The sequence below is a fragment of the Triturus cristatus genome, chromosome 7, assembly GCF_964204655.1.
Source record: "Triturus cristatus chromosome 7, aTriCri1.1, whole genome shotgun sequence".
In the NCBI taxonomy this organism is placed as follows: domain Eukaryota; kingdom Metazoa; phylum Chordata; class Amphibia; order Caudata; family Salamandridae; genus Triturus; species Triturus cristatus.
In genome coordinates this window covers 588,795,457-588,867,545 of record NC_140590.1, presented here as the reverse complement: position 1 = coordinate 588,867,545, position 72,089 = coordinate 588,795,457, and positions in this window count along the sequence as shown.

Sequence of the window (72,089 nt, the reverse complement as noted above, 5' to 3'; positions counted from 1 at the left end):
ATTTATCGGAGTGAAAATGTAAGGCTTTTTCTATTGCACTTAATGTGTACAGCATAGTGGCCCATCATAGACTTGATGAAACCTCATTCACATTAGGGTTTGAGACACTGTTTGCGATTCCCAGAGGGGTCGCAAATGACCTGCCTCATCAATATTCATGAGGCAGGTCCAATTTTTGACCCATTGGGAATGGCCAGCACATACGGGGATGGTGGCTTGCTGGGGTCAGCAGACCACCATGTCTGTGACTGCTTTTTAAATAAAGCACTTTTGGAAAATGAGATGTATTTAAAAAAGAAAAATTAAACTTTTGTGTTTCATCTTTTAAGAGTAGGCTGTGGTCCGTGGAACCAATGTCTGCTCTTAAAAAATATTTTCGCTGCCCAACACAAAGGAGAAGGGGGCCCCTCAGGTCCCCTTTCCGTTTGTGACTGGCTTACCACCAACTTGAAGTAGTTGGTAACTGCAATTGTTGCGACCGCATTTGTGGTCTCAAAAACAGTCGTACATACCAGTGCGACTCACTATTATGGTAGGGATGACCTTGGCATGCCCCTTCCTAATAGCGACTCACAAACCCTATTTTGCAGGTCAGTAATAGGCTACTGATTCGCAAAATAGGGTTTATACATACCTTTTTAGTTGTCACAAACGGGTCGATTTCCCGTTTGCCACCGCTAAAAAGGGTCATACAACTGCCCCTTAATATTTTCACTAATCGCTAAAATTCCAATTGTAAATTCACAAAAATAAAAATGGCCATTTATCTTGCGGTTTGAGGCACAACTGCTGTGCTTTACTATGCTGTCTTTTTGATCTGATATTTGGCACTTCAAGTCTTGAAGGGATAAGTAACACGTTTTATTTAACAAAATATCTTACAAGGATCGTTTTAGTTTCCGGGATTCATTTCAAGGTCAATTTAGTTATTCGCAGAGTGTGCCGTACTGAGACGCCATTCTCTCTTACCAGCTTTTGGTCAGTTGGCCAATGCATATTATGTTTGTCTGTGCTCGGTTTGCCCCTGTAATGAATTCTGCAAATTAGAAATTTGCCTTAAGGACCTATATATACATTTTTTGTAGTCTTATATAGCACAAACTTGGCCTGAAGTTATCAGAGTGCTTACATGAGCACCAGTTGTGTTACACAAGAACACATTCATTTTTGTTAGGTACGAGGAGATTAAGTGATTTGCCCAGAATCACAGGATGTTGAGTGTCCTTGCTGAGAGTCAACCTGGTTCCTCGAGATTTTAGATCTACGGCTCTAGCCATTAGGCTACATCCTCTCCCCTAATCTTTATTGTTATATCTATATCTCAATAAGGGCAACAATAACGGTGATAATTTCACTCCAGGTTATTCCCGACATTGTCTCCAGTCCTGAACTTTTCGCCCACAAATCTTTGCTCTCAAGTCTGTTGGTCTACTTAGTTCAATTAAGCCAAACTCAGATTACAACACCCAGAATGCATTAGGTTATCACAAGAAAGTGCAGGCTTGGAAAGAGTGCCGTGCAGGGACGTGGTCACCCTAGAAAGAATATATATCCACTGCTACTGACAACCAGGCAGGCACCTGGGAAGACGTCTAACAGGAGAGGTGTGGGGAGGGGTATGGGTCAAGGTTATGGGAGGGCGGAGTTAAACTTTCTGGCTGCGGATGAGGGACGAAAGGGCAGGTGAAAGTGTGAAGTGCGGGCAAATAGTGAAATAAAACTGCTAATATATTTAAGGATACAGGTTTGACAATGTGTGTTGTGAATGGAGTGTCTTGTGAACCTTCGAAAAAGATGTGTATTCGAGGCATGGACCATGCTCGCGTGTGGGCTCGCTTGCCTTGCGAGCTCATGTGCACAACTCTGCATTCTATATTTCATATCTTCCTATTTTTGAACACGAATATTTTAGAAGCTGGTATAAGATTGGGTTCATTTGAAAGAATATAGAATGATTGGTGTGGCTGGGGGATCTTTATGTGGCAGCAGGTCGGATTGCAGCTGATCGCTCTGGAAGCAATGGATGCGTATGGCCATTCGTTAAGTGATTTCCCACTAGGGCTGGACAGGCCATCCTGCTGCCTGTGAGGAATTAGCGAACAACGCGGCCTCTGACAGAGCGCCGTCCGGGTTAGCGCTAAATTATGAGTCTGACCCGCCAGGCCTTTTGAGAAATCAGCAGGACTGGTTGGGAAGCGATGCGAAGTCCTTACCGCAGCTTCCTGCAGGAAAGGCAAACCGATCCTGCCCAATACTGTCAGAGGTGTAAAGGTCACGATGATGCACGATTACTAAATTGCATTTTATTGATGTGAATTTAGTGTTTTGTTTGCACTAAGCAAAGGAACTTCTCAGAGAATTGCATTATTGTTTTTTCGAGTTGTTAAGGCAAATGAACGGTCCTTTTTATTTCTGTATAAACACTACAGATTTGTAGGCTTTTTTCGTTAGTTGTACAGTTAAAGTCCAGCAAGGATGACTAGTGCCAGCAGTTACTCACTTACTTTTCTCAGCCGAAGTCATCAAAGGCTTTCTATTCATATTCAATCAGAATGAAAAATCATCTCCTGCCACAATTCAGAATGTGATATGTCAACAGGATGAGATTCAGTTTAGGAAAAGTTTGAGTGGTTCTTTGAGCAGACAAAGGCAGTTCATGATTGCAGCCGTGTGCGCGTTGTTCTTGAGGCGCGAGGCTCACCCGTCGCCAGTGTGCGCTGTAATGGATGCCATCTGCCTCATTGTCAGCTCTCCGCGCCAGCTATCTAGGATGTGTCCTCTGACACAGCTACAATAAGCCAGGTCGTCCTTCTCATCAGACTCCTTAAACACCATCTGGTTGTGCTGAGAAATGACTGAAGAAATGAGCATCGTTATGCAGTGCTCCCTTGTCGACAATAAAGGATGGGGAGCAGCGAGTAACGCAATAATATGCTGTAGGCTTCCGTCTAAACACCATGCAGTGCCCTCCCTCCTGCCTTTTAGTTACATGTTACGTGTCTGATTCTATATCAAATGCAATTGTAAGGCTTCAAAGGGTACGCTTAAAGCTATAGCTGAGTCTTTAGCATGCTTCCAAAAAACATATGTTTCCCTTGGTGTCACAGCAGTATAAAAAAAAGATTGGGCCTGCTTTACGAAGGACGTTTTCCTACTTATGACTGATTATGCCAAGAAATGGCGTAAATTGCTTTTATGCACGTTGTGCAGTATTTACAAAAGTTGAAAAACTGGCGTGACTTACTCATCTGCCTGCGACATGTGCACTTCTAGGTGTTCCCTTACGTTTTACTTGTGGATGCACCCAGAAGCATTCCAGAAAGGTACTACTGAAATCCCTTTCTAGTGTTGCACACACCCACTGGGGGGCGCCTTTTTTGCTCTTTGCAAAAACGTTAGACTCCATTGCCAACACGTATCCTCAGAATTAAAGGACATGCGGATGGTCCAGATATGATTTCTGCAGAAAGTGTGGTGGAAGCAATATTCACCTTATTTTTCACAGGGTTGGGGAACGACAGGAATTATAAGGGAAACATATTTTAAAGTGAGAAGAGAAGGGCGGTTTAAGTCAATTTAAAAATGTGTAAAAACTCCTTATCCATAACCAGTATGTATTCATCTGAAATATATAGACTTGGGCGTGGGGAACCGTTGGAGTCGTCTTCTTTACAAAATTCCATATATTTGCATGGGTTTTTAATAAGTCATTACATAGACAAAGTTATGACTTGAGCGGCAGACTGTCATGTTTTTAGCCTATTCTGTAAGTACTTCATTCATTTTGCTGTTTTTTGTATGACCTTTGTGAGGATCAAAGTTCAATCTGAGGTACCTCTCACTGTCACATAGATGTATATAATCAATGTTTTTTCCCCCAATAGTTTTACAGCAAAATGCCACTGTTCTACCTTCTCCTATTCATGCAGGGTAGGGCATCAACTTTACTTGCTGCCCTGCGGTGTGTGAGTTTAATGTAAATCTGTGCAGCGCATCTAAAGTTACCGTTTTTTTTTTATCTCCTAGCACTGTTTAATCTCACAGCGTAAAGTTCTGAGTACAAGGATGGAGAACTATGGAGACAAAAGCCACCCTTTGTCTGGAATCTCTATCCAGCTTCCGGGCAATCTAGTCATTTATGAATATTCCAATGTTGGAGTCTTGAGGAACTTCGATTTTCGATCACGATCGTATCGACCCGCCATTTTGTGGCCCGCCGCCATTTTGTGTTGCCATCACTCAGGCAGCACGGCGAACAAAGTCTATTCTGCTTTTTCTGTAGCCTGGTGTCGAAATACGTCCTCGGCTTCTATTTGCAAAGCTGGTGTTATAACTAGCCGAGTACACTAATCCCTGTCTGGCTTTTCTAATCCCTATTTCAACTATCTGTTGGCTCACACTATTCTTTCCTGACTTTATCTTATCGACTGGCCTTCACTGTCTCCTGCTAGCATTCTCTCATTTCACGACTGTCCTCCAATACACACAAACGTATCTCACCACCTGCAAGTTAGTTATGAATCTGTTAATGCATCAGCTTGAGGGTGGGGTGACAAACACAGTTGGAGGAGAGGTCTCTTCGGGTCATCTGATATTTCTGTTTTCAAACCTTTCCTATTGGTTCCGCCTTGTTTTCCAACTTTCCTTATTGGCTCTTTCTTATATGCTTTGGGAGTGTATCTCGTTAATAATTGTATCATTGTATAGTATTTAACCTGATGCGCCACAGAGTGAAGTGGCAGTCTCCTGAGAACCTACTTTGTGTACTTCTAGGATAACTGTACTAGCTGCAGCTAAATAAATCTGAACTTCTAACACCGACAGAGTGTCCCGTGTCTCTGTGTAGCGAAGCAGGTGAACTCCGGAGACATAGGGCGTACCCTGCGCCGCCAAGTCCAAAAGTTTCTGGTTCTTCAGTCTGCATATATTCTTAACTTGAGCCAGAAAGCAGCCTTTGGTTCCCCACTAGCTGAATACCTTCAGAAGTAATTGCAACTTCACAAAGTGAAATCCATTCTCTGTAGTCTTGCAAGTGAATACGTGTAATTATTCATTTATTAAGTTGCAGAAGAGTCTTCAAACCTCTGTTGCAAAACTCTTTTTGCCCAAGAAACACTAAGGAGATTTGGTGCCAGGACATTTCCTCAACTTTTTGAATAATGCTTGCATTAGCAATGGAGGGAAACATTATCTTTGGAGTAAAGGCTCTCTAGTAAAGACTCGTAATTTTGTATGCTTAAAAAAATGAATTGGAAAAGCAGATATGTCTAGTGATGGCTGCCAGCCTTTTAGCTTTGTCAATGCTTGATGTTTTGCAATACTCCATAACACATAGTGGCACTACTTTGTGTGTGGATATATACCTTGTGAAAAGGCTGAATCCTGTCAATGCCAGTGAAGTTAGTCAATTGATGAAGTGGGCAAACCCTTAGCCCCACGACGTATGCTGAATCGAGTTTTATTCTTGATTACTGAACTGCTATTCTTGTATTGTGTACGCAAAACCATTTATAATATTTAGGGACATGTGCAGACTTTACATTACATAAGGGTGCTTATTCACAGATGGTCCTTCAGTGAAGAAATAATTCTCACTTCTCGGAGTACATATTGTTACCTAGTAAAGCTCCTTCCTGTACAGAACTATGCTTAGTACAGCACAGACACCCTCTCATTATGGCACAAGGGTGTCTGCATTGGCACATGGCAGCCACAAATGTGCCAGAGAGAGATGGGAGAGAACAGAACTAGGCACTTATAAGAAGATATCCATTCACGCAATGCAGCCCAACAATTTTACTTGCTGCACTGCTTTGTTTGAACATTTAATAAATATACCCTCAATAAATACCAAAACCACGTGGCTTTGGTGCATGTCTACACCAGGATTACACAAAATATGCATGAAACCAGTGTTAGGAGATGTACCGTTATAGTATGAAGTAATAGTGGGCATGCTGAAAAAACAGGAACTGGAGATAACAATTCTAACTGTTCAACACATTTTTTCCTGGACACGTCTTGGATCTGTCCTGATAACTAATTGTCTCTCTCTATTACCTTATTTGGACCAACAGTCTCATTGGATCCATCCCTAGTCATGGTATGTGTTGGACTTGGCCCTTTTCGGCTAAAGTTCCCTAAACATTTTGCGTTCCCCTAGACCTTTTTTCTGACATGGTGTTGCCAACTTAGATGCTTTGGGCACTTTGCCTCTGCTGATCAGTGTCAAAGTGCAAGTGCTCCCTGTGTAAAGTGTAATGGCAATTGGTTGTCCATGATTTGGTATGTTTGTCTTACTAGTAAAGTGCACTATGTGTGCCAGGGCTAGTAATGCAAATGCTGCTAGTGGGCCTGCAGCACTAATTGTTCCACCCACACCAATAGCCCTAAAGAGAGAGCTCAAGCCTGCCACTGAAGTGCCTGCGCTCAGTTTGTTAAACTGCCATGTTGTCCTGACAAGTGCACCCACTTGCTAGGCCTTACCCTTCCTTTTTTATGCACGGCAGACACCCCTATGGTAGGTCCAAGGTACCCCCCTGGGCAGGGTGCAGTGTATGTGAAAGGTAGGACAAATACTAAGGTGTGTACAATGTCCTAACAGTGAAATACTTTCCATTTAGTTTTTCACTGTTGTGGAAACTCAGGAACACAAAAGTTTCCAGGTGTGTCTCAGCGATGCTGTGTGCATGTGCTTTTTGCAGCCTGAGACCCTCGTAATAATTTCTCTGGGATCCTGGGCCCCCGGAGTCCAAATGAGTCTCAGCGACGCTGTGTGCATGTGCTTTGTTCAGCATGGGACCTTTGTGAGGATTGTCCTGTGATCGTGTGCATCCGGAGTCCAAGTGAGTCTCAGCGATGCTCTGTGCGTGTGCGTCGTGCAGCCTGAGACCTTCATGAGTATTGCCCTGTGATCATGTGCACCCAGAACTCAAGCGAGTCTCAGCAACGCTGTGTGTGTGTGCCCTGTAGCAGCCTGAGACCTTGGTCATTGCCATCGGCCCAGACCAGCATCCCCAGTGGAGCTGTGCTGCTGTCTCGAACCTGCCGATGCCAAGGAGGGACCACAAACTATCCCCTTCGGTGGTGGACCAAGTTCCACTGCCCAAAATCACCGAAGTCGCATCAGAGGCCCAAGTCGCAAGGAGAGGAGAGTGAGGTTGCACCCCCAGGTAATGCTCAGCGAGCGTGTGTGTGTCTCCGCCTGGGGCGCAGTGCGGGCTCCGAGAGAAACACTCTCGGCCTTTCCCATTCTCCCAGCGCGAGCCTCCGCTCAAGCTCGTACCGCGGCCCGTACTTGCCGAGGAGTGGCAGTACTGGGGCCAGAGTGTGGAGCTGGACTTTGTTTTTCAACATACCCGTGTAGGGGGAACATTTTGGCAGAAGCTGACCACGAGTCAGTAAGAGTGGCATAGAGACCGTCCAGAGCACCGCGATCGGTGCTGGAGGGCATTACTCTTGGCATTAGGAACTGTGTGATTGTTGCATTACGCATTGCATTATTTTAGCATTATGAACTGCCTGATTTTTGCATTGCGCATTGCATTTTTTTTGCATTATGAACTGCCTGATTGTTGCGTTACGCATTGCATTATTTTTGCATTACGAACTGCCTGATTGTTGGATTACGCATTGCATTATTTTAGCATTATGAACTGCCTGATTTTTGCATTGCGCATTGCATTATTTTTGCATTATGAACTGTCTGATTGTTGCGTTACGCATTGCATTATTTTTGCATAACGAATTGCCTGATTGTTACATTTTGAATTGCATTATTTTGGCATTACGAACTGCCTAACTGTTGCATAACGAACTGCGTTATTTTTACATTACGAAGTGTCTGATTCTTGCATTACGAACTACATAGCATTGCATTAGGACTGTATTGGATGATCTAGAATTGCTCATTAATACTGCAAGAACCTACAAGGGCTTGCTGGCCTAATAACCGGCCAGGTGAAATATTACAAATATGCATATGCTGTATTTTTATTGTGTGGTCTCATAGTATATCTTTCTTTTATAAACATATACTTGTTTTCATGAAACTCATGTGGAGTCCATTTGTGGTGTCATCATTGGATTACTGAGAATGTGGTTGCAAATACTTTACACATTTGCCTTGAAGATAAGTCTGGCTGCTCGTGCCAAGCTACAGAGGGGGTGAGCGGGGGCTATCTGGGAAGGTGTCTTTCCTTTCCCTGACTTAGAAGCAAGGGTCTCTATTTGGCTTAAGTTACCTACCTCGGCCAACTAGACACCCCCAGTTCTAACAGTAATGAATGAAGTTGCCTTTTCGGAGGCTCGCCAGTTCTGGAAAATAACTTGCAACATCCAGTGGCACCCTCCCTAAGTCATAGCATCAAATGATCAAGAGTTACAAGCCTTCAATACCTTCAGCCTTGATAGCAACAGACTGTGAAAGATGGGAGTTATGACAGGGAGCTGATGTTACTTTATTCAGAGGTGGTCAAAGCATCAGCTCAGCTCTTTAACTCCACCCTACTGAAAATGTGCAGGTGGATGTTGCAGGCAAACAGCGTTAAGGTGTATGTTTATTCCACCTAACCCAGGGTTTGGAGAATTATATACAGAATGTGCAATGACCTCAAATGAAGTGCAAGGGAGACAGTGTCATACCATGGAAGAGTGATATCATGGGAGGACACCTTCTCAAGCAACATACATCAAAGCCTGGGAGGAGGGAAACTCTCCCAGAGATCGACGTGTAAAGATGTGGGGTCTGGAGGCATCTCACAGCTAGATGGGTGAAGTGTACTACCAGATAATTCCTCATTATTCCCTTCCCTAGTATTTCACCTGGAGATTCCACCAGGTGCCTCCAGGTGAAATAGTGTGAAACACTACAGATTTTCAGAAATACCACAGGTCAGTAAATAGAGGCACGGTTTGCATTGGATTTAAGTCACTAAAAATGTGGGTTGTTATACATGCCTGGCTCTCTTTGTTGATTGGGCAAGTTGCAAATGTGGCATTAGCATATGAGCTAAAACAATGTACAAAAACTGCCTGTACATTTCAGAATTGTGTTCTGTACTGTGCACATACGTTTTGTTCAGATGTTTAGTGTAACGCCAATACTGTATGCATCAGATACTGCCTTGATCTCAAATGAGCATTTCCTTTCAGAATATAGAAAATGAGCTCCTATTGAAATGCTGACTTGACATTTTGTTTACATGATTGTGGCACCATTCATCATTTGATCTTGAAAGGTAATGTCAGAGACCAAGATGATCTTCTGAAAAGCTATGCTTCCTGGGTAAAATATCACAAAGTTACTATCAAGCCTGTTGGTCAGAAATGTAGCTTTATAGTTAGGCTGGTGTCACTAGCTTCAGAGGAAGATTTATGGGTTGACATTTCAGAGCTTAATTCTCTCCCATCACTTCCACTTTCTTTTACTCTCATTTTTCCTGCAAACAGTGAAGGAAGCTTGGCCTTAACCCATGATTACTAGTTGCATATTCAATGAAGCATTAAAGAAATTTGCAGCACAAACACTCATGGAAATCCTGCAATAAAAAAGAAAGGTGGTGCGAAGCTCACCATCAAGCACATACTATTGTTCCCATTTAGCATGATAAAAAAAAATGCTAACTCGAGCAAGGGTCAACCAGCAAGCAGCGAAAGGTTGTGAATCTGAGTGGTAGTTGTTGCAGGCACAGACGCACCTAAGCTAGCCATCAGACATATTTTTCACTGCTTACAAAGACTTATCCTTGGCCTCAGGGCCTGGCAGGCCCAGATGCGACATTGTTTGAGAGGCAATGCTGTGCCGCCTGTAAAGGTGGACTCAAATGCTTTAAGCTTGAGCCCTGTACTACCTAGGGCTACACGTTAATTAGGCAGTCACCTATGTTTTGATCTCTCCCATCTCATCAAGTTTCCAAGGGTCCATGCAGCACTCAGCAGCCGAGGATGTCAAGCAGACCCAACATAAAGTAAGAAAAAAAGAAAATCTGTCAAATGCTATGAGTTTGAATCCATGTGAGAGCGTAGCCTGGCTGATGAGGGGTGTTACCCCGAAACCAGTCCCAGGAAGATTGTTTCCGTTTCAGGAAAGACCTGGCTTGGCAGTTCGGGCTGGACTGTTCCCATGAGGCACAGGGTCAAGTTTGATTTGAATATAGCTGGGTCGGAACTGAGATGGCGAAGTGAGCTAAAGAACAATGATGGATTCTACCCAGATCTGTGACTGGGGGTGAGTGTATGAAATGTTTCCGCGCTCCGTCCATCATCTCCTTGTCTTTGCTTTGTTTGCCCTAAATTGGCAGGGTATGCCCAGACGTGGGTTCCTTGCTCACTTTGCCACTGAATTCAAGCTAGCCTGGCTGATGACGGGAGTTACCCCAAAACCAGTCCCATGCTGCTTGGTTCCTGTTCAGGGAAGACCCGGCTTTGCAATTCGGGCAGGACTGTTCCCATGAGTCACAGGGTCAAGACTGATTTGCTTATAGCTGGGTCTGAACTGAAGTGGTGAAGTGAGCCAAAGGACGATGATGAATTCAACCCAGATCTGTGACTGGGGTGAGTGTCTGAAAAGTTTCAGCGCCCCGTCCATCATCTCCTTGTGTTTGCTTAGAGCGTATTTATATGTCAGCGAGTGTGTTTGAGTGTGCGAAAGTGAATAGGTAAGATGAATGAGTGAGAAACCTGTAAGAGAATCTGTAATCTACAATTGATACTACTTGAAGCCTCATCCTTGTATGCTAAATTCAGTACACATAATCAATTGCTTTTATTTAAATATTATAAGATTATTTAATGAAATTTGTGTTTTAATGGCATTTGTCATTAAATCACATTTATCAGGATGATCATAATTATTATAAACAGTTCACTACATATTATGCATATCGAGGTGAATGTTAGATGAAACCTGTTAGAACTGTCAGCCTTAGGTTGGTCTTTCCCCAAACCTTTTGCCTTTACCTTCCACTTTTTGCTGAAAATCGTTTTGGTTGGCACTAGGACACTGTGGCTTTACTACTGCTAACCAGCAATAAAGTGCTTGTGCTCTCTCCTTTAAACATGGTAAAACATAATGTATTTATAAGTCCCTTGTAGGATGCAATGCCATTAACCCAGGGTTTGTAAATTAATTGCTACTAGTGGGCCTGCATCACATATTCAGCCATTCACTTAAGTAGCCCCCTAAAACATGTCCCAGGCCTGACATTGTAGCCTGAATGCAGTTTTAAATTGCCATGTCGACCTGGCATTTATTTTGAACCCCCTTTAGTTACATATAAGTCACCCCTAAAGAAGACCCTAGATAGCCCCAAGGGCAGGGTGCTATGCAATTAAAAGGGTGGACGTGTACTTTTAAGTTTTACGTGATACAAAGTGGCGCAAACAGTACCCCTTTGCAGAAGATTGCAGGAGATTGCAGAAGCTACAGAAGCTAATCCTACTTTTCTTTCCTTCTAAGAGAGATCTGTACAAGCTCATCTTTCAGCTTCAGTTACAATGCATGCACCTGAGAAGAGGAAAGTATTCCTTCTCTGTCTTGTTATTCTAAATGGTATAATAAAATATGGGGTTTCTAAACTGAAAGCATGCTGCTCAAGCACATATTTGTTATTATTAATTTTTAAAAAGTTAGTCTGCTTTCCCTGACATATGGCTAACATTACGTCTATTAAACACATTTTCTGACATTAGCTGGAGTTAGCTTTACATGCAACCAAGCATGTTTTTGCCATTTGTAATGCTCATCATGGTCAGTATGATGCTTTCTAAAGGCCCACCTTCAAGCACCACTAATTCTATTTGCCAAAATAGAAAAAAATGTTGGAGTGGCCAGAAGAGAGAAAGGGATGGGTAGAGAACAGCTCAGGAGGAGATCTGTGAAAGATAAAAACACAATTGTTCATATGTGAGCAGGGCACATTTAGATTCCAACTCTAAATGCCACTCTTTACTTAATGACCTGGACTATTAGACCATTCTTTTTCAGTCAGTTGACTTTCAGATGTAGAATTGAAATTATTTGTCAACACTTCTGCTCAAGCAAGTAATGAAAAAGTTATACAACAACTTATGAGTTTCTCCCAATAACATTACCTTTCACTGAAGAATTTAACAACAAAAGCATACTACAAATAGGGAGTCTTCATGGGTTAGAGAGGACTGGGTTTTGGGGGAGTTCTTACTGCTGTGTGATTGGGCTCTGTTGAGGTTCATGGATCCATATGGGCTGTGGGCAGTTCCCTGTCGGAATCTGGGCAGGTGTCGCCTATTGTGTCTATCTAGTTCACTGCGACCAGGGGACATCCTATTTGGAACAGTCAGTCATTCAGTAGCCCATTCCCAGGCCACTTCAGGAATTTTGAAAAAGTAAGATATAGACTATAACCCTTGAAACTGCATTGAAGATGCCAAAAATAGGTCCAGACATAATACCCTGTGGTTTATCAAATTTCCAGATGCACAACCCAACACATTTCTGAAAAAAATGGATAACTTCCTCTATACCGGAAGGAAAACCTTTGCCCTGATTATACTTGAAAGTGCACATTGATTCACGGCCCAGCGACCACCTCTGCCCCCCCGACCCTGGAGATCGTGTATCCTTTACCACAGAGACAGGGATGCAATTCTTCGAGAAGTCCACCAGAAAGGATCCCTGATTTTTTAATCCACTCAAAGTATGATCTTTCTTGATTACATCAAAGCTATTCAGCAGCAAAGAAAGTTGTATGACGAAGTCAAATAGAAACTCTGAGCCATGAATATAGATTATATGCTAATATTTCCAGGCAGACTTAAAGTGATACATTTTTATCAACTTCAATGCAGTTTTCAAGAGTTGAAGTCCTGGAACGGAGGTGAAATACAGAACTTTGAGTGTGGCCCTCTCGTCCTCTAATGTGGAGACTCAACCTTCCACCTCTGAGACTGTATTTGCCAAGTTACGTAATTCCTGGGTTAGAAGTGAGATAACAATGCAGACATCCTCTATTTTGGACTCTGCAAACTTTTTGTATGACAGAATGGCCTGTAAGATTGTGCCTAGATTATTTGAGCTAGGTTGGGATTGTCCTCGGAGAGCTTCCACCAGAGCATCAGCCCCACCTTGGGATGCATCGTGAACCTGTCCATCTCCATTGAGCATGTGTGCTCAGGCCTATGCCCTTCCATATTTCTAGAGGCTTTGCAGCTAGTTGTATGAATTAGGAGTAAAGGATTATACAGGAGTACAAAGAGCAGATGTCAGAGAAGCTGTCCTGCCTCCCTTTTCCTTCGTTGTGCCCCTTGAAGGCCTTGTTTGCAGATTCCAGCAAATTGTCTATTGTGTCACACAGAGCTCTGTGTGTAGTCACACATGTGGGTGGTTAGGGCTCTTGAATGGGATTCACTGGGACCTCAGTGCTTAGCTTTGGTGGGTGGTGGATGAAATGGGTCCCAACCTGCTTATCTGTAGGAGAGTACAAGGTAGCATGATAAGTCGGGGCATTGGGCTGGGCAAGTAGAAAATCCCCTGGACGTCAATACCCAGGAGAATCCTTCGCCACTTCTTCACAGGGCTAGCTATACCCAGCAGACCTCTCCTCTCACTTGGACTGCACATGCAGGTATTGAGTCCACATGACCTTCGGCTACACATACAATGGGAAGAAAGAAGATGACTGTCCAGGCAGGTCCAAATCCATGTCCCCCTCACCTCACAGGGGCTGTTGTATGGCACATGAGAGCACCTGGCCCACAACGCCTGTTGTTTTGTTGCTCCCAGTTACAGGCACCCCAGGGCTCACATGAACAGGACCCTGGCCAGCCTCTGGGGTGAACCGAGTGTCATCCTTGGGTTCCAGGGCCGTGCGATCCACACATCAGGTAGGTAATGGAACCCAGAGAGGGGTGGTCTGTTTACATCTCCCAGGCACCCAGCGACAGGCTGCCTTGGTGCACGTGTGCCCCCGCTTCCTGCCAGTCAGTCTCCAGCGTCAACTTGGGGCCTAAGGTCGGACCCTGAATTTCCAGCCAGCCAATATATCTAGGTATTAAGATGGCAGTTGATGGGGAAAGAGGTTGTCGGGCATTTCTAAAAAGTGTCCGCCACCATGGCCATTGATGTAACAGAAATAGCATTTTATTTGTAGGGATACATTATAATCACAAGTGTAGAGTGCACCCTCATAGACTCCTTTGTTGTAGTAACGTGACATGTATGACCTGAAACATGATGTATTCTAGGCCATTTAAAAGTAACATGGGGAAAAACGTATGCTGAAAGTAACTGTAACTAGCAGAAAATATTAACGTGAAGGACTCGTGTTATAAAATTGACAATTATTTGTGTATTAACTGTGTTTAATAATTATGTCATTTTACATGTAGGTAAATGTATTAAGTGACAGAGCTTTCTTTTTCATGCAAATTTGTAAAGCTCATCTGCAGCTTTCTTATATTGGCTGAATCTTGTTGGCCTAAAATGCAGTTCCCTGAAAACGTGTGCTGTGGAATTGTTCTTTCTCACGTTTCTCTTGCAGGTGAAAGAAGCGTTTTTGTTAACTAGAATAATGCCTTTGTTTTACTAGTCCAGCAAGGAGAGAGGAAGTTGCAGTGGTGTGGCTCGAGTCGATAAAGGAAGTTCACACAGGAGAAGGCCTGGGATCCAAGGACAAAATGTTGCAAGGAAAGAACTCTGATGCACCTACCTTTAGGACTGTACCCAGAGCAGATGGCATGAGCCACAAGGAATCTAGGGAAAGTTACTTATGAATAATGTGATGATGGGAGTAGGGAAAGCACCCACTTCTTCTTTTGCCTTCAGAGAGAGAGTATCTGAGAACTAGCTCTGTCTCGATAGCTGCTATCTGACTGACTGATGGTGGGGAGACGTCTTAAGAGGACTCCACATGCTGACACCTTTTGTATCCTTCTTCCTGAGGATGTTTAAGTAGGGATGCCATTTTTAGTGTAGTGTAGGGATAGATAAATGCTTTTACTCATCAACCCTTGATTCAGGGACAGTTGGACTCATGCTTTCAGATACTAGGCATTCTAATACTTGAATTCATATGCAACATCGTCTTAACTGGATATGCAGATTTGGCTTTATGATAATTCCGATTTATTTTTACACTCTTGTCTTGAGGTGCCTTTATGTTCAGTTATTTTTGGCTTTGTAATAAATCAAACTAACCTTATGTAGTTGTCTTTGGTTACTATGTGTGCAAGAGAATTCTTGTTAAATTGATTGGCTGGATAAAGAATTGTTTCCCCTCTACACTTTCATGTTGCTAAAAAGAACCAATGGATTGTGTCTCTAGAACAGGTCCAAAACTTATGGGCCCGGCCCTTTCACCTTATTTGCAACACCCCCCCCCACTAAATATTTGTTTGAAAGCAATTATATTATATGCAATGTTGCTACTCCTCCTTACCTAAAAACTTCTAACATCAAAAAGCTAAGCTTTCAGTGCTCGCACCATTCTGTTTTGCACAAATCCTGCTCTAGAAAGATGTTGAAAACAATTTCTTGAATAAGAGTTTGATAGATAGGGTCATCAAGATGGAGTACTCTGTCTGATAAGCCCTTGGTCTTCCCGCTTTGACGGCCCACTGGAACTTGATACAGCCTTGACAAAACTCCCAGAGTGGGGACCATTAGTTTCTTAGGGGCATATTATCAAGCATGGAGTTAAAATTATCGCCGCTTTAGCGGCAGAAAACTGCCGCTAAAGCGGCGATAATGGGCTTGATAATATGCACTTGAGAATTCCAATAGAAGCCCATATTGTCACCAAAACATGGGCTTCTATGGGAATTCTCAAGGGCATATTATCAAGCCCATTATCGCCGCTTTAGCTGCAGTTTTCTGCCTCTAAAGTGGCGATAACTTTAACTCTGTTTCTTGATAATGATAATATGTCCCTTAGTTTTTCAGTAAAAAAACTCCCTCTTTGGGAGTTAGTTTCTGAAAACCAAGAAAGTTTGGTGTGGGGCTCCCTAAAAAAACACAGCTGCTCACTATACTTTAATTGCCTTCACAGGGTGGCAGTGAGTTCAAAATGAGAGGTTAGCAGATATAATCTCCTCCACCACTGTGATGGTAAGACTAAAGTTTGCCAAGGGCTAAATCAGCCTTTACGTTTTTACTGTACCCTTTGGTTTGTTGCAAAGATTCTAGAGTTAGTTCTTGAACTTAAATATGTTCTATTAGCTCTCAATGCAACCATGGCTCATAAGAAAAAGTGCACTTCAAGCTTCAAACTTAAAAATAACATCCCATAGCATAACATAATGTAACATAGCATAACGTAACACAACATAGCAAATGGCCAAATGGCAGAAAGCTAGCACACTACAGAGATAGTGTATTGGAACGTGTTTAGTAGTAGGGCTGGGCAAAATTTTGATCACACCGGCGTAATCCGAATAATTTCAGTCATTAAGCACTACTCTTTTGATACAGAATTACTGAAATGACGTGATTACGACATCTTGAGAAATTAAAAATCATTTGGGGCAAATATCCTACTGCTGAAGCACAGTAACATCAAACAGAGAGAAAACAAGAGGCTGCTGGCTACTGCTCTGCTATTCATGTCCTGTAGCATTTATGCTACTTTCTTTGTGCAAAATGCATCCTCGGCCCCATTTTAAACGCAAGGGTGCATTTAGCACTGAGAAATAGTGTTAAATGCTGGATTACACTTCTCACATAACTATGCATACTTGCAAGTCATTTTTCTGAAATTACGAGTAATTACACTTGAGGAATTATGCCAGTAATGCCCAGCTCTAGTTTTTAGTGCATTGCTTTAAATAGAATACCATGGGAATTTTAGGGAGTATAATTTTACGGATTTGCAAAAAACATGCAGTTAAAATTCGAGTTTGTTCACAGCTATGAACAATAGCATTACCAGTCATCCAAATGTAAACCATAAAAAGATTGAGCAAAAGCATCTAAAAATTAGTGGTCAGCACGGAATGCATTCACCCATAATACACACGACAAATGAACACAACAACAGAGCATTTGGAGCAGATTGTTAATAGGGGTGTTTGTTAAGCGACTGAGCAGGCACTGGTGCGCTCTAACCTCACAGCGAATTATTCTCTTGTGCTACACACTAACCCAGAGGATTACTCTCAGTCGCCGAGAAGAACAATTTTTAATCCAAATTCCGATTTTGCAAACATTGACTTTGATCAGACATGAGGGTGAATCATGACAAGGATCATACTTACAAATGTTGGGATGGATTGGTGCAAACACAAACATTATTCGGCCCAGCATTTACACCACCTGTTTACAGCGTGTTTCTTTTCGACAGGGCACTTGAACAGAGACTCACATTCTGTATAGGTGCTCAGGCATCGCTGCGATTCACAGCCCTGTGGCATAGCAGATTCAGAAAATGCAGCAGGTCTGATATTGTGCTCGCTCAGAGCGAGGCCGTAAGAATGGAACACCAAGATATACAGGTTAGCAGGCGCATTGGCAGCTCGTGAGCGATGCAGAGTATTGTAAATAGTTTGAGGTTTATCAGAACACTCCCTCTTTTCTATGCTGCTAGGTTTCTCTCTTTTGTCGGGTCTCAGTAACTGTAATTGTCACAGGCCAGCATAACATTCTGATTTTGGCACCGGTCAGGATGCTGCCGCCCTAATGTATAACCATTCCCTCTGCCGTTCTAGCTCTCGAGCTGTCTGTGTACTTCTCTTTGCACTATTCCTGCCTGTCTACACATGATCTCCTCAAGTAATCTTTCTTCCCCGAGCACCTCTCCTTCTTCAAAATTGCTCCTTAAAAGATTTATGCTCCAATTTGTAAACAATGTTATTGCTTTTTTGTTTCTCTCTTCTTTCTCGAACGAGCAATAACATATTCCATTTTAAATGAGTGATCAAGAAATCGCCACTTTTCTGTTGAGCCATTGGCACAATGTCAACTTCAGAGACGTTTTAAGGCAAGGGCAAAGTTGTAAAGTTACCTCTCTCAGTAGGGGGCTGGTGCTACCCAAGGATATGCAGGAGACTTGTTGTAACGTTGAAAATGCTTTTATTCATCTATTAATTCACTTCACCGAGAGAGCGCCGGGCTACAAGCTCCGTTCGCTTCTCTCGCGCCGCGCTGACTAACGCGCATGCGCAGTAGCGTCCAATATGGCCGCTATGCGCATTCCAACCCCTGACGTAGTGCGCGTCAACTAGACCGCAACACTACATATCTCCCCCTTTTATACCACACAACACAATATGCCTACCCAGGTGGTCAGTCCATTTCATAGTCTCTGAACTTGGCTGGTCTCACCACAGCTCGCCCAACCCGGGTGTGTCTTACCGGGGTGGTATGTCCTTTTTGACCTCCTTCTGCGACCGGGCTCCCTCTTCTACCTTCCGGAGTGCCCTGGCCCTCTCTCTCTCCATCCTCATCGTCTTCCCGGGCTCTTTCCTCTGCGGCCCATCCATCCTGTATGTCTCTCTCTCCGTCTTGTTCTTCTCTCCTGTTCTCTCCGCATTCTCCCTTACGAGCTCCTGCTTCCCTTGTCGTGCCTTCTGATGGTGTTGCCCCTTCCGCGTCTTCCCGGGGCCATTGTAAGATTTTGTTGCACTTAGCCATGCGGTCATGGGACCACACGTTTCCGTCGCTGAGCAACGCTGCTCGGTCGTACACTTCTTCCACTCTTAGGGGTGGGGAGTACTTGCTTTCTCCCTTTCGCTTTAGGGTTGCCAGCTTCACTCTGACCCACTCCCCTTTTTCCAACCTTGCCTCCTTCACCTTTCTGTTGCGGTTGTAGTGTTCCGTGTAAATGTGTTGTGCCTGTTCCAGATTGTGTTGTACAACCGCTGGAGACCACTTGCTGGTGATTGTCTTCTCTTGCCAAGCAACATTGTCTCTGGTGAATGGTTGCCTTCCTCGTAGGATTTGGAAGGGGCTGTACCCCGTACCGGTGGGGGTGATGCAGAATGCCCAGATGGTGCTTTGTACTTCCTTTTCTCAGTCTTTGCCCCTCGTGATGGCGGCATGTATGGAGCTCATGAGTACCCTATTGAACCTCTCTACTTGTCCGTTACTGGCCGGATGATAAATCGACGTGTGCCTGAGTATTATGCCGTTCCTTTCTGCAAATTTGGACCATTTGTCCGAGGTGAATTGGGGACCATTGTCACTGATTATCGTTCTGGGGATGCCTTCCCTGAGGAACACCTCCTTGAGGAAGCGCAATATTGTGTCTGTGTCCATGACCTCTTGGGTGTGTACCTCTGGCCACTTCGAGTACTTGTCCACCAATACGCATAGGTATTTCGGTATCCCCTGATCGTCCAGTATGGGTCCTAAGATGTCCACTGCTACCTCTTCCCATGGGTTGCTGGGAATCGCGAATTTCCCTAGTGCCGGCCTCATTGGCTTTAGTATTTTGTCCGCTCCTTGGCACTGCGCGCAGTCTCTCACGTGCCTTTCTACTTGCATGTCCATCCCCGGCCACCAATACGTTTGTTTGGTCCTGGCCTTCGTCTTCACAATTCCCAGGTGTCCTTCGTGTAATATGGATAGAAGGTCCGGTATTATATTCTCCGGTGGTACCACTTTGTTCCCTCTGTACACGAACACTCCGTCGTTCCCCACCGACAGCTCCTCTCGAACCTCATAGAACTGCCGGACCTTGGGCTTCTGTCGTCTCCTCTCCGGCTACCCTTGTATAATGTACTCCTTGATGTCGCCCAGATCTCCGTCTGCTGCATACGCGTCTGCCCACTCCTGTTTACTGATGATCTTTTCCGGGTCGTCCATCAGGGCTACCATCTCGTCTTCTTCCTCTGTGCCGCTGGTGGCCCTTTCCATTGCTGACGCCCTGCTGAGGTAATCCGCTATCTTGTTCCTCGAGCCTGGAATGTACTCCACGTCGTACCTGTACTCCAGGAGTTTCAGCATCATTTTTGCAATCCGGGGTGTGGCACTAGCATGGCCGCAGGACGTCAAAACCTTCACTAGGGGTTTGTGGTCTGTCTTCACTTGAAAACGTGTCCCCCACAGGAACTGGCGGTACTTTCCCATGGCCCAGACCACGGCTAGCATCTCTTTTTCGATTACGCTGAACTTTTGTTCGGGAGACGTCAATGTTCTGGACGCGAAGCTGATCGTCTCCGTCCCACCTTCTGGCCTTTCCTGCATGAGTACCGCTCCTAGCCCTTTTTCGCTTGCGTCCGTCATCAATATGGATCTTCCCCGGGGGTCGTACCCATGCAGCGGGATCGCCTGGCTGATTTCGCGTTTCACTGTGTCAAATTCTTCTTGCTCCTCTTCCGTCCATGCAAACACCGTCTTGTCCCTCGTGAGTTGTCTCATGTTGTGTGTTTTTGTGGCGAAATGGTGGACAAACTTGCTGTAGTATTCCACCATTCCCAGAAAGGACCTTACTTCTTCCTTGGATGTGGGCGGGGGCGCGTCACAGATGGCCTTCATGTTCCCTTTCTTCGGTGTTATCCCGTGTTCTCCTATCTCATGCCCCAGGTATGTGACTGATGTCATTCCGAAATGACACTTCTCCCACTCCGCCGTCAGTCCGTGTTCCTCCAAGATCTTTAACACCACTTCCAACTTCTCGTCGTGGTCTTCTAGCTCCTTCCCCATTACTAGGATATCATCCTGGAAGTATTGCACTCCCTCTAAACCCTTGAATAGGCGGGCCATCAGCTTTTGGAACACTGCTGCTGCGGTCGCTAGTCCGAAGGGCATGCGACAGAATTGATAGCATCCAAACGGCGTTATGAATGATGTCAGTTTCTTGCTCGCGGGATGCAGCACCACCTGGTGGTATGCTGATTGCAGGTCGATCGTGGAGAACCATTTCACGCCTTTCGTGCGGGCCAACATTTCCTCTATGCGCGGTAAGGGGAATTTCTCTACCACGATGCATTTGTTTAATTCACGGAGATCCACACATAAGCGCACCTTTCCTGACGGTTTCATGGCCACCACCAGTGGCGCCAACCACTCCGCGCTGTCGATCGGTTCGATGATTCCCCCGTCTTCCAGTCGGTGTAGTTCCTGTTGTACTGCCTCTCTCACTGCGATCGGTATGTTCCTTATTCTATGCGCCACCGGGCTGGCATTCTCCTTGAGGACGATCTTGTGGGTAAACTTCTCGAGTTTACCAATCTTGCCGCCGAACACTTTCGGGTGTCCGCTCCGCCATTTCGCTGCTGTCAACTCTTCTCCGTCCAAAGTCACCAGCACTTGGATGTCCCCTCCTGGGTTCAGCTGTATGCCCAACTCTCCTTGGTCCATCCACCCAAGGACTGATGGTCCCTTCTCCGCGACATATAGTTTACAGTGGGCGCTGCGTTCTTTGAACTGGAACGGCAGTCTCCTGAATCCTACCATCGGGATGGGTTCCCCTGTGTAGGTGACTGGTCGTATGTCGGGTGGATCCAGGCGTGGGCCCAGTGTGGGTTCGAATCTCTCGTTCCATACCGATCTTTGGACAATCGTGTAAGGGGACCCCGAATCCGCCACTATGGTGATTCCCACACCTCCGATGAGCATGTCGCACTGGGGCTTGCGCGCTCTTTTTCCCTCGATGCCCAGTACCTGGTCTTCCACGCACAGGACTTCGTCGTCTTCCTCCTGGCCGTCTTCTTCTTCACCTATGTCCTGCGCCACTAATTTCACCGCGCGTTGTTTCCCTTTCCTTCTGCACACCTTCTAGTTGTGGCCGACCAGGCCGCAAAATGCACATTTGGCTCTGAAGGCGGGGCACCGTTTGTCATGTGCCGCGTGGCTCGGGCTCCCGCATCTGTAGCATCTCGCCGTTTCTCCCTTGTCTGGCTTCCACGGCTGTCCCGGTTTCCCTTTCGCCTTGTATGATCCTCTGTAGTCTCCAGGCGCCGGTTTTCCTCTTCCATACTGGTCCGCGTCGTCTACCTTGTTTATCGTGAGTCTTGGGGCTTGATCTCTCTTTGCTGCTTCTGCGCAGCGCTTGGTCAGCTCTGCCCTCTTCACTATGGCGATCACGTCTTTCAGCGTCGCGTCTCCACTCGCCCACAATTTATCTTGCACTGATTTGCTTGTCGTATGCATCACGATTTGGTCTTTGATGAATTCGTCTTGTAAAACTCCGTATTTGCATGTTATCGCAAGTTTCCTCAGTGCCGCCACGTAATCGTCTATTGTTTCCCCCGCTTCTTGCTTCCTCTGCTGGAAGTTGTAGTGGTCGATGGAGGTACAAACTGCAGGACGATAGTGGTTGTCCAAATCTTCCAGGGCGTGTTTGAACACGTCGGTGTCCGCTGCCTGCCTGGCGACCGGTGTTAGGTTTTGGAATACCCGTATGCCTTCTGGTCCCAGGTTGTGCAAGAGCATCCTCTTCCTTCTGGCGCTGGAGAACGCCTCCTCGTTCTCATCTTCCAGCGCTTCTAGGTAATTTTTGAAGTACTCCCTCCAGTCTACCCATTTCATTTGGGGTTCTCCTGGCCGTGGGAGGAACGGAACCGGCGTCGTTAATGCTGATGCCTGCGCACTCATCTTGACGTCCGCTTGTTTCCTCGGGCTACCTGGCGCTTCTGTCCTTTCCCCTCTTCTTCGGGTCGCTGGGATCTCGTTGGAGCTGCCTGCGCCGTCTCCACCAGATTCCGCCAGGGTCTCTGCTGCCGCACCCGGTACGCCCCTGACTGTCTTCTACCACGTGGACGGCACACTTACTCCTCTCGTGCCTTCCTCTGGCGTCCGTCCACCGCTGCCGCGCTCTCTCGGTGCGTTGGAGTCTGTCCTCGACCTCCTGGATCTGCTCTCCACGTGTTGTGTCATCCCCCTGCGTAGGACTACCTCCTATGTGCTGGTTGGGGGGCACCTCCGTCTCTGAGGGTCACCGGGTCCGCTCTGTCCGAGCCTCGTCGCCACTGTAAAGTTACCTCTCTCAGTAGGGGGCTGGTGCTACCCAAGGATATGCAGGAGACTTGTTGTAACGTTGAAAATGCTTTTATTCATCTATTAATTCACTTCACTGAGAGAGCGTCGGGCTACAAGCTCCGTTCGCTTCTCTCGCGCCGCGCTGACTAACACGCATGCGCAGTAGCGTCCAATATGGCTGCTACGCGCATTCCTACCCCTGACGTAGTGCGCGTCAACTAGACCGCGACACTACAAAAGTGGGCTCTGGCCCAGGACCCCAGCCTTTCAAGTGGTCCCCTTTCAGAGCCAGTTCTGGTTTGAAGAGTCTTGCCCTGATGACTTTGACTAATTTTTAAACAAATTGTTTTAAATACAATTTTTCTTTAATGTATTGTTAATGTGGGTGATGTGAGAGAGTCTATTTCGGGCATTTTGCAGACAAATGTCGTGTTTAGGTTTCATCAAAACAGGACTCCACGTATGAGAAATGGGTTGGGGGTCTCGGAGATTATTTGCATTAATATTAGTGAGCTGCTGCTGTGTTAAAATATTAAAAACACACATCACTGTCCCTGAATAATAGAAATAAACACTTTTAGAGTTTGGATGAGTGAGCCTGTGCATTTTCAGTGACCTGGCCAAAGATGGCATAATAGAGCTGAAACAGGATCATAAATTCAATACTGTTCTGAAAAAGGGCCCACAAAATCCGTTTGGCCCTGGGCCCCCAAATTCCTTAAGATATCCTCGGTCAATTTACCGCTTACAGTCCCACGAGGATTTGTTCCTCTCCAAAGGTTTAAGCTTACTTATATTTTGAACTACATTGTTTATTATGAAAATACAAACATTTTAAAACTACACAAACATTTAACTTGGTGAGTTATAGTTATAACTGTACATTAACTATAATTCGCCATTCTACATGCATAAAATATGTCATGACAGCTGTGGTAAGTATTTTTAGGAAAGTGAAAAATTAGGATGTTATAAGTAATGTGCACGTAGAATATATGAGTTATAGTGAATATGGTCTAGCAAAATATTTATACCTTTGTGTTGTCACATGAGTGACTGATAGAATTATTTTGCTGCAATAGAAGATATAGGCCCTGATGCAGGCGGTTGATAGTGAAACTGGCCAGTCATTTTGGCTGGATTCTGAATGGCTCATGGAGCCTGATGGCCAGTCGGAGGTCCCACCGTAATCCCTAAGAATGGCGTTTCTGCCATCGGGATTACAATTTCAGTTTCTGAAATGCTTTCATGTCGGACTTTCTGACATGCAAAGCCTGTCGTAAAGCGACTTTGAGGGCCTCTTTGTGGCCTTTGGTTGGGGCCATGGGGGCTCCTATTGTGGACCCCTGTTAATCCCTGCCCTGGCTGCCTGCCACACGGTGCATGGATTAACAGAAACTCCCAATTCTCTATGGGAGCTTGTGGTACAGGAATTGTAATAGCAGTGTCGGGAACTCCGACCGGAGGTCGGTCGATCCTGAGACCACAGTGGTGTCAGATATCGTCATCAGGCCATTAATGTAGAGTTGCAAATTTCAAATGTTTTTGTAGTTCTAAAAATTGTTGTATTGTTATAATAAATAATGTCTTTCCTGACCGTAACTAAGCCTAAACACCTTTGGTGCGTCGGACCACCAGTGCTCATGTGCGTCAGACAGCCCCCGGCCATCCATGCACATGGCACAAGAAATCCCTCTGGTGCGGGACAAAATAGGCTAGTCAATGCCCTCACCCCCCCAAAAAAAATATGTCACAGCCTTTCTGCCTCCCCTGAGAGGTATCTGGGAGCAATACTCCCCAATCTGCCCCCCCGAAGGGGCAAGAAGCCACTAGGTACCAGGGATTATTTTTTTTCTTATTAGTAGGGGTGGAGGCTACCCAGAATGTGCATGACAATGCCCCCAACCTCCATAAAAAAATAACTACAGTCATTCTGCCTACCCCGGGAGGCAGATGGGGCAATATTTCCTAATCTGACCTCAGGGGTCAAAAAGCCCACTAGGCACCAGGGAATTTGTTGTTTTTTTTATAGGTAGGGGTGGTGCTTCCGAGAATACCCATGCTAATGCCCCCAGCTCAAAAAGTATTTCTGCCACCCCAGAAGGCAGATTGAGGCAATAGCCCCTTATCTGCCCACCAAACGAGGGACAGAAAAACCACTAGGCACCAGGGATATGTTTATGGGCATGCCAGTGCGAAGCCCCATAGGCAAGGGTAGCTCCCTTTTTTGTAGACACCCATTTTGGCTGCTTCAGTGATATTTGTATTCTCATCTGCACCCAAGCAGGGGCAGAATACCTCTAGAAACCAGGGAGTGTTTGTGTGTGTGTAAACTGGAGTTTGGCTGACAGTCTGCATGTACTGACCTTTGGCCGACATTTAGCTGGCGGTGTGTAAGGACCTGCACTTGGCTAATAGTGTGGGTGGACTTGCGCTTGATGATGGTGTGTGTAGATTGACGCTTGCCTAGTCGAGCAGCAATCTGCCAGGGCTGGTTGCTGTTCCCAATCCGGCCCTGCTTGGCTGGCGGTGTGCGGGGATGGTGCTTGGCTGGCAGAGTGCATGGGTGGCACTTGGCTGTTGGTGTGCATGGCTATTGCTTGGCTGACTGTGTATATGGATAGCATTTGACTGGCGGTGTATGTGGATTGTGCTTGGCTGACAGTGTGCATGGAGGGTGCTTGGCTGGCATTCTATGTGGATGGCCCTTGGCTGAGAGTGTGCATGGATGGTGTTTGGCTGGTGGTGTGCGTGGACGGTGGTGTGTGTGTACTGACTCTTCGCTGCCAGTGTGGCTTGCATGAATCCTCCACCGTTTTCTTACCCAGAATCCCCCGCATACCTCGAATTTACCTAAAATGTAGAATTTTCATCATATTTCTGTGTGGGTAAGTTGTAGGATCACCGTGCTGGTACACATTTCCCACTACCCAGAATTCCCCTTGGTCTCCCAAGAAAACTGATACCTCGGTTGTGTGGATGCCCAAAATGACATCAGCCTAAAAACATATGAACAAACTGCCCTTTTGGACCCTTTTTGGTCCCCCCTCAATCTCTATACGTTTTTGGCCCTTCCATGTTATGGGCACTTGGTGCATCCACACAAGTGAGGTATAATTTTCATTGGGAGACTGAGGGGAACGCTGGCAAGTCTTACTTGGATTCTGTACCTTTTTCAAGCCAGCAATGTGCCCCAATCTCTTTAGGTGCCAACCCAGAGGTATTTCAATCTTTGCAAAGCATACATGCAAGACTGAGGTTGTGTCACTGAATCCAAACTCAACAACTTTGCAAGCAGCAACAATCTCAGTAACAATCTCAGGGCCCACAAATCGCCACAAAAAACAACTCTACTGTTGATATACTGTTACCACAATGTGGCTAAATAATAAAAATTGCCCACGTTCAAAGATCTCTGCAACAGCTTGGAGGAGTTTTCCACATCCTACTATCAATCCTACTATCAACAAACTAGTGGGCTTGTTGAGAGATTCAACAAGATCCTAAAAGGCATGATCAAGGGGATGTTGAGCCTATGAGGTGTAGGTGGGATGTTCTCTTGTACTGCCTGCTTTTACAGAGAAGTATCACAGAAGGAGGTTCGATTTGGCACATTTGAGCTTCTATATGGTCATCTTGTAAGGGCATCTCTCATTTTGGTTATGGAGGATTAGGAACAATCTACCAGGAAACCTCCTCAGGAAGTGTCTAGATAGATGCTAGCCCTCTGGAGCAAGATGACCAAGTTTTGGAAGCAAGCTTCTAAAAACCTAGAGGCCAGCCAAGAGGTAATGAAGCAGTGGCATGACCAGATGGCTACCCCTGTGGAATTCAAGCCTGGACAGAAAGTCTGGGTGATGGAGCTCGTGGAGCCCAAGGCCAATCAATATTGTTGGACTTGGCCTTATGAGATTGTTGAGAGGAAGGGGTAGGTCAATCAATCAATCAATAATTCAAAATTTGTGGAGCGCATCTCATCACCAGTGAAGGTATCCAGGCGCTCGGTTGCTGGACTCAGTCAAAAAGCCAGGTCTTGAGTCTCTACCTGGATTCCACCAGTGAGGGTGATGTTCAAAGATGGAGGGGAAGGCAAGGACTTGGCAGCACAGTAGGAGAAGAAAGTGCCAACGCTGTGGCTTAGATGGATGTGCGGTGTCTGTGGAAGGGCGAGGGAGGTAGAGCGAAAGGTTTCTGGATGGTTGGTGGAAGTTCAGGTGGTGTTTGATGTATGCTGGCCCTAGGTCTTTGAGGGCTTTGTAGGCATTTGTCAGTATCATGAATTTACATATTTTCCAGATGGTGAGACAGTGGAGATTCCTAAGGTGTAGGGTGATGAGGGTTCATTTGGGCATGTTGAGGATGAGTGTGGCCGCAGACGTTTTGTATAATCTGAAGTCTCTTCATGAGTTCAGTGGTGGTTCCTGCGCAGATTGAATGTGGTCTAGCCGGCTGGTGTTTAAAGCTTGAGCGACAGTTTGATTTAGGTCTACCTATCTGGTGGACAGAGGGTTCTCCATATCAATCATTTCAAGCCACACTTTGAGAGGTCTGTACTTACCAAGTTGTTAGTGACAGGAGAAGGGAAGGAAGAGGAGAATTAACCTCCCTCTGACCTTTTAGCCTCCGAAAGGTCAGTGGAAGTTGTGAAGCACTCCTCTACCTTCACTTCAGAACAGCAAGGGGACTGTCATCAGTTGCTGGGACAATTTTCCTCTCTGTTTTCCCTCACTTCTAGGACTACCCATCAAGAATAACATTTATAGGATGTCTGACAAAGTGAGGCCCAGCATCAAGGATGAGGCATCCAAGATGTTGAAGTTGGGGGTTATTGAACCTTCCAGTAGCGACAGATCCAGCCCTGTGGTGTGGGTACTAAAAGCTGCCCCACAGGGCACCACCCCAGAACACCTGTTTTGTGTGGATTATAGGAGGCTAAACGCAGTCACCAAGACTGATGCTCATCCCATTCCCCAGGCTGATGAGCTGATTGACATGTTAGGGGCTACCAAATTCCTGAGTAACTTTGATCTTACTTCATGGTACTAGCAGATTGCCCTAAACGAAGGAGCCAAGGAGAGGTCAGCCTTCTCCACTCCAGATGGCCAATATCAATTTAAGGTGATGGCATTTGTATTAACGAATGCCCCTGCCACCTTCCAGAGGTCGTTAAACCTGAGTTTGACTAGTATGAAGGCCTTCAGTGATGCGTACTTGGATGACATTGCTGTCTTCAGTAGCAACTGAAAGGAGCACCTCTTTCACCTGAAGGTAGTATTTCAGGCCTTGTGAAACGCAGACCTGACTATCAAGGTGAATAAGTGCCAGAAATGTCTAGAGTCTGTGGTGTACTTGGGACACCTTGGGAGCTGGGTTAACGTGCAGCCCCTCCAGGCCAAGATAGAAACAATCTTGGCATGGGAGCCCCCAATAAATCAAATTGAGGTAAGATCCTTCCTGGGCCTCATATGTTATTACAGGGTGTTTGTCAAGGGATATGCCACAATTGTTTCTCCCTTGACTGGGCTGACTTTCAAGAAGCAGCCCAAAATGCGTAACAGAGGCATACCAGAAAGTCTTTCACTCCCTAAAGCAAGCTATGTGCACAACCTCTGTGCTCAAGGACCCTGACATTTCCAGACAACTCATTGTACAAACAGATGCCTCAGAACATGGCAGAGAGGCAGTTCTTTCAAAGCTAAATAATGAAGACCTAGACAAATCTGTAGCTTTCCTCTATAGGAGGTTACTTCTTAGGGACCAGAGGTGGCGCACTAATGAAAGGGAAGCCTTTGCTGTGGTTTGGGCACTGAAGAAGTTGAGACCATACCTGTTCAGGACTCACTTCCGGATTTAGACTGACCATATGTCCCTGTGGTTGATAAACCAAATAAGGGGTGATAATTCAAAATTGTTGAGGTGGTCAACCTCCCTACAGGGAATGGAGTTTATGGTGGAACACAGACCTAGGTTATGCCACACCAATGCTGATGGTCTCACCAGGTTCCTCTGCCTTAGTGATGAGAAATCCCAGGAGGATGGGTAGCTATTCTCACTTTCAGCTGGGGGGAAAGGTGTTAGACCTGTCAATCTTAGGATGATCTTCCCCTAAACCGTTTGCCTGCTTACCCCCAATTTTGCTGAGCTCATTTCTGGTGGCCTCAGGACTCTGTGCACTTTACCACTGCTAACCAGTGCTAAAGTGCTTTTACTCACTTCTCTAAACATGGTTTGATTGATATTATCCCACTGGCTCATGCAATTTACCTATGAGTCCCTAGTAAAGCTCACTACATGTACCCAGGACCGGTAAATCAAATGCTACCAGTGTGCATGCAGCACTGATTGTTCCACCTACATGAGTATCCCTTTAAAACTGTCTTAGACCTGCCACTGCAGAGCCTATATGTGCAATTTACACTGCCATGGCAACTTTGCAGGTCTTAAACTCACCACTGGATTCAAGCTAGCCTGGCTGATGAGGTGTGAAACCCTGAAAGCGGTTCCAGGATGCTTGTTTCTGGTCCAGGGAGAACCTGGCCTGGCAGTGTGAGCTGAACTGTTCCCACAGGAAGCAGGGTCAAGACTGATTTGCATATGGCTGGGTTAAAAAGAAGGGTGTGGCATACCAAAAATGATGGATTCACCCAGACCTGTTACTCGGGGTGAATGTTTGATTGGTTCAGCATTGCGTTCATAATCTGTTTTCGCATTTGTGCCCTAAGTGGGAAGGATATACCCAGTTGTGGGCCCTGTGTTCACTACGCCACCAGATTCAAGCTACCCTGGCAGATGAGGGGTAAAATCCTGAACTGATCCCTGGATACTTGTTTCTGGTCCAGGGAGGACCTGGCCTGGTAGTTCAGTCTGGACTGTTCCCATGGGGAGCAGGGTCAAGACTGATTTGCATATGTCTAGGTCAAAACTTGAAAGGCATGGTGTGCAAAACAACTATGGATTTAATCCAGATCTGTGACTGGGGGTGAATGTTTTATTGGTTCAGCATTCTGTCTATTAACTGTTCTTTTACATTTGTATCCCTAAGTGGGAAGGGTATGCCCAGACATGGATCCCATGCTCACTACGCCATCAGATTCAAGATATCCTGGCTGATGAGGGGTGAAACCCTGAAAACGGTCCCAGGATGCCTGATTCTGGTGCATTTAGAACCTGGCCTGGCAGTTCCGGATGGACTGTTCCCACAGGGAGCAGAGTCAAGACTGATTTGCATATGGCTGGGCCTAAACTGGAATGGTGTGGCTTGCAAAAAAACAATTGATTTAACCCAGATCTCTGACTGGGGTGAATGTTTGATTAGTTCAGCATTCCCTTCCATCATCTGTTCTTTTTACACGTTTAGAAAGTTGACATTTTCCAGCTCTTAGCCCTGTGTGACTGCAGTCTGTCTTTGATAGGATGTCTGGGTTGGGTGACAGCTGGACCAGTGTATTCCCTCCAAACAGCCACATACAATTAAAGCTTAGATGTGACTTGATGGGCCATCCTGGGAGGATGGGAGGGAGGAGCTGAGCGCTGCCTCACATTTACACCTGAACTCACTGTGACCTATCCCCACACAAAGGGCTGCATACCCCATTATAGTGAGTCTGGAGCTAGGGAAGGAAGGGAGACTTCAAAACCCTTCTTTGAAGTCCATCTCACTTCAAAGGAACCACTAGGTATATGAACTGAAGTTCAGACCATAACACTTCAGTACATTTCAGGACCTGTTGATACTATTCCAGGAACAAAGACTGCTGTGCTGCTAAAGGACTGCCATTCTGCTGCTCTGGAAGAGCTTTCTTGCTGTGCTAAACAGCTGCCCTTCCGATCTCGGTGAGAAGGACTGGACCTTCATCACTTGACACCCAGGGCACAGAGGGGGATATTCACAAGAACGTGCGATAATCATCGCCAAAATCTGTCAACGTAATCTTACATATTGCCCTCTATCACGGGAAAATAACTCTGTGTCAACGTCCCATTCACAACACGGCAGTAACATGCGATAGTCTCCTGATAACGCGTCAAATGTCTGCGATAAAATCACCGGGATGGCGATTAAAAATCTGAACCCGAACCTGAAAAAAATTGCGATGGACCCAACTGTGATAAAAATTGCAGTGATAAGCAGCGCCACGCCTGCAAGTCCCACAAGTCAGGCAGGAAAAATCACTATAAAAGCGGCAACAGAAAACACAAGCAAAACACATACAACTATACAACTGCGAAGCACCATGGAGGTAGCCGGAGCAAGTACAGAAGACAACCAGAACCCCACAACCCCCACAGAGGACCAGCCTGGGACTTGCACTGGGGAGAAGTTGGCAGGAGTTGGAGGACCGGACACTGCACAACATGACCTGAGCCAACAGCAACAGGGTGAGCAACGACCAGGGACTGGGAGACGGGGGGGAGATGCGCACAATGGCACACATGCACAAGTAAGTATAGCACATCTGCGGACAAACCATGCCCGACAAAGAGCCGAATTTACCCAAGTCTGCAACATTTCAGCACTGTATGAGCACAGAAGTGAAAGGCACACCGCCTGAAAGGCAAAAGGGCCAGCCAACTCAGAAACAAAGGGGCAACTCACCCACAATGCAGCAGACATACCTAAGACGCAGAGCACCCCAACATTCACAACAATGTGGTACAAACCGCAACACTGTCACAACAGAACATAGGACACAACTGCTGCCGCTTTTTTTTAGAACATGGCCATTCGCATTTGGCATAGCAGGAAACTGTGAGATGACAATGTACAACTACAATCCCACATCCCTGATGGCGTAGAAAGGCCAAGTGTCCCGCTTCAAATAGGCATCTCCTCATATACAGTCACAATGAACATTGCCAGTAAACTTGTACAATGCGTGAACATACATGTGAACACAATGTCAATCTGCATTTCCCTGTCACATTGCAGAGGGAGACTCAACAACACCTGCAGAGCAGATCCAACAACTCAGCACTGATGATGAAGAGGACCTCTGCAACATCCACACCAAAACACTGCAACAGCTCAGGGACAGCTCCCAGGAGCAGGGCAGCCCAGCTGCATCCATGAGACCCCACCCCCTGCACAGACCACACAGCAGGAAGCCCACACCACCATGGACCCCCATGACCAACACATGGCATTCCAACGCCATGTGTTAGGGTGCCTGGAGGAGGTGTCTGACCAGCTGCGGGTGGGGTCCGACCTCAAGGCAGCCAAACTAGATGCCATAAGTGAGTGTCTAAGTCCCATCAGGGACCACTCACAGTCCCTAACCGACACCCACTGTCCGCTCCTTGCTCTACAACAAGCCATGGCTGACATCGCTGGAGTCATGAGTCTGAGCCAAGAACAACTGTCTAGTCAGAGTGGCTCCAGCGATGTCATCCATGAGTTGGGACACATAAGGAGAATGATGGAGAGCATAGAGCGGATGCTGGCGGTAAGAATGTTTGCCACGGCTGCACACCAGCGAGTGTAGCTGGGAACTTCTGTGCCCTGCAGATCCTCGTCATGGCATTGCCACCACAAGGCCTGGCACGGATGGATGCTGGTGCTACTACTACATCCATATTACCTCCCCCTGAAGTGTCAGTGCCACACAGTGCGGCAGATTTTCCACCTCTGTCCCCTGATGTGTCACTGCCACACAGTGATGCAGACAAAACACCACCACCCGCATCTGAGGCACCTGACACATCAGAGGACGAAGATGATCATGAATCTGGCTTTGTGGCTAGAATGTAGGGGTAGCATTCATCTCCGCCATATGACCGGGTTCAGCTCGGTCCTGCCCTCTGCCCACTGTCCCCATATACACTGAGGGATACTCACCTCGGACCTGGACCTGGACTGCCATATTTTGTTTGGACACCAATGACACAGCTATCACATGCATCCATGACCCAGATAGGCATTGAGACACTCATTGTTATACAAATCAACAATCATCAAAGTTGAATACAAGTGAAGGTGCGTAGACTTTATTAGCATATGCGTGTCAGTGCGGGCAAGATAAGTGCCACAACATGCAGACCAATGCTGCAGTATGCCAGAAGGAGGAACGTTGCCAAGCGCCGCTGTCCACTCCGGGGGAGTGCATCACCTTTCACAGGTGTGTGTTTAGCCGCGTTGTGGTCCGCTCATGTATTCGGAGTCCAGGAGAATGCAGCCATGACCACAGTTGTCGTGCGATATGTGACCAGATCTCCAAGATGCAACAAGGTGTCGGGACATGTGCAATGTGTTTAAATCTGTTGTGGCTGCAGGTACATAGTTACTTGTCCATGAAAGCGTTTGCAGCTTCGTAGGCCAGCATTTCCAACATGAGGTCGTTGTCCACTTCATCATACAGGATGGCAAGGCGATCCATTAGCAGGTCCGGACAGATGTGCTGTGTCCACCCCCTTACACCAATTATCACTACAGCCCAATAGGGGAGTGGTTCAATGTGGTCACTGCACACGAGGATTTGTGCAATCTCTCAGGTCCAGCTGCCAGCATGAAAGCCAAGTATCCAGGTGTCCCATAAATGGGCATCACGGTGACACTCCTGTAAGTGGGCCTGCAGGAGGCGCACACATATGTCAAAATCCAGTTTAGCTACCTTTGGATAGGCAGACATCCATGGACCACTCGAATATGCATGACCGACAATGCAACACAGGCTGAACACAGGTGACGTTTGAAAGGCGGAAGCTCAACCGGTAACTAATCCACAGCACTGCCATTGGCAGTGCCCCCAGTAAATGCAGCATTGTAATTGTAATTGTAATTTTAATCGTAATTTATATTTATAGAGCGCGTTATCACCAGCAGGTCTCTAAGCGCTACCAGAGGGAGTACCTATCCATGTTAGTAGGGAAGTAGCACCTGTTAAATAATGCCCCAAGCTTCTGAGAAAAGAACTGTCTTCAGCTTCTTCCTAAAGGGGAGGAGGTTCACTTCCTTGCGGAGATTTACCAGAAGACTATTCCAAAACTGAGGGATTGATGTTGAGAAGGCTCTTCCTCCCACGGAAGACAGGTTGAAACGGGGACAGGCCATTAGGTTGGCCTCTGCTGACCTGCGTACCCTACTAGGGATGTAGTTGGCTAGGCGGTCTTTGATACATCTTGGGGCTTGGCCATACATGGTTTTATGTGCAATGCAGAGACCTTTAAACTTGATTCTCTGCCTGACCGGGAGCCAATGTAGCTTGCGTAGCAAAGAAGTGGTGTGTGCTCATCTCGGCATTCTGAAAATTAGTCTGGCCACGTCATTCATAACAACCTGTAGTTCGTGCATGGTACAATTCCACGTAACAGGAGTTGTGCATGTGTCCGGGATGTTGGGACATTGCGTTAGTAGCTCTTGTTGAAGTGGCAGGATTCTGACCTGCACCAGTCCTGTGGATGAAATGCCACATGTCATATCAATGAATTGCTTTAGTGTGCACCGGTGGTATGCCTGGGATGTTGTGGGAGTTAGACTGAATGCCATTCTGTGCAAGATAACTTCGTGCAAGGATTCCTGTGTATGGGGTGTGTATACGTTGGTCTCTCCTCTGGCTGTGCGTAGTGTGGGAGTCAGCATCAGCAGCAGTTGTATCTGTCAGGGGTTGCCGGGCACATGCAATTGCAAGGTCGGAGGTGCAGGTGTGCTTCCGCCTGAAAGTTCAGACAAAGGAGCTTTCATCCCTAGTGTAAGTTTGGAATCTGCTTGCATTCATGAAATGTGAAGTGGCTTGTTGGGGGGGGGGGTGGGTGGGTTGAGTGCAACTTTGTCATTCATTTTTGACATGTCTTGCATGTGGCATGTGAGCGGCATCACTGTGTGTTACATTGCCTCACAGCTGCTCCTTTCTCCCCCAAAACCATTTACGTATGTGCGCTGTGCGATTGCATCACTTGCACTCCTACGGCACAGTATTGTCATGCCTGTATGCGCATGTCCACTAGCCTGACAATGACACTGTGTTGTTGGCTGTTGAAGGTGGTGGGCCACATGAGTGTAGGCCTATGGTAAGGATAGGGCAGACACAGATGTAGAGTAGATGCCTGGCTCAACTGGCACAGCTAATGTGTATAGGCATTTCTCTCATGCTGCGGCAATACAGTTACACACAGCACTTGGCATGTATGATCCTGGGCTCCCAGCGGTCTTCATTACTCCGTTCGTGCGAGTCCGGCCTCCAGCTGCCTGTTACATTGCAACATTTTTGCTTACAGGTGGGGGACTTAGCTAAATGGCCCAGCTCTTCCCCACTGCCTGAGGTGACATGGTTGCGTCCACTGTCCACAACACTACAAATACCAGCAGTATATGTCTAAAGGAAAGGTCTGTGCTCTGCATACTGAGGTCTGTCCAGCACATCACCGCTACACTTGGCTGGCATTGTGTGCATTCTTATTCATGGGTGACTTGCCTCCTTCACACATACTTTGTTCCCACCACTACCCACATTCTGCTATTGTATGGCTGGGGGGCCATGCCGTTTTCGGAGCGTCTGCTGTCCTATTCTGCGCTGCCTCGGTGGTAGTCCAGAGGGTGTGGTCCGGGGGGCATAGGGGTGATGGCAGTGGGTGTTGTGGTCCTCTTGGGTCTCCGAGCTGCATGATCAGTGTCTCCTTGCCATGTATTGGTCTTTAGATGTGGCTCTGGGCTGCGCTCCCTTTTGTGCTGCAGGTAGTCATCCTGATTAACACCAACGTAAAAGGCTGGTGTTAGATCCCTGCTGATAACGCGCCTTATTGTCTGTTTTTGGTTCCCATCGCAGATCCGGCTGGTTGTTGAGAATGTCACAAAGTGGTGTTTTTGTGTGTTTTTGCATGGAAACGCCTACTCTGCATATCATTGGAGTTAGTTGTCGCTCTCATCTGTGGTGATGTTTTTTGCAGACGCTATCGCTGGGAAACTGGGGATATGGGCAGTTTGCACCTGCTTGAGAATGGGGAGATAATTATTTCGCCACTTTTGCTGCGCTGGAGTGCAGATAACTTGGCGATGAGTCTTTGAGAATTTGGCCGAGTGTGTCTCCAAGGGCTAGTTGGGAAGCCTTCTGATGTAAAGTCTGAGGGCCATAAGAGACTTACAACTATCCTGAATCTGCACCTGTACTCTGCTATCTGTGAGTCTGTCCTGCCAAGTGGTGCACACCCAGTCTTATACCCCTGTAAACGGGCCTAAAATGCTTGTTCTACACTTCACCACTACTGCGGAGATTGAACCTGAGAATCACCACTACTGCATGATCAGCACCAATACGCTCGTTTGCTACTGTGTGGATCGGAACAGGCGCATTGCTCCTGTTTGCATGGATCAAAACTGTCAAATTGCTGCATCTGCGTGGCTTGAAGCTTCTGCTCTGCCTTTGGAATCACCACTGTGCAATGCTCTTCAAGGAAAGGCCTCACATCTCTCTCACTGACAGCATCGGAATGGAAGCTGAAACTGCACAATGCATTGGAACTAACAGATCATTGCTGTTGCTCCACCAGGATCAGCGCATCAAAGGCAAACATGTGGATCGACATCAGCACATCACCTCCTCTGCAGCCTCTCCTTGATAGGCTATTCGACGTTGACGCAGCTCGGACTAAGGTACATTTTCTCAGCCTAAAACATGTAGCCAGCCTGCTCCCCATCATGGTCTGCCTGAACTTGTCTTTGCCCCAGCCCAGCGCGACCAGATATCCCTTGTTGGTGCTTAGTGCCCTTTGGTACTATTTTCACTTAATTCTTCTCAAATCAATATCTCAGTGTTAGACCTGGCACCATTGGCGTGGGTCTCCCTTCCATTTTTTTGCTGATGCCTCCTGTATTTTCGCTATGTATTTTGCTAGTCTAGATGCTTTAGGCACTGTGCAACTGCTATTCAGTGCCACAGTGTATGTGCTCCCTATTGTAAAGTATTGTAATGGATTAGTGACTCCATGATTGGCTTGTTTGATTTACTTGTCTTACCCTAGTACAGTGCACCATGTGTGCCCAGGGCCAATACATCAAATGCTGCTGGTGCTGGTTGTGCCACCCACAGAAGCAGCTTGTAAAATGTAACTCAGCCCTGCCTTTGCAGAGCCTGTGTGCAGCCTGGGGCTGCCATGTCGACTTGGCAAGTGCACCCACTTGCTAGTCCCGAAACCAATGGATTAGTGACTCCATGATTGGCTTGTTTGATTTACTTGTCATACCCTAGTACAGTGCACCATGTGTGCCCAGGGCCAATAAATCAAATGCTGCTGGTGCTGGTTGCGCCACCCGCAGAAGCAGCTTGTAAAATGTAACTCAGCCCTGCCTTTGCAGAGCCTGTGTGCAGCCTGGGGCTGCCATGTCGACTTGGCAAGTGCACCCACTTGCCAGTCCCTAAACCTTCCCTTTTCTACATATTAGTCACCTCTAAGGTAGGCCCAAGGGCAGGGTGCATTGTAGGTAAAAGGTAGGGCATGCCCTGATGTGTGTAGCATGGCCTGATAGTGAATTACAGCGAATTCCGTTTTTCACTAATGTAAAGTTACCTGTTCCCATAGGCCAGAATGGGCAGTTTGCTTATAACATCTTAAAATACTAACTGACCCAGGGAACATGGTAGAAAAATGTATTTAGAATGCCTGAACTCAGAATGGTAAAATACATCTTTTTGTGAAGTTGGTTTTAACATTCTGTGTTTGAAAATACCACTTTTAGAAAGTAGGTATTTTCTTGCCTAACTATCTAAACCTGCCTCTGCTAGGTTGTGTATTCCATGTCTGGTTTGTGAGTGACAGGGGCTGGAGAGGCTCCAGGAGACAGGGTGAGTCAGCACAAGGCTGAATAGACCTATCTGCATGAGAAGTGGTGGAAGGAGTAGCGCCTGGGCCTGAATAGGGCTGTGCATGTCTTCCACAATGCTGGCTCCACCTCCTGTGGTGTGTCTGATGACCCTGGCCCACTCTGACAAAGGAAGAAGTTGTGCACTGGCAGAATTCACCCAGAACTGGTTTGGACTAGGTACAGACACTCTTGGTGTATAGAAGGGGGGGCCCAGACCCCAGAATTTTAGATGACTTCTTGGAATCCAGACAACCTTTTGCCAAGGAGAAGAACCAAGGAAGCTGAAGGAGGAGACTGCCCGTGTGCTGTGCTGTTGGGGTTGGCCTGCAGTGGTTACTTTATTTGCCAAGGAAAGGAGAAAAGTAACTTTGTGTGTACTTCTGCAATCTTGAAGAAGAATCTCCAAGGGCTTGAACTGAGCTTGCCTCCTGCCTGAAGTCTCAGGGATACAAGACTTCACCAGGGAAGAGTTGTGGCGCAGCGGCCAGGGCAACTGATGCTGGAACCCGGGGACTTGCGGTTCGATCCTCGGTGCCGGCGGCAAATTAGCCCAGCACCATGTGACTCTGGACAATAGCTCACTTAATCTTCCCAAGGGCCCCCAGCGCCTTGACACCTTCGGGTAATTGTTTGCGCTTTACAAATACTGGACATTTACATTTATTTAAATTTTACCACCAGTTCTCCTGAATTCCCTTGCTGTGGAATTCTGCCTGCAGAGAGGTACCTACTGTTGTTTGGGCCCTCTGAGAAGACTGTGAGTTGCAGGGAGCTGGAAGTGCGACGCAATGAGGAGAAGCATGTCACCGCCGCAGTAGTTGCTGCCGCATCACCGAAGAAGCGTGCCGCCGCTGCAGCTGTTTGCCATCACATCATCAACGAAGCTTGTCGCATCACCGGAGAAGCGTGTCGCCACCGCAGAGGTCGCCGTCGCATCACCGGAGAAGCGTGTCGCAGGGCCTGTCGCGGCTCAGAGGTTACCGAGCTTGCCGCGCGGCCGTCGAGCGTGCACGCATTGCATCCAACGTTGTCGCATTGCATCGAGATGCCATTTTCTCGCATCGCACCGGATCGTCACATCGCATCTAGGCACCATCTTGTCGCATCCAACCGGATCACAGTAAGAAACCGACGCATCACCCCCTCTCCGGTAAGGAACCGACGCATCACCTCCCCTGTGCTGTAGTAAGGAACCGACGCATCACATCCCCCGAAGCAAGGAACCGACGCATCACCTTCCGTGCAACCCTTTTGTTTGCATTACGTGACGCATCCAAGGTACTTTGATAGTAAAGTGTCGCATTTACCATCTACATTGAAGTAAGCTATTGCTACCATTTTAAAGTCTATTTTTGAGTACAGTATTGTGTATTTTTGTCGTTTGGTCTTGTGTTAAGTCTAGTAAAGATTACTAATTTTTCTAAACTTGTGTGGTGTCCATTTGTGGTGTTTTCACTGTATTACTGTATGTGTTCACAAATGCTTTACACACTGCCTTTGAAATAAGCCTGTCTGCTCGTGCCAAGCTACCAAGGGGGTAAGCAGGGGTTATTTTAGAAGTGTACCCCCTTACCCTGACTAGAAGAAAGGGTCACTGTTTGGTCAAAGGTACCTACCTCTGCCAACTAGAGACCCCCAGTTCTAACACTCAGGTTCTACTTATTAGATTTTTATCATTTTGGTGTCAAATAACTTATTAAAATATAATCTATTTTTCTAATCTGGTTTGGGATTTTTCTTGTGTTTTTTTCACTGTATTACTTTTTGTGTGCCTAATAAATACTTCACACATTCTCGCTAAGTAAAGCCTGACTAATTGTGTGTCAAGTTACCCAGCGTTATGCACAAGCTAATTTAGTGACTTTTGGTGGTTCACTCTACAAGGGATTGTGGTTGTTGCTTGGTTCAGGCTCACATCCCAGTCAACCAGCAGCCCTATTCCTCACAATCAGCAACTAATAATGGCTCATCAATGTCTTCCTTCACATCCCTAGTTTTTGTTTTCCCTCCACTTCCTTTCCATTCTGAGTCCTGTCAACCTTCTTTTTAGATACTGTTGGTCCTGTTGACCTGTGTAGTAAAGTTCTTCTTTTGACATGTTTATCCCCCAGTTTTCGCTTGATGCATGATCTGATTTCGAATTGTAAGTGCACGGAGTCCCTGCTAGCAAGGTTTCCAGTGCCAGATCTCTTTCCCAAAATTGTACCACAATTTGAACAACTTCAGCCACCCCTGTATGTCTGTAGTAAATGGTACCCCAGGTAGCTAGGGAATGGGTACTGAAGAGGGTCCACTGGGTCTGAGAACAAATTCTGCCACCCCAGAGACCCCTCACCAAGACCATGCAAACTGCCATTACAGGCTGGATGTCTTGGTGCAGAGAAAACCAAAGAGTTGACATGGCACACATCCATGTGTGCCATGCCCTCATGCACTGCATGAGATATAGGTAAGTCACGCCTACTGCAGGCCACACAGCTCTAAGGCAGGGTGCACCATATCCTAGTGTGGACATATCTGCATGAGCAGATATGACCCAACAGTACCAAGCCTATTCTTGGATATTGGAAGTACATCGAGAAGCCATAGAAAGTGCATGGGCTGGAGCCTTGCCATTATGAGTTTCCTAGCTCCATGATGGCATCACTGTACCCTAAGATGTTTGGTACCAAACATCTCGTCTTAATAAATAATCATAGATGATAGTGTTGGATTTAATAATAAATGCACACAGGAGACCTTTTAGAGGGTCCCCTGAAGACTTACCAAGCACTGGTGTGGTTTCCAACTAGTCATAGCCAGTCTGCCACAATTAGACATGTTTCTGACCTCATGGGGTGAGAGACCACGCTCTCATAGGCCAGAAACAAAGCCTGCTCTGGGCAGAGGTGCTTCACACCTCCTCGAGGCCAGAATGGTTTTCCAGAGAGGGAAGCTTCAAAAGCAATGCAGCCTTTGAAGTGCAGCCCAGGCTTCCCCAGATAGTGGAGGATGCTAGCCCCCCTGTCCTTCTCCACAGTTGTTGGGAGGACAGGTAGAAAAATTAGTTAGATGTGGAGGAGTGTCCACGTTCAGCCAGCACCACCCCTAAGGTATGGTAGGCGATGGGACCCCCTCTTTTGAAAATTCAACATATTGGGATGTGGCAAACCAACATATCAGGGCAAGGGTAGTGCCCCTTCCCCACAGGAAGTGGTCACTTAGAGGGCATAGACCCCCTAAGGTAGGTTGCCCATTGACTACTACCTGTCTCCCCCTTCAACACCCCTAAATTTAGTATTTAGGTTGCATCTTTGAACCTTGAACAGTAGCTTCGATGGACAAGAAGAAGACATGGACAAAGAAGACCTGCTGCTCGAGAACTGAAGCCCTGCTACAGAGAAAATGAGGGCCAAAACCTGCCTGCTGCCTCAAGGTCTTGACATTCGTGGCTGTGCAGTCTCATCCTGAACCTGTGAAGACTCCATGAACCCTAGAGCTCACCCAGCCTTTGTGAAACTGTCAAGAACCTCCCTTGGAATGAAGGAACCTCTCCACTGTACACCATAGGCACTGATCCCACTAAGTCTGGTTTGTCCACTTGCTGCTACCCGGCAACTCCACAGAAGAGGTACATCAGTTCCGGAGGGTTACATCTGTCTCCCTACCAAGTTTGGAGACACTAGGACCTCCTGGAGCCACACCGTACCAACATCTGGGTTACCAGACCCCCTTCAACAAACAGTGAGATGGAGAGTCTGTTCCGGGCTCCAACTACCCTAGTAGCAAGCACATATCAAGGGATGTCAAGATCCCTGAGATCCACATTGGGAGTTGCCCAGTTGTCCCGAAATCACTTCTCCAAGTTGTCTACTCCTGACATCTCAACGCATGGGATCCAGTTAACCTATCTGCTCTGCGACTGGCCCAACCGGACCCTGGTGACCTCTTCCATCTAGTTGGACCCACTGGACTTACCTTTAAGTCCTCCTGTGCAGTTTCTTTCCACCTGGCCTTCTTCCATGTTGTGCACCAGTTACCATATGGGATGCTCCCGATCTTCTGCTTCTGAAACTTTGCACCTGATTCTGCTAGTGACCTAAAATGAAAAGGTGAACTCTGTGAAAGCATTGTCTAATTTTATGTGCATTTTTCTGTTTTTCCCCATTAACTTAAATTGTGCTTTATTGCGTATAAAAGTGATATATTTTTCAAACTCTTAAAAGCTGTAACTTTGAAAGTACTTAGTGTAGATCAAAGTTCTTCATCTTAAACGGTATATAAAAATCAATACTATTCCTATAAATTTGTCTCAGATTTATTATTGAGTGTCTGTCTTATTTATTTTCTCCAGCAGTACAACAAATGCTAAGCACTACCATCTGATAAGCCTAACCGCTCTCCCACGCTACCACAAAGAGAGCTTTATTATCATCTATCTTTGCTTCTGCCAACCAATAAGGGACTCACTAGACTCTCTACACAGTGTACTTGTTTCAGTACGCTATATTGAGAGCCAGCTTCCTACAATCTGTTTGAAAAAAGCTGAAAATTACTGAAAACATTTAAAAAAAATGAAAAAGAAGGAACAAAATGGCTTTAAGAAATGCCCAAATATTTCCAACTGTAATTAGCTTGTGTTAATATTTTACAGCTAACATCAAAATATTATTGCACATTGTTAGAACTGGGGTCACCAATTCCGACGTGGTAGCTTGGCGCGATGTAGGAAGGCACCCGAAGGCAATATGTAAAGCAGTTGTGCAGCACTCACTCTCACGGACTCAGCCTTGCGCACACAATGAAGGACACGACACCAAGTGGTTTGATGAAAACAAAATTCTTTATCAACTTCAAAGTGGGGAAAATCAATTCATTTCAAGGATAGGCGGGCAGATGCAAGTCAACCATAAATTCATTCAAGTCAATGGATCAATACTTCGCAATCTAACAATCAATGTATTCAGGGATAGTGCAGGTAATTCACAGTAGCAGTCAATTCATTTAAGTAACTAAAACAGAGAAATGCAGGGCAACGATCAATTCATCTCAGTAAGTGAAACAGAGCCTTTTGGGATAACAGTCAGTGAATTCAGGCCAATAGGTCAGCGAATCTCGGGATAACATTTAACTAATCCAGGTGAGTAGAGCAGAGAGGCTCAGGGCAACTTGGGATTCATTGCGACACAAAACAGGCCTAAATTCATTCAAGGGCATAGTACCAACACTCTCCTGGCAATAAGTAATGCCTAGTGGTGAAAGGGACCATCTCCGGCCCTATCCGGTCTCAATAGGTTTATTGGTAGGCTCAAATGGGGGCCTTCAGGGCCCGCTTGCAATTCCCTGAGGGGGGAGGCGATCACGGGGCTGCCACACTGTCTCTGAGAGGCTCCTTGGCAGCCCCGCCGGTCACGTCGATCTCGGCCCTCCCCCAGGGGGGTTACCTTATTGCCTTCGGCCTCATTAGGCCTAGGCTGCTTTCCTGGCCTGCGGGGGATTGCGTGTGGGCCCCTGCTCTCCTCGGAGCCCCCGCAGTGGTGGTTCAGGTGGCTCCGGTCCTTCCGTGATTCCCCACGGCCCAGGAGCCAATGACATTGCAGCGTTTTGGGGGCAGGGCACCAGAGGCCAATAGGGTGGCGGCTCCCAGGAGGCGCGGCCTCCGGAACCAATGGGGCCGCGCCTGCCACTGGATATGGTGGATGTCACACTCGGGGCCTAGCGCGTCCTTCTTCGTTGCCGCGGCGGCCCTCCCGGGCTTCGGGGGGCTGCAGCGGCAGCTCTCAGGCAAGGCAGCGCGATGGACGGTAGGCGCCGGGTCCGCAGTGGGGATCCCAGGCCCACGGCACACCCCGTGTCAGCATCCAACCACGGCACCCACGTCAGCGGCGCAGGCAGCGGCCCAGGCTGCAGCGGTGTTCCTTGTCCGACGGGCGCTTCAGAGCCCAGCGCCAGCGGACAGGTACCGGGCTGCGGCGGTGATGGGGGGCAGATAGCGCTCAGCGTTCTCAGCGCTGGGAGGTCACAGCACGCGAAGGGCCCAGCAGCAGGTCTGTTAAATCCTGGGCCGCGGCGGTGATTTGGGAGCTGGCAGCGCTTAGGAGTCACCATAGGCAGGCAGGGGGAAGCACAGCAGCAATTCAGGGGTGTTGTGAAGTCATAGCGCTGTGAAGTTACACAGCGCTTGCGACTCTAAACATGCAGGGACACAGCAGTTCCAATCATAAGGCGCTAGGGGGGGCGCAGGACGGGCAATATAGCGCTAGGTGGGCACAGCACTTTACCGGCAGTTCCTGTTCAGCAGCGCACACGGCAGGCAGTCCCCTTCTTCCTTACAGTGCCTGGATGGCACAGTGCTTATCTTGGGGGGAGTAGATGGCTGGTCTCAGTTGCAGGTCTTTGGGGGGGAGAGTAGGGGGTGGAGTTGGCAGGCATCAGAGGCAGGGTGGGTCCCTACAGCACACTGGAGATGGTCCCCTGGGTTGCCCCCTCACCAGGCAAGATCAGCAGGTAGGCAGAGTCCCTCATCTAACTTGGGTACAGCAGGGCCTAGACTCAGTCAGTCACAGTAGTATAGGTTTCTCCCCTAGGCCCAACCACCTATGCTCCGGCAGAGGTTCCCCCAAGTCCAGTGGTGCCCCAATTAACTCATCAGGTTTCCCTCCTTTTCTCTTATACCCCCAGGTCAGGTGACCCTCCTGCAAAGGCGGCAAAGCATAATCTCTCCCAGGGCTGGAAGGTTCCAGGAGCTTCCACATAATAGTCCATGGGACAAAAAGGCGGGATGGAAAAAGATACTGTATCAAAATGTCCCAGCCTGCTCCTTACCACTAATGTGTGTATGCAATGGCCACTCCGCAGTAGCAGGGGCCGGTGGCAGCCATATTGTTAGGAGAGAGCACCTGCACCTCAGCCCTGTTTAGCAGTGGTAAGGCGCCCAGAGACCTAGGGCCAACAAAAAGATGGCGGAAAAAATGAGGCAACAAGGGCAATTAAATGGGGTAGACCACCCTAGGGCTAACAGGTCTAACATGCGTCCCCCCCAGCCGAAAGTGGGGAGAGCTACCCAGCCTCTAGGGCGTTCTCTTCACTAAGGCGGAAGAACCGGGAGAGACCGTCAGCGTTGGCGAGGTCTACTCCGGGTCGATGTTCCACCTGAAAGTCCATCCCCTGGAGGGAAATGGACCACCTCAGCAACTTGGGGTTTTCGCCTCTCATTTGCATGAGCCAGCGAAGGGGTCGGTGGTCGGTCTGAATGAGGAACTGAGAATCAAAAAGATATGGCCTCAGCTTCTTCAGGGCCCAAACCACGGCGAAGGCTTTGCGCTCTATCGTACTCCACCGCTGTTCCCGGGGGAGTAGTCTTCGGGAAATAAAGGCTACTGGCTGGTCTTGGCCTTCCTCATTCAGTTGAGAGAGCACAGCTCCAATGTCATGCTCAGAGGCGTCTGTCTGCACGATGAATTCCTTGTTGAAATCCGGAGTCCGGAGCACTGGGGCGGTGCACAACGCGTGCTTCAGGGTTTCAAAGGCATCTTGACAGGCAGCCGTCCAGATGACTCTACGGGGTTGCTTTTTAGATGTCAACTCAGTCAGAGGGGCCACGATAGTTCCGTACCCCTTGACGAACTGGTGGTAATAACCTGTGAGGCCGAGAAAAGCCCAGACCTCCGTTTGGGTTTTGGGGGGCTCCCAGGCCAGGATGGTCTCAATTTTGGCCTGAAGGGGTTGCACCTTACCTCCGCCCACCAGGTGTCCCAGGTAGACTACAGATCCCTGTCCAATCTGGCACTTGCTAGCCTTGATGGTATGGCCAGCTCGTTGTAGAGCCTCTAGCACCTCCTGGAGGTGCTCCAGATGGTCCTCCCAGCTGCTGCTGAAGACAGCTATGTCGTCCAGGTAGGCAGCTGAGAAGGCCTCTAGGCCAGAAAGCACCTGGTTGACCAACTGCTGGAAAGTGACCAGAGCATTCTTGAGCCCGAAGGGCATCACCCGAAATTGAATGTGGCCCTTGAAGGTGGTGAACGCAGTCTTCTCCTTTGCTCCATTGGCCATGGCAATCTGCCAATATCCTGACGTCAGGTCGATGGTACTTAGATACCGTGCTGCTCCCAGCCGGTCAATCAGCTCATCCGCCCGAGGGATCGGGTGAGCATCCGTCTTGGTCACGGAGTTCAAGCCACAGTAATCCACACAGAACCAATGTTCCGGTGTCGTGCCCGGTGGGGCCGCTTTCGGCACCAACACCACCGGACTAGCTCAAGGGCTGCTGGAAGGCTCGAATACCCCCAGCTCCAACATCTTGGCCACCTTACTCTTGATGCTGGTCTTGATCTTGTCGGACAGCCGGTAAGACTTGGTTTTCATGGGCGGGCTGTCCCCTGTGTCCACGTCATGGGTACACAGATACGTGATCCCAGGAGTGAGGGAGAACAACGAGGCGTACTGCTCCAAGACCTGGCGGCAGTCCCTTTGTTGCTCAGGGGTCAAGGATGGGGAGAGGACCACTCCCTCCACCGACCCATCCTTCTCTTGGGCCGCCAGAACGCCCGGAAGAGGCTCGCTCTCTTCCTCCTCACTCTCATCCGTCACCATAAGGAGAGCAAGCTCTGATCTATGGGGTTGTCGGGGGGTCCTGAGGTCAATGACGTAAGTGGTCTGGCCTTTCTTCTCCACGATGTCATACGGTCCAGTCCACCGGTCCTGGAGGGTGCTAAGCTCACCGGGCTCCATGACCCACACCTTCTGTCCAACATCCAACTCCACCGTCCGAGCGTTGCAGTCATACCACTCCTTCATGACGACTTGACTTGCCTCCAGGTTGTCTGAGGCTTCCTTCCACAGCTTGGCCATCTGGCTGCGGAATGCCAGCATATAGCTGACCACGTCACGGGGAAGCTTCGCAGAAGTCTTCTCCCACCCCTCCTTCACAAGACTGATGGGCCCCCTAACGTGGTGGCCATAGAGAAGCTCAAAGGGGCTGAAACCGACCCCCTGCTCCGGCACTTCTCGGTAGGAGAACAGCAGACAGGGTAAGAGGACGTCCCACTTTCATCTCAAGTCCTCTGGTAGACTCCGGATCATCCCCTTCAGAGTCTTATTGAAGCGCTCTACGAGACCGTTAGTCTTGGAGTGGAGAACCTGTAGGTCACTCCGCACTCCTTCCACATGGCCTGCATGTATGCGGACATGAAATTAGCGCCCCTATCTGACACCACGACCTTGGGGAATCCCACACGGGTAAAAATCCCCATCAAGGCCCGCGCCACCGCAGGTGCAGTGATGGTCCTCAGAGGGATCGCCTCCGGGTACCGGGTGGCGTGGTCCACCAACACCAAGATGAACCGGTGTCCCGAAGAAGTCGGCGGGTCCATCGGTCCGACAATGTCAATGCCTACCCGCTCAAAAGGGGTACCGACAACTGGGAGCGGTTCCAAAGGGACCTTCAAGTTGGTCCCAGTCTTGTCACTCGCTTGACAAGTCTTACAGGTCTTGCAAAAGGTGTCAGAGGCAACTCGCATTCTGGGCCGGTAAAAATGTGGGACCAACCGAGCAAAGGTTTGGTCCTGGCCCAGGTGTCCTGCTAGTGGTATCTCATGTGCCAATTCTAGCAGAAAGGCCGGTTGCATTGGGGGACCACTAAGGCCCTGGAGGACCCATGCACCGGAGCCTTAGGCTCACTGTAGAGGAGGCCATCCTCCCAGTAAATATGGTAATTGCCGGTCTCTTGGTTCGTCGCTTGGGTTTTGGCCTGCCGCTGCATACCTTCAAGCGTGGGGCACTCGCTCTGTGCCCGACAAAATTCCTCCTGGGTAGGCCCCCCCTTCCACCTGCCAATCTGCAGGGGTCGGCAAGTCCCCCACAGGAACGACATCCACCTCTGCGGACTCTGGGGTCACCTCCGCAGCTCCCCATCCATCTCGCAGGGTGCGTCTTCCACAACGTCCTACTGACCAGCATTGGGCTGGGCCATTGTTCCAGGCTCCAACCCGGGTTGAGTTCCTTGCCAGGCAGCTATGGACCTCGTAACCACGCAGGTCCACCCTGGTAACCCCAGCATCTCAGCATAAGCATTGAACTCCACCTCATTCCAGGCGGTATGTTCCAAATCGTTTCCGAGCAGACAATCCACTTGCATGGCAGGGCTGACGGCGACTCTCAACTGGCCTGAGACTCCTCCCCACTCAAAGGGAACTTGGGCCACGGGGTAATGACTCTGGCTGTTATCGGCCATTACCACCGAGTGGAATACTTCAGGAATCACCTGCTCTGGGGACACCAGCTGACGTCTTACCATCGTCATGCTGGCACCCGTGTCCCTCAGAGCCTCCACCCGCTCCCAATTAACCCGTACCCTCTGCCGGTACTTGGCAGTGTTCGAGGGCAACTGTGTCACTGGGACCATCTCTCGATCCCCCAGTGAAACCAGGGTCAGGCCTGTCCACTCACCCCCCTCATCTAGGGACAACTCCTCCCCCAGCGCTACGCTAGCCACCCCGGGGCTCTTACCTCCTGTGGGGGCTGGGGTCCGTTTGCGACACTGGGGATCCCCCTTGTAGTGCCCAACCTCCCCAAATTCGTAACACCGGACAGTTCTGGGCTGCTGACTCTTGTCAGGGTAAGTGGGTTTCGGTGATCCATATTGGGGTGGGGAACCTACCCCCTTCCCTTGAGGTCTATTTTGGGGGCCTTTGAAAAACTCCTTCTTTTTATCCCCCCTCTCTCTTCTGGGGTGCACCCTGTTTGCCTTTCGCGGTGTCTCCCCCGGGTCCCTTGTGGGAAACCCGAGTATTAACCCAGGTATCTGCCTCCTCCTTGCAATCTTCCGAGGGTCAGCTTGCGGTCCACCAGGTGTTGACGTAGCTCTGGAAAACATTTATCGAGGAGGTGCTTTCTTAAAAACAAGTTGTACAGCCCCTCGTAATCACTCACTTTGCTGCCACGCACCTAACCCTCTAAGGCCTTACGTGAATAATCGCAAAAATCCACCCAGTTCTGTGTGGGAAGCTTATGGCTGTTGCAGAACCTCTGGCGAAATTTCTCTGGGGTGAGACCAAACTTCCTAAGCAGGGCCTCCTTCATGACAGGGTAGTCTGTTCGCTCCTCTCTGTCTAAGGTCAAGAGTGTGTCCCTTGCGACGGGAGAAATGTACCGGTATAGGCCCCCCCCAGTAACTCTCGGGCACCCCATGGGCTACCAAGGACACCTCATATGCGGCCAACCACTTATCTATGTTATCCCCGACACTAAAACTGGCCACCACCTCCTTCGGTAGATGGAACTTAGGCTCTCGCGGAGCCTCAGCGGGTACGCTGCCACCATTCCTGTTGCCTTGCGCCCCTAGCTGCAATGCTTTCAACTCCAACTCCTTTAGGATGAGCTCATGCGCAAGCTTCCTCTCCTCCATGGCTAGCCTCTTCTCCTCTCTCTCCTTCTCCATCCTAGCAAGCTCCAATCTCAATTGCCTCTCCTCCCTCCTGTCCTCATACACCTCCACCGACACACTCCCTGCCGACACACTACTGCCTGTCCTGGAACGTCTCCCTGGCAACACATTGTTACTAATGTCTACTTGCAGTAGGTCCAACTCTCCTGGAGTGCCCTGTTCTCCTCGAGCGCCCGGCTCCTTCGGAGCGCCCGGCTCCCCCTGTCCCTCGTCCCCTCTCCCTCCCGGGTGGGCCAATACCCATGCCCTCAAGGCTTTCTGAAGCTCCTCTCTCTTGGCACCTCGCCTGACGGACACCCCAATCCCCTGACAGAACTCCTTCAGCTGCAACACTGTGTACATTTCTAGTTTGGCCAGCTCAAACTCCATCCTGACAGGTGGGGCCCCAGACAATTCAAGGGAAAAACAAAAATACTAGGACGTAGGCAACAGGTTCAAAACAGGAGCCTATACACTCAATCAGACAGTGAAGGGCAATCGATAGGCTTGCGTTAGGATAGGTGTCCAATTGCGGCGCACACTGAATCCCTGCAGGGTGCTGCACAAGCGCAAGTCCCAATCCCACCGCTGCCACCAATGTTAGAACTGGGGTCACCAATTCTGACATGGTAGCTTGGCGCGAGATAGGAAGGCACCCTAAGGCAATGTGTAAAGCAGTTGTGCAGCACTCACTCTCACAGACTCAGCCTTGCGCACACAATGAAGGACAAGACACCAAGTGGTTTGATGAAAACAAAATTCTTTATCTACTTCAAAGTGGGGAAAATCAATTCATTTCAAGGATAGGCGGGCAGATGCAAGTCAACCATAAATTCATTCAAGTCAATGGATCAATACTTCGCAATGTAACAATCAATGTATTCAGGGATAGTGCAGGTAATTCACAGTAGCAGTCAATTCATTTAAGTACCTAAAACAGAGAAATGCAGGGCAATGATCAATTCATCCCTGTAAGTGAAACAGAGCCTTTCAGGGTAACAGTCAGTGAATTCAGGCCAATAGGTCAGCGAATCTCGGGATAACAATTAACTCATCCAGGTGAGTAGAGCAGAGAGGCTCAGGGCAAATTGGGATTCATTGTGACACAAAACAGGCCTAAAGTCATTTAAGGGCATAGTACCAACACTCTCCTGGCAATAAGTAATGCCTAGTGGTGAACGGGACCGTCTCCGGCCCTATCCAGTCTCAATAGGTTTACTGGTAGGCTCAAATGGGGGCCTTCAGGGCCCAGTTGCACTTCCCTGAGGGGGGGGGCCATCACGGGGCTGCCACGCTGTCTCTGAGAGGCTCCTCGGCAGCCCCGCCAGTCGCATCGATCTCTGCCCTCCCCCAGGGGTTTACCTTATTGTCTTCAGCCTCAGTAGGCCTACGCTGCTTTCCTGGCCTGCGGGGGTTGCGCGGGGGATGCCGCTCTCCTCGGAGTCCCCACGGTGGTGGTTCAGGTGGCTCCAGGCCTTCCGTGATTCCCCTCGGCCCGGGAGCCAATGACGTTGAGGCATTTTGGGGGCCGGGAAGTAGGGGCCAATAGGGTGGTGGCTCCCAGGAGGCGCGGCCTCCAGAACCAATGGGGCTGCGCCTGCCACTGGATATGGCGGACATCACACTCGGGGCCTAGCGTGGCCTTCTTCGTTGCCGCCGCAGCCTTCCCAGGCTTCGGAGGGCCGCAGCGGCGGCTCTCAGGCAAGGCAGCGTGGGGGATGGTAGGTGCCGGGGCCGCGGCGGTGGATCCCAGGCCCACGGCACACCCCGCGTCAGCGTCCAACCACGGCACCCACGTCAGCGGCGCAGGTGGTGGTCCCGTCTCCACAGCGCCCAGGCCGCAGCGGTGTTTCTCGTCCGACGGGCGTTTCAGAACCCAGCGCCAGCAGGCAGGTACCGGGCTGCGGCGGTGATGGGGGGCAGACAGCGCTCAGCGCTGGGAGGTCACAGCACGCAAAGGGCCCAGCAGCAGGTCTGTTAAATCCTGGGCCACGGGGGGATTTGGGAGCTGGCAGTGCTTAGGAGTCACCACGGGCAGGCAGGGGGAAGAACAGCAGCAATTCAGGGGTGTCGTGAAGTCATAGCGCTGTGAGGTTACACAGAGCTTGCGACTCTAAACATGCAGCGGCACAGCAGTTCCAATTATAAGGCGCTAGGTGGGCACAGCGCTTTACCCGCGGTTCCTGTTCAGCAGCGCCCACGGCAGGCAGTCCCCTTCTTCCTTACAGCGCCTGGATGGCACAGCGCTTATCTTGGGGGGAGTAGATGGCTGGTCTCAGTTGCAGGTCTTTGGGGGAGAGTAGGGGGTGGAGTTGGCAGGCTTCAGAGGCAGGGTGGGTCCCTGCAGCACACTGGAGATGGTCCTCTGGGTTGCCCCCTCACCAGGCAAGATCAGCAGGCAGGCAGAGTCCCTCATCTAACTAGGGTACAGCTGGGCCTAGACTCAGTCAGTCCCAGTAGTGTAGGTTTCTCCGCTAGGCCCAACCGCCTACGCTCCGGCAGAGGTTCCCCCAGGTCCAGTGGTGCCCCAACTAACTAGTCAGGTTTCCCTCCTTTCCTTTTATACCCCCAGGTTAGGTGACCCTCCTGCAAAGTCAGCAAAGCATAATCCCTCCCATGGCTGGAAGGTTCCAGGATCTTCCACATAATAGTCTATGGGACAAAAAGGCGGGATGGAAAAAGATACTGTATCAAAATGTCCCAGCCTGCTCCTAACCACTAGTGTGTGTATGCAATGGCCAGAGACCTAGGGCCAACAAAAAGATGGCGGAAGAAATGAGGCAACAAGGGCAAAAAAACGGGGTAGACTGCCCTAGGGCTGACAGGTCTAACACACATAATCTAATAATAAAAGTTAAGGTAAGTGAAATAAGTGGGGTGGAGCTGAGTGGTTTGCCACGCAGTAGAGTGGAGTATCATACTGACAAGTGTTCTGTTTACAGTTGTTTTATCGTGGGTCATTGAGTGAAGTTTGGTTAACTGGAGTATGTTTGAGTGTAGTATTATTAAGAAGTGTACTACTGCAAGTACTGTGTTTGATAGTACACTTATGTACAGTGGAGGGTCGTGTACTTCTTTGGAATATCAGAGTGTTACAGTGGAGGAGCATAGAGTGCAGTGTTTAATGTCATATAATAGAGTGGCGTCCTTTATATTTGAGTGTTATGTTGTATGGTGGAGTACATTGGTGGGTTTCTATAGTGTGAAAATGTACAGTGCAGCAGCATACAGGGGAAAGGTTTATGCACGTTTACTGCAATATAAGGTATTTTCCTTGTAACTGTAAACTGTTTTTATTAAGGAAATTGTATGAAAGTGCAGCGTTATATATATTACACAGAAACAATTTAAATTTTAGAACTATATGATAGGATACCTTGTAAGAGAAAACAAAAATCTGAACCCCACCTTAGAAGTAATGCATGTTTATAGCATAGAACTACAGTGATATCAACATTTAAATCACAACTAGAGGTGCAAGTTAATCCATGTTTGGTTTCCTTCTATGTATTTCTCAGACATAAGTAACATTTGTGTTACACAACTATGTAATCGTTATGAAACTTTGCAGGTCAAGATGATCATATTGTAGTAGTCATCAAGAAATTATGGGGAAAACAAGTCAATTGGATTGTGGAAATAAACAACGACTCTGGGTATGTCCAACTGTTCACATATCCATCTAAATAATGTGATATATGTGAAACCATAGAACAGAGCAATATTTACAATTCTTCTAATGTCATCAACCATGCACGGCCACATAATACAATATCTACTGCTTTATGAGTCCAATTCAATTTTGTATCCTTTTATTGTACTGGAATCATTTTGGTTTAGAGTTTTGGATGTAAACTTAACAGGTAACAGCCTTGTACATTTTCTGGCAATATGTGTTTAAAAGTAAGAGTGTTATCATCACATTCTGTCCAGAACTGTGTTGTTCTTTAAGTAGATGGTGTAGTCTCCTAATTCTGCAGTCACTCCACGATGAAAAATAATAGCAGTATATATGAAAGTCCACCTTAAATGTAAATTTGTGAAGCAGTAAAGTTAACTATACACATGATTAATTCTCTGTTGTTCAGAATACATCGTTGAATTATCAAAATGGGATATATGTTTACGGTTATTAAATGACGTTCTAATTTACAGTTTGTACAAAAGTATGATTGCACAGTGTTGCATAATACATTTTTAACTGGAATGATTTGCACTGAGGTATTGGTATATCTGCAAATCTGTTTCAAATTCTTTAATATTGGATGTTGAATGTATGCACTGGAAGCATTCATGTACCCAAGACTAACTTACAGCAAAGAGGTCAGAACTCGGGTGTGTCTTGTTAGCTATTATTTGTAGAACAGCCATACAAAATTCCTGAGCTTCTTCCTGTTCATTGATAGAAGAATGAATAGCATCTCTACATATATCTACTGTATCTCTAATGCCAGATGTGGAGTGGAATGTGGTGTTTGTCAGATACAATTTGTTCATGATGATTTGTTAAGGTGTTGCAGAATTGTTGATCTACTTGTTGCTCTATTAGTTATTTGGCTAACGGTAAATATAAAAGTAAATTAACAATGACAGTGCTATAGCAATTAATGGCATTTTGATTTTTAAACTCATGTCCTGTAATTTCTGGTTTTTGATTTTTGTTTTTTTGTCTTTAGGTTGTTCCAAATCTTCTTTGTAATTGTAGCTTGATGTATTTCTTTTATTTTTAAAGAGAGTTTAGGTTTAGTAAAAATGGAATGTTCAACAAGATGAGGAAAGTATGTCTTTTGCAAATTATTGAATTCGCTAATACAGCTGCTGACAGTATGAATTATTGTGTCATCAAAATCGATATTCTATAATTCAGTAAAAATAATTTGTGTGAGATAGAGCAATGTATGCTATTCCCTCTTTGAATTCTGTAGAGCCCGTGTTAATTATTGCATAATCCAAGCTTAGTCCATGTGATTTGTTTATTGTAGCCACATAAGCTAAAGAAAGAGAAAACTGTTCTATTTTGATAGATCTTTTTTTGTCCCAATCTCACCACAATAAATTTGATATCTTCTTTTTTTGCAGATATCAGAAAGTCCACTACAAATCCCATGGCTCCATTTATGAGTCCTTTTACATGTAAATTGAGACATACAATAACATCACTGTTTGTACATAGAGGTAAATCTTTTTCCAACTCCATTGTACATGACACAGATTCTTTCATATTTTGTAATTTTATAGCGGAGCTTTTGCTAATAGGTATGTTCAGTCTAATGAGAATGTCTTGTAACATATTTGTCTATTGTTTATCATTAGCTTGCTTCATATTCTGTGTTAGTTCTCTATATGTAAGCTTCAATCGAATGGTGACATTTCCTATACTCCCGAAAATAATTCTGAGTTTGTGTCTGCTTTTTATTTTTTGAAAAATGGTTCACCTTTAAATTGTGTTGTAATGAGTTTCTAAAAACAATGACATGCTTCCCTCCAAAGAGGACTTCATAATATGTTCTGAGTACTTCTTGCATCTGCAAATGAACAAATGGCTACATTAAGTTGCAAACCATATTGATTTCATCTATGATCAAAGCTTTTAAATTCTTTAGAACTCTCAAGTTCTTGGCATGAATCAGTATTCAATTTCAAGTATTTCAAATTGTTATCATGTTCCACAGGTGTAACTGTAGATGGTGTAAAGTACTTCCTTTGATGTTATGTGCTGCTAATCCAGTAGGAACAATAACTATACAAAAGACATTTGAAGTTTTAGCTTTATGCACATAAACAGTTAGTACTTTATCAAGTGGACTTTTACCAGTTCCAGCTTGGCTGCTGACATTGTAATGTAGGTTGACAAGTACTATATCCGTATAATCCATTTTCATGTTGAAGTCCACAATCTACTAATTGATTTATGTCTTGGTATATTCGTAGTTGTTCTAAATTTAATTGCGATGCTATGTCATTCGATTTTTGCATGTCCTAGTGCCCTTCTTCTATTTCATGCTCAACGTTGTCCATGACATTTATAGCTTCATTATTAATTATTGGTTGGCCAAGAAGGTCACCAGTCGTCAGAGTGGAAGTATTATCAGTTGATGCTAAACTGGGCAGAGTTTTTGAATTAATGTAATTTTTTTCAGCTATTTCTTGTTCCAACATTTCTAAGTATGTCGGAAATTGAGGTACTACAATGTGATTTTTACAGACATTGCATGCATTTTTTATAGGAATTAAAAGAGTGTTGCTCAAATATGAATTTACTTTGAAAAAAACAAAAGACAAGAGGAGTTAGGCAAAACAGAAACAGTTGGTTTAATAAAACACTTGAGCTGGGAGCACAGTTACAGATCCGGGTCTGGGGATTGTCTCAAAATACAATCAATCTGAGTTTGTTTTTATACAGTTTCTGGGTACCATAAAAACACTTCCGGCTATCCTTGAATTGTTAAAAGAATGCAGGTCTTGTCTGTTGAGTCATACATAAGGCCCCTGATAATAAACTCAAGTGGGCCTCGACCTTGCATTGACACAATGGGGGCCAGTGGGAAATGTGTCCAGATGTCGGGCATGAGGGGCGTGTGATCATTGCATGTAGAGTGTGTGCTGTGTCCTGATTAGATATGTGTTCCTAACTTCTTGTGGCATCTGACTTTATGATGTTGTGGGAATGTGTGCACCCCTCCAGCCATCTGTGCTTTATTGGTCCCAATTTTCCTGGCCCATTGTGCCATTGTGATGTCACTGCACTAATCTGGGGGATAGACCTGAGGTTTTTTTTCTTTTTTATTCTAGAGTTTTATATACAGCGAACTGTACCCAAAGGTATCAGGTATCAGAGTGCTTTACATGAGCACCAGTTGCATTAGACAAGGACACATTCATTTTTGTTAGGTACGGGGAATTACGCGATTTGTCCAGAATCACAGGATGTGAGCGTCATTTCCAATACTCGAACCCGGTTCCCCAGATTTGAGCTCGACCGCCCTGGCTGGTAGGCCACATCCTCTCCCCACGTTTCTTGTTCGCACGTGTGTTTGCCGGCTACATGACACTCCACATGTGATATATCAATCAATAATCTCAGGCCTGTGTCGCAGAGCCTGACTGACCACATATTTTTGTGTCAAGGGTGACCGAGATTTAATGACGGTGAGTTTGTTAAACGTAATGTGATTTTACTTGTTTATGCAAGTACATCATTATAAATATTGCAATTGATTTTTATCAATGTTAGCAAGAGCCTATAATCTATTCTTCTTTGCACCATGTTTGAATAGTTGAAGAAGTGCTAAATAGTCAAATTCTTTATTTTTTCCTCGGTCAAAACTTAGTTTCCGACGTTTAATACCAGTAGGCCTGGGCGGAAATATAATTCCACTAGAGGACTTGGGAGAATCTGTGAGCTCTGCGCTGCATATGTAACGCAGAGTTCCCACTAAATTCCACCATCCGGCGCATGGAAGAATAATATTTACTTAGTATGTGTGAGAACTGTTTTGGCACACGCTGGCAAGTGCAACTAGACTTGCCAGCTGCTAGTGAATGCATGCAAGATTTGCTGCCCGCTAGTATGGCTTCCGTTCACCACAGAGCCTTCTGCTCGCAAGCTCGAGTAGCACTTTCTCAAGTAAATTCTCTCCTCGAGAAGCACCTAATTCTAATGATGTTTTTGAGTTAATATTCTACTCCAAAGGACCATTCAGTTTGTTTTTAGTATGAGAATCATTTTTTGGAATTTTCTTTTTTAGCATTGGATCAAATAAAAAAAATTCTGTGTTCTTTTTGTATTTCTTTTTTTTCCGCAAAAAGTGTATTTTGGGGATAATATCTGATGTCTTCTGTGAATATGTGATGTTTTTATAGCTCACTTAATTTTCGTTTTTGGCATTGTTGAATTAATAGTAGTGTTTTTTTCAGTCTTACCATGCCTCCTTTCTCTGGCCACTTTGTGTATGAATAGGGTTTAATTTCCTATGCATTTTATTCGATTTTTCCCCTGCACCTCCTTGCCTCGCAATGGGTTTCTCATAGTCCCCTTGTACAGCAGCAATTATTATTATTATTATTTTTTGTAAAAAAATGTTATTCATTGTTTTACGTTTTCTTTGCATCCACCCCCTGCATACCATTGGCACCTGCCGCACACCAGCATTAATTTTTTTAAGTATTATTCCATTTTCCCCTGAATCCCCCTGTCTGCAATGGGTGCACACTAGCATTCATTTTTTTAAGGATTATTCCATTTCCCCCTGAACCCTCCTGCCTGCCAGAGGTACACACCAGCATTATTTTGTTAAGGATTACTCACTTTTCCCTTGGACCCCCAGGCTGCCATAGGTGCACACCAACATTCATTTTTTAAGGATTAGCCAAGCTTCCCCTGCACCCCCTGCCTGCCATATGTGCATACTAGCATTCATTTGCAAGAATTATTCAATTTTCCCTAGACCCCATGCTTGCCATAGGCACTCACCAACATTAATGTATAAGGATTTTTCAATTTTTCCATTTTCTCCAACACCTCCCTAACTGCCTCAGGCGTCTCCCCATATAACAAAAAGTTGCATCTGTATGTTGTTATCCTGATTGAAAATGAAAAATTATGTTATGATGGTGTGGTTTGACTTTGGAATGAATACACTATTGTTGTTAATTATTGAGGATAAAAAGTACCCACACTAAATTATATTGTCTGTACTATGAATAATTTAAACTGCAAAAATGCCACATTTCACTAAATGTTTTTCTAGGTGCACAAGAGACATCACCCACAGTACTGCCATATTGAAGGCCGGCACAAGGTGACATGACCACAACACATGAGTACTCCAGTCTCTTCCGCATGTGCAGCTAAGTGCCACTACCAACAGACAAAACTTAAAGATGCTGCGAGGAAAGTGGCCTGTGATGAGGAGAAGAAGAAGCAAATTTCCACTAATGGTGTGCTGTCCCAAACATTTTGCTGCCACACCTTGCTCTGAGCAGAAAGCTGGAAGCAGCACTCCTGCATTAATGGCACTACCCCAACTTAAGCCCAAGGCCCTGTCTCTATTAGCAAGACAGCCACTGCAGTCATGGCGATGAGCAGCAAGTCTGGACTGGATTTGTCTCAGCCACAAACCAGTACCTTGTCATCGAAGGAAACTGAGCAGATTGGACAACAGGAGCCACAGCCAGAAATAGTAGTTCCTCCTGAAGTATCAGCAAAACAGGAGGTTGAGATTCTTGGTGACCAAGATGTACCTCTTATTGAAGCGTTAGTTTTCCCATCTTCAGAAAGAAAAGGGAGGGTACTCCATCATCATCTCCCAGCCCTCCTTCTGATGATCTGGACATGGATTTTACCCCAGCTGAGTCAGAGACCTGCCATAAGAGACAAGGAAAAAGGAAAGTTCCTGAAAGCCTTACTTACAAATATGGAAGGGAATGAGGAAGATGAGCCAGTCATTGTCATGAAAGCTGTCTCAGACAACACAGACATTACGCCTCTAATTCGAACTGCTCCGAGGGACTGGCACTAGTAACACCACCACCGGCAGCTTCCTTATTTGTAAGATCCCCCACTGAGACCTGCATCCACCGCTACCTCAGTCGAAGTATGAACTGCAGAGAGACAATTGTTAACACACCCACCCACCTCCAGTTCTTCAGGCATTGGCAGTGGCAACAGTGGCCCACCAAAAATGTTCTCCTCCCCAGTGTGAGGCTTTTTTATGATTAGCAAACAGGAGGATAATGTTGCAATATGCTCCATTTGCCGCTCTAGTGGTAGTTGAGGTAAGCATGGTTCACACTATGACATTGGAGGCCAAATGACCCATATAAAAAAAACACCACATGATGAGAGAGGGGTATCAACTCCGAACATGCTGGGAGGGGAAGGTGATGAGGAACAAGTGGGTGGCAGCTTGACACAAAGTAGCCCTGTCCCCAGCAGTGCACCAGTATCACCCGCCTCAGCAGCCTCAATATGATAAAAGAGTCAGATGGAGACACCACAGCATACAGTGAGTGCCCCAAGGTCTTCTCCAGGGAAGTGTCCTGCATCAGTGGCACCAGAAAAGAAAAAATTCCAGACTACTATTACAGCCATGTTTAGGGAGGAGGGGCCTTATGAACGCAACCGCCCAATGGCACGTTTGTACAATGGCAAGCTTGTTAACATTTTAGTGCTGTAAATCCTCCCGTTTTATTTGGTGGAAGGAGTAGGATTTTTAGTATTTGTGGTGGCCATCTGACCAAAATGGAGGATTCCCGATGGGAACTATTTTACCAGTTGGTGTTTCAGCTTTCCATCACAATGTACTGCAATTGGTTGGACAAGCTTCGCATCAGAATGCTGTTCACACTATCCACCTGTACACAGACCAGTGGACTAGTTGTCAAGCCACTGATTATATGTATATCACTGCACATTTAATCTCGTATGTGGGAGTTAGGCAATATCTATCTACAGGTCTCAGCACTGAAGATCTCGTAAGGGCATTTGGCAGCATGCAACAGTATCCTTGTTCACCATGTAGAAATCCCATACAGCTGCAAACATCTTGGAAGACTTTAACAGCAAGGTGTTTAAGTGCCTGCAACCCAGAGGCAGTAATGTAGTTAAGGTCCTTGCAGATAGTGGCTATTTAAGGGTCCTGTGTTTGGTGAATTGCATCAACCTGATTGTGCAAAACTTATGGTCAGCAGCAACATACTGACCATCTGCCGAAGAATCTGTACTAATTTCAGCCATTCTTTTAAATCCCGGAAGCAGTAGAGGATCATTCAGCGTGCTAATACAGTACTGGTAAAAGCCCTCATACAGGAGGTGCCAACACATTGGAATTCAACCTATTACATTTTGCAATGGCTGTTTGAGCAGTACAAACTGATCAATGACTATGTCATTCAAAGAGGAGGGAGTGAAATGGAGAAAAGCATGACCATGAAGGTGGGCAAATGGGACTTTGTCGAATGGCTGACATAGATGCTACTTCCTTTTGAGGTTCTCACAAGGTAAGTCAGCATGGAGGACAATATGATGAGCCAAGCTACCCCGTTGTTGCATCTGCTACAGGAGCAGTTAAAAAAGGTGTTGCAAACAGGAGCTGCCCCTGGAGCGAGTTCGGTGAGGCAGTGAGGCGGGGCGGGGGAGGGGTAGGGTGGGGAATTGTAAGCACCGGAATATGGATGAACGGAGGTAAGTACACATTTAAATAAATATAATGAATTTCGTTGCGCGCGCTGCATTGCATTTTGCGATGCAGCACGCGCAACAGAATTAGTTTTATTTATTTAAATGTGTACTTACCTCCGTTCATCCATATTCCGGTGTTTACAATTCCCCACCCTGCCCCTCCCCCGCCCCGCCTCACTGCCCCACCAAACTCGCTCCACGGGCCGCTCCTGGTTGCAAAGGTTTGCAGGTGTGAACAGCAATGGAGAAGCACATGGGCTTAATCCATCACTTGGCTGTTAATCCAAGGGTGCAAAGAGACATTGTGTCATCCAAAGATTGCATGTGTGCCACAACAACACTTGAGCCACGGTACAAAAATATATACATTTTTTCTGAGATAGATATTTTACTATGCAAGACATGGTTTAATGAATGATTGCAGCAGCCCATGCTCTTGCTCTGCTGTTTGGTCCACTCCTCACGAACCTTCCATCTGTATCTCTCCTTGACTCTACAATATCATTTCTGTTTTACAGTTCACAGGCCTTCTCTTCTCCTGCATGATAGGGGAAAGCTCCATAACACTCCTGCTTACCTTACCGGACTGGTTCAGTCAGGCACCCAAGACAGACATTCCGAGAAGAATGCAGATGCAGTGCCCAATTTTGCATTTATATATACAGTATTATTTTTCTTTAAACAATCACAATTTTTAGAACTGTGTTGGTTAACTCCTCCATAATTTGTATTTTTCAAACCTAGATGACAGAACATTTAGATATATACTTGGGTCTCTAGGGCTGAAGGACTGTTTGCTTTGCATTTAATTGAACTGTAATTTCTTCATTACCTTCCACAACAGATTTGATGATGATGACGTGCTGGTCAACCCTCTGTTGAATATTGTTGTTTTGTAGTGTTTTTTTCATCACACCTTTTCCAAACTCCCATTCCCATAAGCTCTAACCCTCTCTCCTTAGGCTCTTTGATTTATTGAAGTGTGACCTAATTTACACTATATAAGGATTGCATACTTGGTGTGACGGATGTGGTGAAAGCAACCCCAACGCACTGTGGGATTTACCTACCTGAACACTACAGTAGCCTGCACCAGTCTCTCTTACCCAAACAGGCAAGAAAGGGATAATAAAATAAGATCAGCTTAGATCAGTCACGCTAGGCAATTCTTTCCTGCAAGTCTGGCTCTCCCTTTGACGCATGCCCTCCGGAAGTCTTACATGCCATCATTGATATTGTAAATCCTGTTGTCAATGCCATAATTAATTTCTCCCTCTTAATTGCGGATGTTCCCACTGATTGGAAAATGGCTGCTGTTAAACCCCTTCAAAAAAGCAATTAGCAGATCCCACGACTCTCTCCAGACTTCGGCCCATCTCCTTGTTACCCTTCCTAAGTAAGATCACAGAGAAACTTGTCAATAGCCAACTGACCAACTTCCTAGGAAAGGCCATTATTTGGCAGCCACGCCAGTCGGGATTTCAACCTAATCATTCCACTGAATCCACATTGCTAGAAATCAGAGAGACCCTCAAATTTGCTTTGGATGTGGGGAAAAAGGCAGTACTGATCTTACTAGATCTATCAGCAGAATTAAATATAATCTCCCATGACATTTTCTGAAGACTTGTGGTATTTCCCATCTAGCCTTGGCCTGGCTAATGTCTTTGACTGCCAATCGTAGGCAAGTGGCCACTCTTGGTCATTAGCAACACAACAAGAGCTAGGGGGAGGTCCAAGGGAGAGGTTTAAAGACCTGCAGGTTGTGTTTCCCTCAATCACTAACACAATAACCACAAAACAACCTGGGTCTGTGCAGAATCAAAAAGATAAACCAGGAGACAATACTCACAGCTGTTCTGACATCTCTTTAGGAGAGAAACCCTTCTAGAACAGGACCCATCATTCACAGAAGGTGATTATTTGTCATCATTTGGGTCTGTGATTCTCAGAGTGACGAACCTAGTCTAGACATATTGACCAGGGAGCGCACAGAGAGAACGCAAAAAAGGGGGTTGCTGTCAGATCTCAATATGTGTCAAAACGACAGTGTACCCAAAGGTTGTGAAGGGGATCCTAGAAAAAGCAGCACTAAATAATAATTGGTGAAGATAAAAATGACTAGAGGAAATCAAATGTTCTTTATTAGCAGAGTGCCCCTGTCATAATTAAAAAGCAGTATGGCAACTTAGCAAAAATTCTTTATCATTATGCTATTGTCCATATTACTCTTGGTCATTACCAATTAACTGACATATAGCATGGTCCTGTTCACTGTATACATGGGCCCCCTTATAGAATTGACATCCTCCTTCAACATTGAAACCTACCTCATATGCTGATGATACTCAGTTGATCTTAGTGCTTGACAAGAATTCCACCATTGCAGAAGAACTGTTTCAATTACAGAAGTCACCCGCTGGATGCAATTTTAGCATCTTAAATAAAACACTAAAACAACTGAGATCAAGCTATTAGGAAAGGCCAATCCTTTTGCCCCTAGCTCTTGGTGGCCCTAAGACATCCCCCCTCTGTCAGACACGGTGGAGGTGATAAAGAGTAAAATATGATACATCACTTTATTTTCATTCACAAGCTATAGCTGTGGCTTAGAAGTGTTTCCAGTTGATTAAAACCTTTAAAATGTTCTTTAACTTGATACCGTACACGGCGAGAAAAACAGTGGCCATAGCCCTCATCCCTGCGAAACTAGATTACTGCAACAGCCAGTATGCAGGGACCAATAAAACCATTGTAAAAAAACTGCAGACAATTCAACATGCTGCAGGACGTGTGGTGCTAAAACTACCTCAGCGGTCTTCTGCTTAAGCAGCCATCAAGACACTACATTGGCTGTCAATACATAAAAGAATAATATTTAACATCTTGCTTATCACTTTCAGGGCAACTATAGCATCAGGTCCCAAATACTTAGCGGCCAGTTTCACTCCTTACGTCACTTACCAAATGCTCAGTTCTTCATCAACAAAGCTTTTAAAACCTCCACCTTTTAGTTGTTTAAAAAACGTGGAATATCTGTAGCTGTCCTTGGGGCAAAAGCCTGGAACCTGCTTCCTGGCCATCTCAGACTCACATATACAGAATCTGCCTTTAGGAAATCACTGAAAACTTGGATCTTTGCAGCCCCAGACACCCTGCACCTCTAGCTTATATTATCCTTCGGAGTCATAGTTGTGCTTTATAAATTTATATCTATCTATCTATCTATCTATCTATCTATCTATCTATCTATCTATCTATCTATCTATCTATCTATCTATCTATCTATCTATCTATCTATCTATCTATCTATCTATCTATCTATCTATCTATCTATCTATCTATCTATCTATCTATCTATCTATCTATCTATCTATCTATCTATCTATCTATCTATCCATCCATCTATCTATCTATCTATCTATCTATCTATCTATCTATCTATCTATCTATCTATCTATCTATCTATCTATCTATCTATCTATCTATTTATCTAATCTATCCATCTGTCTAGCTTTATATATATTTTTCCACCAAAAATATCATGCAGCACTCTCCAGAGGGTTTTCTATCTTTTGTTTATTGAGCAATCCTTACACCACCTATGCGTTTTGACCAAACTGGCCTTGATCACGGTACATGACCGTAGTACATCCTTGCTTTTCACTTTTTATACCAATTTCCCATTTTGCCTATTAGGATGCATTATGGGATAGGTAGTTTTTAATCTATAAATCACATGTATTTACAAAGAAATATTTACAAATTCCATTTTCACAACATTGGTTATTTTCTCGAGTTGTCTCACAGTTCTACTTATCACAGAGTGTGGTTGTTTTGACACGCTATGAATCTTGTTATCATTTTAATTGATATAATTCAGTATTTTGGTAGTCCTTAAAAGTGGTTATCCATATTCACATTCACAACTATTTCACATTGATACCTCTACTTAGACTCACTGTCTGTTTGCTTCCATGTCAAGTTGTGTTGTTGTAGTAGGCACTGTGCCCCTTTTTCCCATTATTGGACCCTAAGGGTAAACTCTTATCGGGCTAAGTGCCCACTCACATTCATATAAGGACTGATTATCCAAGAAAACAATATAAGACCATATCCCACTCTGGAACAATTTCATGTGCGTACCACATATTCAAAGAAGTGCATTATTGTATTTCTAATACATACATTCTGTGAGTTCAAAGTATACAAACGCTGTTTTGTTTGCTCAGTACTTGAGGGGTGAGGATTACATATTTCTGACGTTGTTACAGATGTATTTACATATCTTCGTACCCATTCAATCCTATAGGCTCTTATTTAAATATGTGTGTATATATATATATATATATATATATTCACTGAATAAACCATAGGTTTCAGGGGCGTTATAGTTAGCTGGACTTTTCACTCGTACAAAACCATTGAAATTCCCCCATTATAGTTAGTTCAGCTAACTATAACTCGCGCGCCCACAATGCACTGCTGATGACGTCACATATTACATCACTCATGACATGGTCAGTGACATCACTGATGACATCACTGATGACATCTCAAATGCTGAACTAACTATAACAGGGGAATTTCAATGGTTTTGTACGAGTGAAAAGTCCAGCTAACTATAACGCCCCTGAAACCTATGTTTTTTTCAGTGAATTTCTAAGGTTTTTTAAATGCTAATTCCTAACTATAACGTGCCTGAAACCTATGTTTTTTTCAGTGAATTCCAAAGGTTTTTTAAATGCTAATTTCTAACTATGCCTACAGAGATAGGACATGTGAAGAAAGAAGAAAAAACACACAGACAGAAAAAAAAGAAATGCAGAAAGAAGCAACAGAAGTCCTCAAAGACGAAGAAAAGTGCAGGAAGAAGGATAACGTGCAGAAAGAACAAAGAGAAGAGCAGAAAGAAGCCTTGTTGCAAAATCATCCTGTACCCTCAACTTTTTCAAACGGATACTGGTTGTAACTGAGTCTGACTAACCAGCCCTAGAGCCAGTGCTATGTTAAAAGACACTCAGAATACAGTGAAAACACCTACATACACTAGGGAACACTATGCGTTGGGGTCCCCCTGTGATCAGCATGACCTCCTCTGTAAGCCCCTAGTATATAATAGGGCAGGGGATTAAAACTACCTCTTAAAACGCGCCACAGGGCGTGTTTGCACACGTCACCCCAGGCCCCGTCCCCTCACTTCCCCACTGTGTAAACACACCCTGTGGCTGTTTTAAGTTGGGAGATTAAGTCCCCTTGAATCCCGAGGGTCCCTAGGGTCCAACTAGACCGCTAGGTACTTCCAGTAAGTGCCACAGAGCTGCGTTGCAGAGAGATGTAAAAAGGGGCACGGCCTAAACTACCTCTCTTCAACGCAGCGCAGTGGCGCTTACTGGAAGCACCTGGTGGGCTAGTTGGCCCCCAGGGTCCCTCAGGATTGAAAGGGAATTATTTCCCCAACTTAAAATGAGCCACAGGGCGTGTTTGCACACGTCACCTCAGGCCCCGTCCCCTCCCTTCACCACTGTGTAAACGCGCCCTGTGGCCGTTCTAAGTTGAGAGATTAAGTCCCCTTGAATCCTAAGGGTGCCTAGGGTCAAACTAGCCCACTAGGTACCTCCAGTAAGCACCACGGAGCTGCGTTGCATAGAGGTGTAAAAAGGGGCGTGGCCTCAGAACACCTGTCTGCAACGCAGCTCCCTGGCGCATACTGGAGATACCTGTTGGGCTAGTTGGCCTCAGGGACCCTCAGTATTGAAGGGTAATTAATTCCCCAACTTACAACTGGCCAGGGGGTGCATTTGCAGAGTGTTGCAAGGAGGGGGCGTGTTCTCCGGCGTGATGCCAGTCATTTATTTATTTTATTTTTTTAAGAAGGAGAGCTGTGTGGCCCCCCCTTCTTTTTCTAATTTACTGGCACTGGGGATCCCATCCCCCAGGGCCTGCACCCTAATTTTTTTTGTTGAAAACAATAAATTTGGCCCTCCCAAGGCCTTAATCGGCCCCGGGGACCCCAACCCCCGGGTCATGGCCTTTTTTTTATTCTTTAGGAGGGGGCTGCGTTGCCCCCCTCCCAGGCCACTTATGGCCCCGGGGACCCCATCCCCCGGTGCCGGCCTTTGTTTTTTATTATTTAAAAAATATATATATTTATAGATACACCTAGGACATGCTGGACAAACCGTACGTACCTATCACCATGACGAATTGCGTGATATTCATTAAAAGGCAACTATGCATAGAATGAATCCACATGGAATGTATTTACACCGCTAGTGAAGCTCTGACGTGTCTGATGCCCTACCGTGCTTAATCCCGGCACCCCCGCGGGTGGGTACTCTCCAAGTAGACAGCCTTGTCGTTTATTTATACAAACATGGGTAGCTATTGACAGGCACATTTAATATACATGCACACCAAGCCATTCAAAGGGGATTCGACAAAAATTCGACCAAACTATGCAAGAAACCCCCCTCACGGTTAATAAATACACATCCACCACCGGATGTGTAATACTTTTTATTTTACTCTCCGGAATGGAGACGAACCTCACTTGAGAGTCACAGCGTGCTCCTGGCTGAGCCCAATGCTGTGTTAAACCCACCAGTGCCCGCCGAGTGCCTCACACCTCTGTGTTGTATTCCACCAGCTAGTGCGTATGCTATGACACTGTCTAGCCCATGTGCACTGTAACACCACCCCGTGAATATGTCATGCCACACTTGCCTTCGCACGGGTTATATTGCCCCATCTAACCTGCCTTGCTCGATGCCTATGTTATAACGCACAGCGCTATGCCATACATATTACAATCTGGGATCCATATCTTTGTCACAGTGCATATGCAACGTTACACTCCCCAGCACATATTTTATGTTACAACTTTAGAGACTAGTTAGGTTACACAACACTGCCCTGTGCATATTACACTCCAAGGCGCATATCGCATAGCACGCGCGAGTGCCTGTGCTATCTCGCGCTCTCCAATGAATCTGTCATTGCGCACAATGTATTGCATATTATATTTCACGCCCCGGTTCATCTTATATCACACTTTTTGGTGCATAGATTATACATATACTATATCTAGTTTTGATTTTCATTCGTGCTCTCATTTTGCGATGGGGGGAGGAGGGTCAGGGGGTGTTTCTGCCAAGTGAGCCCAGAGTCCCAGCCACAAACGTCCTCTTCTTCCTGAATAAAAGTGAGATTATGCTGCATACTTGTTCATATTTTAAGTAGTTTGCACAGACACACATTTTAAAAACAATAAAGTTCCTAATACCCACCTTCTCTGAACAGTTAGCTTGCTGCCCCATCCACCTTCTCCCTATCCTCTGTTGTCTGAATCCATGGACTAGCCTCCTCCCTCCTGCCATGCATGGTCTGATGTGCTGCCACTGCCCTCCATTTAGCATGATGTACCAGTCCACTCCTCCTGCCCTCCATTGCCCAATTCTATGGCCCATCATTGACCTCCTGCTTAGCCTCTGTGCTTAGCTTGCTTCCCCTATTCTCCTTCCCCCTGCCCTCCGATGTCTTTGTGCATGCCCCTGCTCCATCCTTTTTGCCCACCATGTTCCATGGACCTGCCACTCCTATCTACTCTGAGTGTTCTGTTGAGCTGCCACTCCCCTCCCACCTGCCTAGCATTGTCAGATGACTGTAACCTGTCCCTGCCACCTCCACCCTGCCTGTCCACATGCCATGCCCCTATCCCCTTCCTCCTGTCCTCCATGGTCCATTTTACTGCCACACCCTTCTGCCCTCCCTGGTCTGTTGTGCTGCAACTGCTCCTCCTGCCTGCCCCGCGTGGTCTGTTGTGAGGCCCCTTCCCCTGAACTCTCTTGTCTGTGCCCAGGTCCTGACCCTCCCTTCTATCCTCCATGGTCCTTTGTGCATGCCCCTGCACACTCCTTCTTGCCCATCATAGCCATTGTGCTGCCACTAACCCTCACGCTTGCCATGCATGGTCTTCTGTGCTGCCATGGCCCCTCCCACCTTCCCTGTGTGGTCAGCTAGCTGCCCCTGACCCCCTCCCACCTTCCCTCCATGGTCTGCGTGTATGCCATCATAGTCTCATTGTTGCTCTCCATGGTGTGTCTTGTTTCTAGTGCCCATCCTGCCTGACCTCCATGGTCATCTTGCTGCTCCTGCCCTGCCCCCTTGCCCCCAGCCCTCTGTTTCCATGTGCAGACCCCTATTCCCTCCCTCCTGGCTTCTCTGTTCCATTGTAATGCCCCTGATCTGTCCCTCCTGCCCTTTATGGGCTGTTATGCTGCAGCTTTCTCTAATGTCTGTCTATTATGGTCAGCTAGCTACCATTGCCTCTTTCCCCTCTGTTCTCTGTTGTCCATGTGCATGGTCCTGTCCCCTCCCTATTGCTTTCTATGGATTGTTGTGCTGCACTCCCGTCCCGCATGTGCTGTGTGGTGTATTGTGCTGCTGCAAACCCTGATGCCTGCCCTGTAGGGTCAGTTTGGTGCACCTCTCCATGTCCCTCCTGTCCTCTGTTATCCGAGTCCATGTCCCTACCCCAGTTCCTCCTGCCTACCATGATCCAATGTACCATACTTGCGAACATTTTGAACTTGGTAAGAGGGAGATTTTGAAAAAAAACTGGGGCATTGATTTTCCCCTTGAGTTACATTGAAAAAGATAAGATTGTAGAAAGCCCATTTGAGCTTAAAAACATTGGACGTTTCCTGGCTGAAATGGGTCTGTTGGCATGAATGGTTGTACTACCACTGCCTCTTCCTTCTGCCCACAATGGTCTATTATATTGCCACAGCCTCCCTTGCCAGTCCTGTATTGTTGGTTTGTTGCCACTGCCCCCCTTTCCACTGCCCTCCATAGTCTGTTGTGCTGCCACTGCCCGTGCTGCCACTGCCCTTCCTGCCTGCCCAGTGTGGTCAAATTGTTGTCTCTGCACTATCCTACCTGCCTTCAATTTTCAGAGTCCGTGCCCCTGGCCTCTGCCTCTCAACAGTATTGCAATGAACAACTAGATTGCTAACATTCTATATTTATTACAAAAGTGTGGAATGCCTGACGTCATCTTGATGTAATCAAAACTGTAATACCTGGAGCATTTCCTTTAGAAATTACATATATGAGAGGGTCTTATTTACATCAAAATTATGGTTAGTGCTCTAAAAAACTAAAATGAGGACATATTTTCTGAGTTTTCAAATAGCGACAAAGAACTTTTAAATTATTTGTAATCTTTATGTTTTTTTATCCAGTTGACCACTTGATTAAATGTTGCACCTAGGGGAGAGGATGGGTGTTACTTCCAGAGCTGCAGACTTTGCAACTGGGGAACCAGGTTGGAGTTTCTGCTTCAGCTCAACATTCTGTGATTCTGGTCAAATCACTTAATCGCCCCATGTCTACAACCCAAATGAATTTGATCTTGTGTGATGTAACCAATGCTCATGTAAAGCACTCCAATACCTGACACGTCTGCACTATATAAAACTGCAAATACACAAAACATAAGTGTTTTGCACACTTCTGTCATTGGGCTACATGTGGGCTACATCTGGGTGATATTTGTGCTGCATTTGGGCTCTTTTGTCTCTATTGGCCATCTTGGGAGATTTATTTGTTATGAAGTTTCCTAATTTCCTCATTTACTGCAGTCTCCTCAGTAGGAAATGCTTTCAGTTTTTTACTTTGATTCCATCAAGAAGGTATTCAGATATGTCACACATTTGCCATAAATTCTAAATGTTAGCACTCTAGTTGCTCTTTAGATCACTGTAGTAAAGCTACTGCTCACCACTGAAGTCTGCTGCTGGTATTAAAAGTGCATGTTTCAGTATGCATATCAGAATTTTTTAATGAAATAGAAGAGGATTTGAGAAGTCACTCAAAATGTGCCCTAATATTTCTTTCTTCAGCACTAATCATAATTTCTATGGCAAAATGAACCCCCTCATTGTGTTCCTTTTGAAATTAAATGTGTTAAGTGTTACCAGTTTATTCCAATCAAAATGGCTTCAGGTGTGCCATACTTTTGTCATAAGTAAGACTGTTGGCGCTCTAGTTGTTCGTTAGAACACTCTGGGACATTCTGTCATTGGGCTATACTTGGGCTAAATCTGAGTGATATTTGGGCTACATTTGGGCTCTTTTGTCTCTGATGGCCATCTTGGGAGATTTATTTGTTATGAAGTTTCCTAATTTCCTCATTTACTGCAGTCTTCTCAGTAGGAAATACTTTCTGTTTTTTACTTTGGTTCCATCAAGAAGGCATTCAGATGTGTCACACATTTGCCATAAATTCTGAATGTTGGCACTCTAGTTGCTCATCAGATCACTGTAGTAAAGCTACTGCTCACTAGGGAAGTCTGCTGCTGGTATTCAAAGTGCATGTTTCAGTCTGCATGTCAGAATGTTTTTATGAAATAGAAGAGGATTTGAGAAGTCTAAAAGTGCCCTAATTTTTCTTTCTGCAGCACTAATCATAATTTCTATCGCAAAATGAACCCCCTCATTTTGTTCCTTTGTAAATTAAATGTTTTAAGTGTTACCACTTTATTCAAATCAAGATGGCTTCAGGTGTGCCATACTTTTGTCATAAGTAAGACTGTTGGCGCTCTAGTTGTTCGTTAGAACACTCTGGGACATTCTGTCATTGGGCTATACTTGGGCTACATCTGGGTGATATTTGGGCTACATTTGGGCTCTTTTGTCTCTGGTGGCCATTTTGGGGGACTTATTTGTTATGATGTTTCCTAATTTCCTCATTTACTACAGTCTCCTCAGTAGGAAATACTTTCAGTTTTTTACTTAGATTCCATCAAGAAAGCATTCAGATGTGTCACACATTTGCCATGAATTCAGAATGTTAGCACTCTAGTTGCTTATTAGATCACTGTAGTAAAGCTGCTGCTCACCAGGGAAGTCTGCTGCTGGTATTGAAAGTGCATGTTTCAGTCTGCATGTCAGAATTTTTTAATGAAATAGAAGAGGATTTGAGAAGTCACTCAAAATGTGCCCTATTTTTTCTTTCTGCAACACTAATCATACATTCTATGGCAAAATGAACCCCCTCATTTTGTTCCTTTTTAAATTAAATGTTTTGAGAGTTACAACTTTATTCCAACCAAGATGGCTTCAGGTGTGCCATACGTTTGTCATAAGTAGGACTGTTAGCGCTCTAGTTGTTCTTTAGAACACTCTGGGAAGCTGCAGTAGAACACAAAGGAATCAACTGACAGTCTCTGCCCTTGTTGGATGTAAATTTTTTACTAAGAATGTCAGACTTCATTCTCACATGACTGAGAAAGATAATGTGGATTTACAGAAAATATGCTGTCAGTTTAGCTTATAGATCACCTTCCAAACCTCTGTGGGAAAAGAATGAGAAAATAGTTTTCTCTCAAACATGATTCATGATATCACAGCAGAAGGCTTTTTCACATGGTAAAATCACCTTAGAACACACCACAATTCCTAAAATGAGTATGGTACCATCAACAAATGATTTATAATGTAACTAAAGTCTTAAAACCTTCTATTAACTGCAATGCTTTTTAATGAGGTGCTATCATGTATATTGGTCCCAAGATGGCTGCCAACACTTCTTGGATGAAGTGCTGACAGCCAATCAGGTCTCACGATGAGATGTGTGGTTAGGCTCCGCCCAGATATATATGTGATTTTACTTTTGATTTTCTCAGGAACTACTGAACGGATTTACACCATTTAAGCAAAAGGCACTAGTCTGAACTGAGGACTACCTCTTTGCCAAATTTGGTGTACTTCCGTTCAGCACTTCGGGCTGTAGCTGCGTCAACAGGTCCTCTGGGAA